Source organism: Dermacentor variabilis, chromosome 9 (assembly GCF_050947875.1).
Source record: "Dermacentor variabilis isolate Ectoservices chromosome 9, ASM5094787v1, whole genome shotgun sequence".
In the NCBI taxonomy this organism is placed as follows: Eukaryota; Metazoa; Arthropoda; class Arachnida; order Ixodida; family Ixodidae; genus Dermacentor; species Dermacentor variabilis.
This window is the reverse complement of record NC_134576.1, coordinates 139,919,745-139,991,833: the sequence shown is the minus strand read 5'-3', so window position 1 is coordinate 139,991,833 and position 72,089 is coordinate 139,919,745. Positions and strand designations below refer to the sequence as shown.

Here is a 72,089-nt window from a genome sequence, read left to right as displayed (position 1 = left end):
GGGCTTCCGATAGATGTGCGGCAGGTCGATCTTCCTGCAGTGGCTGTGTGCGTAATCCATCTCCATGTCGGCTGAAAAACCGTTACGATAAATTCGAGGGGTTTCGCGGAGACCATGGAGAACATCCGACCTGCGCGCGTTATCTGTTGAGGTGTGGCCGACATAATGTAACGCCCGCCGCTTACGTCGCGAAACAGCGCGAAAATTTGAAAACTGCCTTTCTTCAAGTTTTGCATTCTCTTTGGGGGTTCTAATAGTTAATTTTCGGAATAAAATTGAATAAAGATACTCAAAAGAAAGCAAAAATGACCTTAAAATGCAGAATCTAAATAGGGTGAGACTACCCAAGTAATACAGTACGTTGCCTAAATAGCGGCAACGTGCTCGTGTGTAAATAAAAAGCAAGGAATTCTCATTTCATGAGAGCAAGAAAATTCGCAAAACTTCTATTCGTTCTATTCTATTCGTTCGTACAGGAACTAGTGTTCCTGCAAGGCAACCTCTGCTTTCCGGCACTTCAATCGTTCGCAAAAGTCTTGCGTCGGCCTTTCCACCACTTATTGGGCCATTGTCCTCAATTTCAAGCACAAAGACAATCTTTGTCTAACACATTGAGGAAATTAGATGATCGTCCCCTGAGTGAACAGACAGTACTAGAGCACCGTCCCGACCGATCATCGGCTCAGAAGGCAGTGAAGGCACTTTTGTGCTTTCTCAGAACTTCTGGTTTGCGCGAGCGGCTTTAACTCAAGTGCTGTCCGTACACGTATCTACACCTTCTCTCTCTCTCTTCTTTCGCTTCCCCTTCTCCCTTCCCCCAGCGTAGGGTAGCCAACCAGACTATTGACTGGTTAACATCCCTGCATTCCTACATTACTCTCTCTCTCTCTCTCTCTGCCATAGTATTCCTATAAGTGTTAGCATCTCCTATCTTTGAACACAGACAGATACTCAGTAACTTTAATCAGTGAATTATCGAATGGAATACGAATTTAATGGCGAAAACTACTTAGTTATAATTTGAAATGGGAAATATTTTCACATCATAACATTTTAACGAAGGCCGTTTCGCCGAATGAAGCGCAATGGTCAATGGTTACGGGTGTGCGGCGAGTTTTCTATTAAAAAAAAAAAAAAAACTCGCACGTGAAACATTACGCAGCCTTCACCTTTCTGGTGGGAAAACTAAAATTTGTTTGCAATATTTGGATGACAAATCACGATGCTAGGTTCGCAAAGTGACAAAGTTTCACGAGTTAGTTTGTTTAGTTGTTAACTTTTGGTCATATGCCGCAATTCAAGTCACATATTAAATTAGCAATATTGTGGAAGTTAGATTCATATTCTAGATATCTGACTCCGGAATGTGCGACGAAAAGCATTAAACATTTATATTACCGTTCTTTATGCCCTTAATGTAATAATTCAGAAGTTAACTTGCAGCACACTGTTGATTAGTTGAACACTGCGATTTTTTGCGCTTGCCATGTTCCGCTTGTCATCTAAAGCATCAGTAAATGGCGATCAAGGCCGCGATAACGTAACGATTCTGACTAAATGCTACCCTCTCTTGCGGTTCATTAATGGTCAAAGTGCAGGGCGCTCCGCCCACGTTATCAGTGTTATACCGACAATGAACTGTAAGTGATAAAAAAGAAATAGAATGGAACAAGAGGAATGCTTACATTTTACAGGCCTAATAGAAATGTGTGTTTTTAAAAAAATGTGAGCAAGTGGCTTATAAAATATATGAATTCTTCATCTTTTTTCTTCACCAGGCTGCATTTTTTTAAAATTTCAAGCCAGCACCATTATTGCTTCCTGCACTAATGCTTGTACGTATGCTCTGATAATAGAAGGTTCCCCTGACAGCTTTCACTTTTGTGATTTCCTGATACTCCATAAAGTATGTATGTATGCCCACTTACATACGTTGAGCAAAACGTGAACCAGGTGAATGCAGGAGCCAACGTTTCGACAAGAAGACAAGTCTACTTGTCGAAACTTTGGCTGCTGCATTCACCTTGTTCACGTTTTGCTCATCGTCTTGAATTTCCATCTCCCGCATTCCCCGTCTTTTCCTTGCACTTACATACGTGCGATTAACAACAATCGAGGGCCCCGCCCCGTTGCAGTCTTCGACTTTGGGACCCTCGTCTGTATATTGTCTCTTACCCATTCATTGTATTTAAAGAATATTAAACTGAAACTGAAAAAAATAAATAAACGTGAACTTGAAAATATGAACAACAATATCAACATTTCTTCCCCGATTTTTTTTTTTTTTTTGCGTTCGACGAACTCCAGTCTTTTGAGGCTTCCAGTGACTTGTATTTTACCCGTACCGCAATTTGCGTCGTTGACTTATGCAAGCAAGCAACGAGAATCTGGCGAGGCGAATGCTTGCTCACCAAGCGAAGACGCCTGAGATCCCGGCACACATTGCAGCGGTAGCAACAGCAGCAGGACCAGGGCCAACACGTTACAGGCACCGGCGACGGAGAGGCTGGCGAAGCTCGTCGTAGCTGTCATTCTCGGAGGCACCGTTGCTAACGGCGGTCGTTGGCTCACGCTGTCTGACGAGCGGCCTGATTGCCAGCTGGCGTTCGTTGGACAGATGCCTCGCTGACTGGCTCGCTGACTGGCCGGCCAACGGGCTTCCGCGTCTCACGTCAGCGCCCTGACGACCGCGGGAGATTGGCTGATTGACTTCTACTCATGACTCGGAATGCATGCACACCGCTGCCACGGTTCACTCTATGTAGTACTTTGTATTGCTGCGTTTATGTAGCCTCCACTGCTAATAAAGACAGTGATGACCAGCTCAGGCTAGCTGCTATGTCTCTTAGAGAGATTGCGAAGCTGTGCCAATTGCTTTTCTGTCTGTCCTTTTTAAAATTTACGCAGAGAAAAGCGAATACACAAATAAAAGCGAATACGGCCCTGACGCATTCTTTTTAGGTCTAAAAGTCTTCGTTTCCTGTAAGGATATCACTGAAAAGTCAAAATTTTGCCCCTTGTTACTTTGAAGTGTACGACGGAAACTGGTGCATTATGAAGTGAACTAGGGTGGTTGCTTGAGCTAGTTGGTAATTCATGATCAAAAATAACGTACAGCGCGAAAGACAAGGACTGCGAAGACGACATACACAGCGCTGTTTTTTTTTTTTTTAGTCATCAGTGGGGACCTCATGCGTAAGTTCTAGAGGCTCCAGCTCTTTCTTAAAGAGCTCCAAGACTTCAGGCACAGCAGGCTCAAAAGCGGGATTAGTGCAATCAATAAATATCAGGTAGTCGTCCACAAAACTGCACACTTTGACAACAGGGGACGAGGCTAGGTGACCATGAATATTGCGATCATGATGAGCTAGATAAATATCACTTAGTACGGGCGCCAGACATGATCCTATACAAACACTATTCCTTTGTATGTAATATTGTTCATTCCATGAGATGTAAGTTGTGTATGTCGTCGTTTATGTCACTGTGTCGCTGTGTATGTCGTCTTCGCAGTCCTTGTCTTTCGCGCTGTACGTTATTTTTGGTGCCTTATGCTTGCGGAATGGCAGAACTGTCGTATGCGCGTACATTGCCACTGAGCATCATAAACTTGAAGTTAGCAGGCAGAACCAGTAACGCAATAAAAAAAGAAACGACAACATTTATTGCCGTTGGCAAACAGTTTCGACGTCATCAAAACTTTTAGTCTTACTTATCCATTGCCTAGGGCTAACGGGCTGAAATAATGTTTCTTAAGCACCAGGATTCACTCGGAAGTCTTAATGACAAGTAACTAATAACAATAAAAAACACTGGGCTCTTTCTTTTGCACTGCTGTGCATTGCTAGCTTTGAAATAGTTTTTTTCAATTGGTACTTAGAATTGACCTCTGGCTATTCGCCCTACGCCTCACTGGCCTGCCCAGCTCTATTTCTTTATCTTAATATCAACTAGAATAACGGCCAACCCCGTTTGCCCTCTGATCCCCATCGCTCTCTCCCTCTCTTTATTCATCGCTTTTTTTTTGCTTTCTTCATTACACTCCAATTTTTTGCCACTTATGTTATCACCGGTAGAATGCAAAACTTTTCGTTTCAATGACAGTGGCAAGTTCTGTCTGATTTTTGCAATACATGGCGTATGCACTGCAACCTTTTTTTATTCTTTTGTAAATTTTCTTCTGATGATCAGTGTCGCGTGTGAGTAATTGACTTAGATAAATATACTCTAGTACATACTCTGGAGGTTGCCTGGCGATCAGGAAAATTTGTTCCCCTGCTAGGCTATTGAGCAATATCTTTGTCTTTTGCATATTTAACCCTACTCTTACATTTTACTGGTAAAAGTCCTCGATCATTTGTTGCGATTCATCCGCAGTGTTGCTTAACAGGACAGTGTCATCTGCTATACAAAGGTTATCGAGATAGTTGCCGCTGATCCTCACTCCTAAGTCTTCCCAGTCTAATAGCTTGTATCGTTCTTCTAAGCAAGCAGTCAATAGCATTACAGAGATTGCGTCTTTTTTAGCCTGACGCCTTTCTTGATAAGTAATTTTCACCACCATCTTCATCCTCATAATCAGCATCGTCTCTATTCTTTCTGTCTACACGCTATTCCCTTCCCCCAACGCCGAGTAGCAGGTCAGAGCATTGATTCAGGCCGACCTTTCAGCTTTTCTATCATAATAAATACCTCTCTCTCTCTCTCTCTCTCTCTACATGTGGAGGAACAAGGTAGCTGCGGACTATTAGTATGTATTTCCCAAAATATTCAGGTATGCCTCCTGTACTCTTTGATTGCGCGATGCCTCCATGACTAGTGATATTTCTACTGAATCAAATGTATTTTCATAATCTATTAAAGACATATCGCCAAGTTGAGTGTACTCTGCAGATTGCTCAAGTATCTGATTGATGACATGAGAATTGGAACACTAGAGTTACGGAATGGGTAGTAAGGGAAGGAATGTGAAGTCGTGGATGGCGGAAAATTGTGTGGAGTGGTGAAATTAGGAAATTTGCACGTGCAGGTTGCAAGCAGCTGGCGTAAGACAGGTACCATTGTAGATCACTGGGAGAGGCCTTCGTCCTGTATTGGATGCTGGTGATGGGGAAAAATTATCTTAATTTTGGAATGTGGTTCCAGCTATATTTGTATACTTGTTATAATTAAGTATGATAGTATTGTTTTTTTTTGCTGCTGTGTGTACTCTTTAGGCTTTCTTGGGCTCCGAATGCACTTCGCTGATCGTTGTACTATTTTGGGCCTACATAAATATGGAGGTTGTAAAGACACAGACAGCCGGTGATCCGCACAAAGGTCCGTTTACATCTCTCGCGCCGCCGTGCAAGCGCCCGAGCGCAAGTGCCCCTCCTCTTCTTCATCACACTCCGCTACGTTGTGGAGGATAGATTTCGGGATCGAAAGTTGCCGAAGATGGCTCTGGAGGCGGCATTGGCTGTTTTGGCATGGTCGCCATTGACAAAACTCGGCAGGAGATCCTGGACATGGAAGAGCAGCCGGCCGTACTGCCGTACCGTGCAAACAGTGAGGCCGTCTGCTCAATCGTCCTGTGCATCGTCGCAGCGTTGCCGCAGAAGAATAAAGCTTCGCCAATGCGCTCGAATCACACAAACTCGGCGAACTGCCGCGTGCTGCCGAAGAGAGAAGAGAGAAAATAATGCAGAGAAAGGCAGGGAGGTTAACCAGAGGTAGTTCCGGTTGGCTACCCTGCGCAGGGGGAAGGGTTAAGGGGGATGAAAAGAGAAACAGAGTGGAAGGAGAGGATAGAAAGAAAGGGAGACAAGCACGAACAAAGCGCGTACACTACAGAGCAGTAGGGGGCGGTATTCTTAGAGTCTGTCGTGAAGCCCCGTAGACCGCAAGAACCTTAATAGCGCGAGTAAGGCCTTCAACGCGGTTGTTCTTTCGGAGCATTGGCCTAAAGCTTTTAGTTCTGAAAGTGGACGATTGTTCAACTGGTCCAGTACTCCGCACATCACTTGTCTCTCAGCATTGTATCGCGGGCAGACACAGATAATGTGTGCGAGCGTCTCGTCGATGTTACATGTGTCGCACGTGGGACTGTTGGCCTTTCCTATGAGAAAAGCATATGAGTTTGTAAAGGCAACAATGCATGTCCGGTGATGGAATAAAGGGCGATTCTTGGTCATGTCATGGGCGACTGCAAGGGCGCTGTCGTTGGCGCCCCGGGATGTGGTTTGTTCCAAACAGGAGAGGGCTGCGTCTAGGCCGAAATCCGTTGTCTCTTGCAGGCCTGATTAGGCAGTTCTGGCCCGCACGGGAAGTCCATAGTCCGAGGACCCATCGGGAGCCAGAAATGGTAGCACGGCTAATTCTTCAGTAGCCGGTACCTCACTGTGCCTAATCAATGATGTGCGCGACGGCCCTGTCAACGTCTGCTGTGGTTGAGAAGCGGTCTCGGGCGCTTGAGAATCCTGAGCCGATCGAAGTCTCGAGGCCAAGGGACGAAGATTTGCTGCGCCACCGTCGATGGTGAGCTGGCTTTGGCCAGAGATTAGATAATCGGCTCCCAGAATTAGGTCGGTGGGCAAGTCCTCCATGATGGGAACGGCGGCTTCAATATGGAGCTGAAGTTCAAGCGCCCCGACAAGCGTCATGGTGCTGCCGAGGCCTCGAAGGGGTGTCTCGGTCCAGGACAGCAGTACGACTGGCGCATGGCAATAAGGCAACGCCGTACGTTCAGCTGCAGTCCCCAGAAGAGCTCTGAGCTTCTCTATATCGTCGACGCATACCCCCAGTGCTGGATATGCGGCCGCGTTTGGTAGCGAATGGCCTGACATGGAGCTTGCGGGCAGTTCTCGTATCCATCTCCCAGACGCCGGGACGAAAAGCATCCGTGGGTTGAGGTAACGGCCTCCTCTGCATTAACCGCCACACGCCGGCTTGCGGTATTCCGCAACTCCGCCGCTCGTTGGACGAAAGCCTGGAAATCGCGGTCGTATGGCTGCTCGCCAGACGCGTGCGCGGAGTCATGTATGTCGTCGACGACGTAATGTCTGGCTGCCGGAGAAGTCCAGGCCACGCCACAAGCTCCCAGGAGTCGTACTTTCAGGTAGATGTAGATTGCGACTTCCTCGCTCTCTGCTTGCCGGTGCGACCGCATTTCCATGAAACAAGGGACATAAGTGCTCGGGAGCCCTGGAAATGCAGATGTCAGCGCCGTACGCTAGGTTAGCCATGTAGGATACCTGCTTCCTTGGATTAGAGGACAGGCTTGCGCTGCTCCTTTGAGGTGCTTTTTCGGGAGGGATCTCTTGACAGTCTCTGGCCCAGAGTGTTTGGAGTTCAAAATTGTCCAAGTACGGACCCACATGGTAGTTTCTTCCGTAACGCCGTGGCACACGTTAAGCACTGTCTCGGCATGCGTTGTAAGTGTGGCGCCCCCGGTACCGGAAGTGAAGGGCTGCTTGCCATGTTCTAGAGCTTCTGTTAGAACATGGCGATAGCCCACGCAAGATCGCCGGTGTGTCCCTGCCCGGACGGGGCGGCGTGTGCTTGCGGCGTTGGTGAGGCAGCGGGATCCACGAACAAGGAAGAGTGAATGGCATGGTATTCCTTGGGAAACTCGTAGGTTGAGGTAGTCCTAGGCAACATGTCTATGACAGGGGAAAGTTGGAGAGCGTTCCATGGCAGCAGGGACCTGGTACTGTAAGGACACACGACGACTACACTTAAGCATGCATCACTTTAAGGCTGGTTTTTCGTAGACGGCGCCATGGTAGAATGGCAGCCATCCCTCAGAACGCCTGTTGTTGTTGTCGTTGTTGTTGTGCCTTCGAAACACGCTATGAATCCACAATGGGGGATGGGCCGAAAATCGCGTAGTATGTTTACTTCTCTAGAGCCCACCGTGCAAGCGCCTTAGCCCATGTCAGGCTTATCTTTTTTTACTCACATACTCTGAAGGCTCTTGCGGGCTTTACGCATGGGGCATTACACATAGGCATTAACATTATAGACTGTAGAAATGATAGCTACACTGCTGAATTTTGATGTTTCTTGAACCGGTCGTACAAAATACGAAAATGTCCTACGCTATTGGAGAAAGAGAAACGCCCTTAAATGTAAGCAGCATGCTGTATTGCTTTGTCGTGAAGTGGAAGAGATTATGGGGCTGTCTAGACGGCGTTGATGCACTCAGTTTAGCTTTAACGACAATTTATACGTTGTCGATAGAGTGTTCAGCAGCATACACGTTTACTTAAGAGAAATTTGAGACGACATTGTTCACATATTAGGCGTTATTCTGGCTTCATGTGCTGCTGTAGAAGATATAGCGGCCCAAACCGATGTTGTGTGGGCCCACCAAGTAACACGCACAAAGAAAAAAATTCATGTATACTCATGTGCTACAGATAATAACACTTTTATTAATGCACGCGTTCATTTAAAATCCGCATATTGACATACTTCTTCCCACCATCATTATCATTATTAACATTATATTAACTATCAGCGCCATCATTAAGACATTGTTACTTCACCGCAGAGCAAAGCCTTCTCGTAGGCACTTCCAATTATCGCTGACTTAATTTCAACCGGTAACGTCCTATGCCGGAAAACTTTCTAATTACCGCCCTACATGTTTGTTATCTTTTGCCGCCACTGTTGGCGTCCAGTTCCTCTCGGAGCATCTTCTTTTACTTCAATGGGTCGTCAGATGTCTGTTGTCTGTAACATCTGGCCTGCAAATTCGACTTCTTCCTCTTAATCTCAACCAAAATATTTGCTCCTTACACGTTATTGCACGTCCAGATGCACATTTTCGGACCGAGAAAGTCTCTTCCTCAAACGACGCTTGAGGTGATTAGGAATAGCTTTCATAGTTGGGCATGGTGTGTGTCAGGCGTGCCAGTTGCAGGCGCTTCGTGTGAAATCAACCAGTTCATCTCTCTTCGCACACACCGTGTGGCTCTAATGAGGCCGCACTCATTTTACAGATAAGAAAGAAAAGGAAGCGGGGAGGTCACGAGCTTTTCGTGATAGTTTTGGATGTCTATACTATAAGGACTCAATTCCTCGTGCAGAACGGGAAGAGCTGGCTAGATATCTCGTAAGAAATATAGACTCACAGGCTTTGCATTCGGCGGTCTGCAAGGAAATGTTGTTTGGAAAGGGCGTATATCGGCGCTCTAAGAACAACTGTAAAACGGGCTGTTCTATGATAAGCAGTCGTTGGCAATCGTCTTCTAATTGGACGTTGAGAATGCGCTTCCTGCTTGTACACTGTGGACCATAATTGATGAGAATTAGACATGTGTGTGACAATGCAAATAAACGAAAGAATTGTTAACCAGCGCAGGTTAAGCTAGATACAATACTCAAAAGGAAGTGGTCGAAAGAAAACAAGAAAGAAGTTGCAGTTCCGCCCGAAAGGCGAAGCATTGATAGCGATAGCAAAGTATTACACAATTACATGAAGTAAAAGTTCGTAGTTCTGTACAAATCGCAGTAGGTATTCGCGTATAATTGAACAACAGTGGCATCACTAGCGCGTATAGACAAGCACAGACAAATCTCACTCGATGACCGTGCATGAGGACGAGCTCAATTGTTCCTCTGTCTATTGCAGTCGGCGATAGCATTGTGCGCGAAATATTGTAGAGAATATAAAAACACGTATCAGGTTAGAGAGAGAAAAACGTAATGTAAAAAAAAATGTGCAGATGAAACAAAAAAGCTCGCATGCATCAGAAAATAACATTAGGATTCGTTGTTGGACAAATTGAAATGATTTAGTTATATTAAGGAAAATAATCTTTCTTGTGTTTCGTTCATTCTACGTCTATATTGTCATAAGAAGTGTCATGGTATAATGTACAAGCACATATTCCCCCCCCCCCCCCCCCCCAAGAAAATTCGTATAAAAGTTGTGTTAGGAGAGATCGCAGCAGTACACAGGCTAAGACATGTCACAAAAGGCAATTTCGGTAATGTAAAGAGAGGAGGAACCGCGATACGCGAGTCATATACATTTTGAGTAATGTCCAGCAACAGCCAGGCCACTATCAAAGGCATTGGTAGGTAAATGGAAATATTGCGACCATACACCCGTTTCTTGCCAGCACTTTGTGCATTACGCGGAACAAGTTGATGGTATGTAAAAAAAAGGCAAGTATCGTAAATGAATTCAGCACATAAACGAATGCTCAATTTAGCTATGATATGTACTGATGCGATTTCCACTGTGAGGGAGGAGGAGGAAGTTATGCAGGTAAAGTAATATGTTCTGTTATTAGCACCGATGCGTCTGATTGGCATATATATTACTTTTTTATCTCAACTATAATGCACGCAGATATAAGCCATATAGCTCCTCTATAGAAAAGCGTATAATGCCAAAAATGGAAGAACACCCAACAATAACCTTCCTTTATTCGTTGGGATATCGCGAGAGTCTTATTCGGGTGTTGCTGGTCACCTCGACAACGTTCAGACAGAGAAAGGCTTCAGAGTGAATTACTTGTGCACCAACGACCAAAATTATACGGACCAGTCTCTCGTCGGAGAATTAAAAACTAAATTTATTTCGAATTCCATACGAAAAAAAAAACAAGCAAATAATTTGTTAAGCGTACAGCAGCAAGTTCGCTATATGAAGTTTTGGCTGCAGTCCTCAATTTCAAGTTGCATTCACAGGCCGAGAAGAAAATCGGCTTTATCACGGAATTTATTATTTTTCGGAGAACTTAACCTACGTCTATAACCTACGTCGACATGTGCCGTTAGTTGCGCACTTGACCGAGCAGCTGGTGGCACGATAACGGCTGTCGTTCGAGATTTATGGGCCAGCGGACCAAGGGGAACTTGAGCCGGCGTGGGGGCAGGCTCTATCGACGGAATGATCTACGAGCCAGAGCGGGACGGAGGCTGGAACCATCATTTATTTGCGCGTGGCCAGCTGCGGCTCTTGCGTCCATCTTACCTTTATTGCCCGAGTCGTCTTCACCTTCAGCCTCATGTTCTATTCCGTCTGGAGACCGCGCTGGGAAGCGTGGTCTTACGGCTACTTAGTGCAGCTAACCGTAAGGGGTCAAAGCGTTAGCCATTTTATGGAGCCCTCGAGAAAAGTTGCGTTTCGCGCACGACCTGCCGACGTAGTCCTCAGAAGGGACACCTTAACCTATAGGATATAAAACAGTTTCGCTGATAGCTTTTCAAGGTTTTAGTCGGATGGAGTCGATACCTTTATTGTTTAAGGATCGCTTAAGTAAAGTGCTGTGCAGCACTCGCTTGCAGGGTGCCCAGGTGTTACGCATAACCCTATAAGAGCAGTTTTCTTAATATTATCACGCCGACGTTACTACTTGTTTGGCATTTTCACCGGTGACCGTCTTTCGCGGTATCGTCAGTATTATTCAGTGGAATGGCTACCAATATTGTAGCAAAATAGTCTTGCCTAATCAGACTGCGTGTGTCACGTCCACACTATGATTAGACAATACTGTTTCAATCTGATTTCAGTATGACAAGGCCCGTAATCTGATTAGACAAGACAATGTTCATGTGTAATCGCTAGAGTTCGCGCGCAGTCGATAAGGTGCAACACTAATCGCGTCGCACGCGCAATCTCATTACAAAACTCTTGTGCTACAGGATCGGCAACAATATTACAAAAAAAAAAAACCTTCGTGTATAGCAAGTGCTTGTTGCGCAGAGAGAAAACTAGTCTAGATTCGTAGTCCGTTGAAAGACGGTCTCCGGTAAATGGAAAACAATGTATGTATAACAATATTAATTTGACTGTCAGTCAAGGCGATTTATAACTACCACATGGTGCGAGTCGTAAAGGTCAGGCCATGCATCGCTTTGTGTAGTGATTAAGCAAGTTATGCAGAAACTCCCTCGCATGATCATCTGAATTACCACTGACTTGAGGCTAGCCTATTTAGTCTTGAAAGAGCGTAGGTTAAGGCGTGTTGGTATTCCATAACTGAGGTTTTTTAGCGCACAAAAAGGGACGAAAGACAGTGGCAAGGCGCGGACACAGCGCTATGACCGCGCTGTGTCCCGTCTTTCCACTGTCTTTCGCCCCTTTTCGTGCGCTAAAAAAACCTCAGCTATTTAATCTATTATACCCTCAAAGCCTAGTTTATGCTAGTTTACTATACTTTAGCTATTCGATATGCCTTATCATTGGATTACTTGCTGATGCGATTTGTGCCACAGTAGCGCAAGTTATTGCAGTTTTTGTTTTTCATCTTGAGAGAAATTGCGAAACAGACATACACAGAGAACAAGAAACAAATTATTTAGTAAGTTTCCTAGTGCTTTTTTTACCATGTTAGGACACGTTTTTTCCCAATTTCACAGATCCTCCTACCGCACGTAGGGTAGGTCAATTTGCTTAGAAACTTGGAAATCATTTCAAATAGTCAACGAACAATATCAAAACTAAGGTGGGAGAGCGGCTTCGTGTGCTAAATTCCGAGCGTACCCTTCGCGAACAGGAAGAACGTCGGCCGGAGCGTCTTCCTTGAAGCACCAAATATAGTATTTTTTTGAAGCCCGAACGCTGCCATGAAGTTCAAATATGAGAAATTTAGGAAAGTCAGCAAGCTGTTCAACGTCATGTACTATTCCAGTAAAAGGTATTGTGTGCTTCAGAGATGCCTATAAATTGACATTCTGTATCGAGCTGCGTGTTTGGATTCATTGTTTAATTACGCACAACGTAGCTGCACTCACTGCGCTCACTGGCACTACTTGGCAGACACCCTCCCCTCACCCCCCCCCCCCCCCCCCCCCGCCCGGTGACCGTCATGTGATGCTCGCGAATTGTTGCTGATGACACTCTATACCTTTCAATCGCGCCTTTGGCATGGATGATCAGGGTGCCAAAGGGAACCCGTAGTAAATATTTTGTTGAAATCCATTGACTTCTAAAGTTTGATGGTGTTGCCCTTCACAGGGTAGATGCGTACAGCCGAATGGAACTTTCAGCGATTTTCTCCGGCTTGATAATTGCCTTGCCAGCGACTAATTGCGATGGAAACTGTGAGTGCTTGGAAATTGAGAAAAAGTAAGCACAATAAGAACGTCACGAGAGGATTTAGAGCGACAAGCAGACAGATTTGAGAAATCCATGTACTAACCATTATTACCAGGGCAGCACTACGATCAAAACGCCAGATTTTCCTCTGCTAACATTTTTTGTTGGAACAGTCTTCGCAGCGAAGGGCTTTCGATAATTCCTTTGCTGTGCTCTTCGTTCCGAGATTGGTTGGTGGCGTCGATTAGTTTGGTAGCGCGACTGGAGCTCTTGGCGTACATTCGGGGAATGTGTCCTTAGTAGGATTAAGCGAGCTTGGCATCCCACTGAGCAGCGCGTGTCATGTAGGCCGAGACGGTGCTTCTGCTTTTATTTTCTGGAGGAGGCGCTCCTTGGCAAAAAGATTAAAACAAGTCTAGCGGCAGCTAGCAATATTCAAACTTTGTTGTCATGTTTGTGAAAGAAAGGACCTTGTTGAAGAATAGCGGTCAATAAACGCAGAGATAAATTTTCTCGCAGTGTGCTCGAGTGCAACTTGTAGTCTTTGTCATGTACAAGGAGGAATGTGAGCCGCCAGGTGATGCAGCAGAAATAAATCGCTGACACTCAGTATTAGTTTGTTATGGTATGCTACATTATATATATATATATATATATATATATATATATGTATATATATATATATATATATATATATATATATATATATATATATATATATATATATATATATATATATATATATATATATATATATATATATTGACGTGATAGAAAAGTGGTGATGGCGGGGACGAATACGGTGCATGCTACCTCTCGTCTGAATGTTATTTTGCACGTGTGCCTCCAACTATGCAACAATATACAAAATTTTAACTTTTTAGAAATAAATTTTAGTGATAAGTTAGTCCCGGAACATAAAAAATGAGAAATATATTTAATTTCATTTGTTTTGGCAGCAGTACTATGAACCTTAAGGTACTTTAACCAGGTTACGCCATTATAGAGCCCTAACCCCTAGCACAGCAGATAGATAGAACAGCAGAACACCCAGCACAACACTCACCACAGGTTACCGTGCTGGCACGTACACTGGCTAACCTGCCTGTCTTTCCCTCTTTTCTTTCTTCTCCTTCCAAACTGTGAACCGACGAGCGCGATGGGCAGCTCATGCGCATGCGATCATGTCTCCAAAGCATCAAACCGCTGCACTACCAGCTGATGTCTCGAACGAAAGCTCGTGCGCTTTTCCTTTCGAGGAAACCCAGCTTTCTGACCGAGAATTCAGGTAACACGCACAGACACCTCCACATCAGATGCACTGCTTGCAACGTCACCGATTATGAACCGTGGTTTCGGTGAATCATCCGATCCTGCGAGGCACAATACCGAGCGTGCCTCGCAGGTGAAAAAGAATGAGAGAGAAAGAGAAACTAAACTGAATCTAAAACTAACTAAATATTCGTTAAACGTTACCTCCACCTGATAACACAGCCAGCCTCGTTCATCTTGCAGAATTCCCTGCAGAAGAGGCGTAAGTACAAGACGTAGAGGTACCTTGGGTGGGTGCTACCTTGTAATTTTTTATCATGTGTTTTTACGGCACTTTTTCTCCTAAAGCAGTGGGAACCTCAATAACATATACAAACTGTCAGCCTTGCCTCTTCGAAACTTCGTTTCTCATAACACGACTTGCGTATACTTTTTTTCTCTTCCAGCTCACAGCTGTCGGTTTAGTGCCACTCCGCTGTCATATAGAGTCATGCCGTACTTTATTTTATGTTCTTTTCTTCAGCCAGGGCACCTGTTAGTCTACTGTAGGGCCAAGATATTACTGCCTTCGTCACCGACGCTGCATGGTTGGCTCTTTCGCTGAACTATTCTTGTTTCTTTTCTTTTACGACTCTGCTATGGCGTCGCTGTAAAGAGAATTTCACAATCACGGGTATCGCGTCTCTGCCAGTCTTGCAGAACCGTCAAATGGGCGGCTAAATGAGCCCCATAAAGCTCCGGCATTTCCTTCCACCCACTCTCCCCAGACCATACTCTCTTCTAGGGTTCTTTTTTTTGCAACTATCAACAGCTTAGCGCTTCGCCTTGTCTCAGGAATTCGACAATAGTTGTGTTGTTGCTTTGTTTTCTCTCTCTCTTTCTCGCCCGCTGTATGTCCGCCGTGTGGCTAGGTCGTAACAAAAGGAGTAAACAACCTTGACCGAGAAAGGCGCGGTCCGACATAAAACTCAGCCCGTAACAAGATAGAGAGTCAACACAATCGTAAATTCCCGGAAACGAAAAGTAAATCTGGTAGCCGAAGTGATACATTAGATTTGTTTGTGTATTTTTGATGGGCGCCTCCAACTTTGTTGCCAGGACACTGCAGTCTTATGGGAAGGCAAGGAACTTGTTCCTCTGAGAGAACAAGGGAAGCATAAGCGTTTGTTTAAGGGTGCAAGTCTTTCACTGTCAGACTCAAATAACGTAGCAGTGCGCCTAATTAAATTTTCTTGTCAGTGCTTTTTGAAATTATCGACATGTGAGCAAGTAAGAGTAGTTTTCGACATCTTTATTACGGCCCTAATATTTGTGATATTCATTTCAGTTCTCACTCTACTTTGGTGGAAATTTTCATTGCTACTAAACTGCCAACAAGAGACGCGTGAATTTTACGGTGTTCAGACGTAGATAATCTCGCAAAAGTATGCTCCTTCAGGTTCTAAAGTACACGAAACTTCGCTTTTACTTCGCGACGCCTATATACACGCCTAGCTGTTTGCAGACCGCAGATAAAAGCACGTACACTCCTTAACTGAGGGAAAATGAGACATCCACCCAATCGTAGCTTTTTCTACAAAGGAAATCCATACGGGTTCCTCGCGAGGAGCCCATACGGTTTCCTCGCGGGCTCCCTTGCGGGTTTCCGCAGAGCTATTACGCCAAACTCATGTACACTCCTGCTTGCTTCTGCTGATGCTGTTTATGTGGATACACAGACGGTTGTAGCATTCCATAGGTTTCGCCGTAAATTCCTTTGCCCGACCTCTATCACGCGCTTTTGTAGTTCTCACCAGTGGTCAAGAAACATCCGTGACACCTGAAGCCTTCGAAGTGCCCTTGCCCAACGCATTTCTCCCTGTATGGGAATCACTGAGGAGCAGTGCTTGTAGTGCATCGACTACGAGCTGATGAATGATTCGTGGTTATTCGACCAGGCAGCGCTTCTCATGCTTCCCACGAAACGCGCCCCACGTCGTCCAGTATTGAGTTGCCTTCGCTTTTGTCGCATTTTGTTCGTTCAGCTCCACTGGATCTGTTTCGCGCATTAATTATATATTTCCGCTTGCTATTCTCAGGCAGAAGACAAGCAGGTTCTCGTGTGCGTTGTTTTCCCTTTCCCGCTCGTCTTACTTGTCCAAAAACCTGTTGCGTAAGATTCATAATATATTCCTGCTTGCTGTGTAAGCATCTTATACTGCAGTCTAGCAGTACGTGGCACAAGAAACGGATAATTAAATTCCATTACATTAAGCATGTAAGTCTTTATGAAACCAAAAATGCTAGAAACACACTAAGTGCCTACGTCTCCGTCCAATTACTAGCAGTAATAACCATGGCATCGGTGTTCTGTCACATAACTTTTCATTGAGTTGGTAGCTACGCCTGTTGAAGCACAGGCGCTGTCTGGTCACAGTTAATGATAAGTGTACTGAAATCTCTGCACTTAGTGTGCTTCTAACTTTTTGTATTGACTAAACAGTGCACTTGATTGTATTCACTTGTATGCACTGCTTCTAGTGTCTATGTGTGTGAGAGCTCGTTAATAAAATACAGAAAATTCGGCCGGCATGTATGTAGCCGAATATACGTGCCACTCCACATAGGAAAATAGATCGGGGAAAGAAAGGCCATAGGACGAGGCGGGTGGGAAAGAAAAAAGACAAGAGAAAGGCAAGGTAACCCTTGATATCGGCTACGAACAGCACAACAAGAACGGCCGCTACACAGGCGTCGTTCTCCTCTTCTTTTCTTTCAGCTGTCCACGTCTCCTTTTAGCACTTAGGCGCGATATGGTGGGCTGTGTCTCCTCGCAGACACAGCCCACCGGGCGAGTCAACTGGCTTGTCATGGCGTGTATGATTTCAACTTGACGACATGCTCGACTTGTGACCTAGAAGAGAATCTGCCTGTGTTCTTTAGGTGGGCAAAAGTATAGTTCACTTCGCTGATCTTGTCAAGCACAATATACAGACCGTCGTAGTTTGCCAGCAGCTTTCGGCACAAACCGTGCTTCCTTGTAGTAGTCCAAAGCCAAACGCGATCACCAGACTTATATGTAACAGGCCGATGTCGTGCGTCGTAGCGTGCTTCGGAGTTTTCTTGCGACGCCAAAGTCCACAGACGTGCAAGTAACCGAGCCTTTTCAGCGAGGCATAGTGTATCGGCGACCGTAGTGGTCGTAGAGTGGTCGTGGTGGTAAAATGGGAGGCCAAAGTCAAGCATGTACCGGAGCGGGCGAGTATATAGAAGGAAAAAGGGGCTGTAGCCGGTTGTCTCACGTTTGGAGGCATTGTAAGCGTAAGTAGTAAGCGGTAGTACTTCATCCCAGTTCTTGTGATCTGACGCAAAATACATGGAAATCATATTGGTGATCGTTTGATTAGTGTGCTCAGTCAGGCTGTTCGTTTGTGGATGATACGAAGTAGAGTGCCTCAGGTGCGAGTTACATAAACGTAGAAGCTCTTCCACGATATCCGCCGTGAATTGACGTCTCCGGTCGCTTATAGTAACACAAGGCGGTTCATGTGGCAGAACAATAACGTGAAGTACGAAGAGTGACACTTCAGGGGCAGTGGCTGATAGTATAGTCGCGTCTCTCATTGGCGCGTGTAGTAGTCGGCGCAGTCAATTATCCAGAGGTTCTCCTAGGATGACTGAGTAAAAGGGCCTCAGAGATCAATTTCAACTCGCTGAAAAGGCATGCTGGGAGGCGTCACAGATTGAAGGAGACCAGATGTGGCAGTGGTTGGACGTTGCCGACGTTGGCACTGCGGTGCAGCTGACCACATACAACTTTACCGAATGTCCTATCCGGGGCCAGTAAAAGCGTTCTTGAATGCGTTAAAGGGTCCGCACAGTGCCTAAGTGACCGGTGGTAGGGTTGTCGTGCATAGCCCGAAGGATTCTTGGCCGGAGACGCTCCGGCCCCACTAGAAGAAAGTGCGCAGCTGTGCTTAAGTAGTTGCCTTTGCACAGGAGCCCGTCACGCACATCGTAGTTGCTTTTGCGATGAAACTGGCCGGAAGGAAGAGTGGCTCCAATTCGGTGTCTGTCCTTTGTTCGGCTTTGAACACATTGATATCCGGAAAATCAGGCGCCACAAAGGCAACGAGATGATCAAAATCGTCGGCGTGGTAGTCCGTCGTGGTAAGCAGCATCCTGGAAAGGCAGTCTGCGTCAGCATATTTTCGGCCACTCTTGTAGGAAATAGGGAAGTTATATTCCTGTAACCTCAGAGCCCTGCGAACAAGTCGACCACAAGGATTGTAGAGGTTCACGAGCCATGACAGGGAATGATGGGCTGTGACGATTACGAATTGGCGTCCGTACAAGTAAGAGCGAAATCGGTGAACCGCAAAGATTACAGCGAGATCAGGCACGTACCGAAGCGTGGGCGCCCACACCCCCCCCGAAATTAATCGACATATTCTACCCCCCTCTCCACCCACGCCACCACTCCTCACACACATTCGTAAAGCGTTGCCAAATCAATCTTGAGACTTGACAGCTATTTGGCGGTCTACACTTTGCTTCCTTTTTCCCTCCTTTTGGATGGCGGTAGTTATTGGCATCTCCTGGGGTGTTAGTTTTCTCATCGATTCGGTGCCCACATGATTAACTCGAGATGCGTTCAGTTGTCACCATGTTTTCAACGGTCGCGCGCATCGCTGTTGCTTCGTTAGTTCAACCTTCTTTGTTTAGACTAATCCAGGGACCAGGAGAGGCATTCGGTTTGTACTAAGCTGGCCTGTACGCTCGTGGAACGAGCTGCGACCGGAGAAAATGCCAGTTAAGTTCAATTTTTTCTTTTGCTTCATTATTTCGTCGAGTCAAGGCTCGCCGCGACGCTGGCAGATCCTCTGTAACATATACCCACGATATGGATTAGATAAGGTGGAAAATAAAATAACGTGAAACAGCGTCGATCATCAAACCCTGCAATAACCGTTACACCCATAAGCAACATGAATGTCGTACGTTACCTCGTCTGGGTTTTCCCTAATTTTACAGCACTTTTCGTTCAAGATTTCCAGCTGGAAAGGAGTCGAAGGAATTGAGAGATTAAGCGATCTACTAAGGAAGAGAGCAGTGGCAACAGCCAACCAGCTAGGAAAGGCGAAAGTTAACAAATTTAACCGCTGTTTGTGACAATATTTATGGATAAACATCTTTTTATTTAAAAAGGAAGTAGAGAAAACGGTGCCGGAAGTGGAAAATAATTCTGTGTATTTTGATTGACGCTTAGTTATCAGTCGAGTCGCCTGGCGTAGCCATTTCTCTTCTGTGCTTATTTGGGTGTTTTTCTAACCTTTCGCGGTGGGCGCAGTGCGTTTAGAACCGTAGCGTCCGGCGCTCTACGCGGATGTACGGAACTGGCGGCCACACATCGTTACGCAACTTCCCAAATAACAATACGAGTCGGTTTTGGCGCTTAACTTGGTAGAGCAGTAAACAATGGATCCAAAAGAACTGTTATTGTTCGGCAAATATATGTTCCTCTACAATTCTTCTAGAGCTAATTCAAAAAACGCTACTAGAAATCTTTATTTTACACTTTCGCTTGTTTGTTTGATTTTTCTTGGCAGTGTTCTTCTTGCGCTTCTTTCCTGCGCGAGTGCATATGATGGTGTTCCTTGTTTGCCAAGTAAAGGAGAGATGTATCTCACAGGCGTGCCTGTGAGATACACCCTCACAGTTAATTAGTCCAGAAAGCAGTTCGAGCGCTTTTTCGCTACCTGAGGGCAACAGACTTGAGTGCCCGACTATAGACATCCTACACCTAACTTAGTGCATGTGCAATTGCGGTATAGACTCATGTTCACTTTCACTCCCCATGCCCCTCCCCACGTGTAGGGTAACAAACTGGACTCAGTTTGGTTAACCTCCCTGCCTTTCCTTCTTCCCTTATATCTATCTCTCTCCACCTTATTTCATTTCTATTTTGCGGGTTTACGCGTCTTTACAGCATATGCTAGGCATTATTTACATTTGTACTAGTAAGGGTACTCCCCCTCATTTGCATAAAAAGGTTGCCTTAAGTTGCCTCCCCCCCCAAAAAAAAGAAAGAAAGCAAAAAGAAGAAAAATCCTGGGCACGTGCCTGAGCGAGACATTCTTGCTTTGTCACCGTGTAATTCGGTTCAGGGTTGCTTAATGAGCGGCTTGCATAAGCAATCACGTGCTGACGGTCGTCATAACGTTGCACCAGGACGGCACCCAGCCCGACGCCACTGCCATCTGTGTGGATTTCTGTCGGCGCTGCAGGATTGAAGTGGCGAAGGATAGGTCGGGAGGTCAGCAGGAACTTCAACTGACGAAATGCACAATCCCATTTAGGTGTCCAGTCAAACCGTGCATCTTTATGAAGAAGACTTGTCAGAGGATAGGCAACGTCAGTAAAACCAGGAATAAATCAGTGAAAGTAACAGCAATGATCAGGAAAACTACGAAGTTGCTTCGCTGACTACAGTGCACAGAATGCCTGAACGGCTGCCGTCTTGAGGGGATGAGGCCGGAAACCGTCCTTGTGAATGAGATGACCCAGCACACGGGTTTGACAGGCACTAAAGTGACATTACCTGCTGTTACGAACCAGGCCAGTGTTTTTGATGCAGTCTAGGACAATATCCAGGCTCGTATTGTGCTCACTGAATGTGCGTCCGAATATAACGACTTCAATATAGCACATATAGATATTTGACTTTAACCCACGCAGAGTGTTGTTCATGAGCCTTTCAAATGTTGCTGGAGCGTTGTACAATCCAAATGGCATCACACTGAGTTCTAATAAAGCATCCGGGGTTATGAAGGCTGTTTTCTCCTTGTCTGCCTGGTGCATCGGGATTTGCCACTGTCCTGAGCGTAGGCCCACTGAAGTAAAATAAGGGGCCGAATAAGGGCAGTCAACTGCATCATCCATGCGGGGCAACTGACGCAGATCCTTCTTATTCATGGCATTTATTGGGTGATAATTGGCGCGGAATCTCCATTTACCATATTTCTTTCAGAAGAGTATGACCGGATGCTTCCCAAGGGCTCGATGACTCTTGTATTACTCCATTTTTCAATATGTCCCTCACTTGTTCACCGATTATCTTGCGCTACTTAGGCGAGACGCGATAAGGCCTTCGCCTTATCGGGCGCGCAGATACTATATCGGTAGTATGGTGTGTTCGATACTACAAAATCGGGAACATTTTGTCCAGCCGTGCAAAGCCGAACACTGACAGATGCTTAGAAAGTGTATCCACCAAGGTATGGTGCTCCCTTGTGTTGAGTGGCTTGCTTATCATAAACTGAAGCTTGGTGTCGGCGTGGCGAAGGTCAACAGGTTCATACGGCGAATCTGCTAGTACGGCTACGGACGAAGATACCTATGCTGTAAATTAAGTGAGCTTCAAGCCATCTGGAAACAAGACGGGTTTTGCTGAGCAGTTAGCCGTCCACAAGCCAGCATGCTCGTTGCCGATTGAGGCCACACAATGAAGGACAAGAAGGTTCTTCACACAGTTTAGATGCATTGGCTATACGAAGACATCGGTACTCTCTGGAACTTCACCGCGACATACAACCGGAGTGCACACAGCGGTGAATGCATGTACAACTTTATCTGTAGAGATACAAAGTTCACCTTGACTGCACGTCTCCTGTAAGAGCCCGACGAAACAACATGATAATGGTATGTACCAGTGAGTCAGATGCGATTTTGTTGAAATAAATAGGGTATTCTTTGCCATTCAGGTTAATGTCTTGTAGAGATGAGACAATTTAAAGCCTTACGTTGAATTGAAAGAGAAGGCATAAGACCTAGTATGCTTCCTAGCCCGAGTGGTTTTAATGTGTTAGCATTCTTACAGTACTTAACGCACTTTCTCAGTTCTAACTATCCCATCTACCTATTTATGTATCCAGACGTTGACCTGGTTTCATGGTCGAGCCGCGGGTTGTTATGATGAGGGAACAGGGTTCAAAACCAACGGGCGGACCAACTGGAGTCGCTGAGTAAGTGACAATGTGACATATGTACCGTTCTCCAAGACCCTCTTTCCCAGCGACATGGGTCACTGGCGATGCGGGACTTGTTATGTACCGCTCTTGAATGAAGCTCTTTGAAATGAAACGCCGACTCTTGGAGCGCTGGGTATGTGCCAGATTGTGTGTTTGGCTCTGCAGTGACAAAAAAGGTCCCTGGAATTTCTCCTGTGCTGGGTGGAATCGAGCCCCCGTCACAAGGGTTCCTCGAGGACAGCAATCCGATGCATTGGCTGGCTGCGCCACAAACTCTCTGGAGGTATGTGCCGCTTTTTACTGAACGTCTTTTGCACCAGCACATTAGCTAGCTGGGCCATGAATGCACCAGGCATGTGCCGCTCTTCAGTGAACCCACCGCCAAGTTGGGTCACTGTGTGTGTGCCAATAAGTGCGTGGCAAGTGAGGAATTAATTCTCAGCGTTCACACGCATCGGCGCGCCACGCTTCTCGTCTCGGAGGCCACACGCAGGCTTCTCGGAGGCGACTCTAGATGGTGCAGATTCATAGGCAAGCCCTACAGAAGGGTACCTCTGCAGTACACGCCTCATACATAACTCGTTGGCAATACGTAGTGTTGGTATACTACTTCAATGGTAGGCGCAGTGACGTCAAAAAATTTCGTGGGATGAGTTCTCCCGAACTTTTTTCAGTATACAAAGTTCCGTTCTACTAAAAGTCTTACAATGCAGTAGGAAAGCTTACACGCCTCATTGGAATGTGCATGCAAGTTCGCTCCCTTCGTACGAGAGCTGGTGCACACCAAACAACGCTATGGCAAGTTGCGCACGTCCTGTCCTCTTTCATGTCCCTGTCAATCCAGCGCTATGACTTCAATTGATGAAACGTTGCGGCTAATTTAGGTTGCATATTAAGATTTCCCAAAGCATTTCCACGGAGGTTTCGTAACCAGGAAGAGAAAGGATCAAATGACTCTGCGTTCGCCCATTCAGCTACGGCCATGCGAACTATAAGATATCGTGCCGAGTCCCCTGCAGTTATCTTTGGAAGCATCTGATCTGCACTTTTATAAATTTCTTCGTACACCAAAACGTTAGCCTGGGCTATTTAATGCGTTGGTTCAATGAATGAATAAGTGAGTGCCGCGAAAAAAGAGGAGTGGAGTTATATAACACGCGAATAGCGCACAAATTAGTCAATGTCTATCGCCTTCTTAAAAGCTTCGAACTTGTCAGAAAATGTTTCATTCTAACGCTGCTCTTATTCTATTGGGTCTGCGTTTCCAACAACCTAATCATTAATTTGTTATATTTGATTTTGATTTTCTTTCCTACGTGGATGGTTGGAACGGGTTATCACTCGTTAAAAGGGTGCGCGAGCTTTCATTTCGGTGAAAACTATACTCCGATTGAATTTTTTTCAAGAAATCCAACAGTCCGTCATGCAGTTTACTGATAAGAAAGTATGCCTTCTGTCGTGAAAAATGCCCATCCTTAAAGTTCACCCTAAGCGTGTTCGCAGGAGCTGCAAAATATCTATTCGTCCTCGTAATGGAATCATGGAATAAAAAGGCGTATGCTCGTGCGAGGTTTTTTTTTCTACCCAATATCCCTGTAGTCGTTTTGTGCCGCTTGTCCATTAAATAAAGAATTCTTTCATGGCTGATTTATGAAATAAAATTCGTAATTTATAGATTATGAAAAAGAAACATGATTTCTTTTATTCGCGACGACGTAAAATTTTCTGTCGTGGTATTGTCGTCATATATGAAGTATTTGACGTATAGCAACAATCTTTTGTTTCGTTTTAGCGGCAAAACTTTCTGAACCATCACAGAAGCAGGTCGAAGGAAAACCGGACAGTGTGGTGAGGAACGGGTGGCTATAAATTTTAGCCAAGTTAGTAGCACTTACCGTTAGCGACTAAGCAGGGCCAGAGCTACGCACACGTCTCGATGCTTTCGTCACCAGTAAGATCCTCATCGCTAATACTGCCACTTTCGCAGTGTGCATGGTCCAACCGGTGCCAACCAGTTCTGGCTGTCGACGACTCTCCTCTTGTTTCATTGGTTAAAAGCGCGGCGACATCCAAGAAACGTTGTGCAATGATAGTCCCTAGCCGTCGTTCGCGCTTATTGCTTTTTTCACAGGCTGGTTGTTGGCATTCATACTAATGGAACCTTTAAACTAACAAAGGGCTCGTGCTCATTCGAGAATGCCATGGCGTAATAATTTCGGCATGCTTCGACGATTATAAGATGGCAACTCCTTCGAAGGAAAATTGCCTCGCTTTTAGCAAGCACCGAGCGGTAAAAAGGGACATTGCACAGGAGAGCCCTTAGCTTGAGAACATCACTTGAATACTTAACGATTCCGCGAAATCAACAAGCGGCAGCTCTTATAGCATATATTACCGAAATCCGAGTGTTGCCCCCATGGGAGTGATAAGTGCAGTCACGAAAAGCACTTGAATTACGCAGACACTTTTGTAACAAGGTGCATCACCTACAGCTCATCCCCCCCAAATTTTTTTTTTCTAATAAGGACATAATATTTCCCGTCAGAGCGCTGTCGTCAGATCTGACGTACTGGTCGTAACAACGATCTTTGCTTCGTTTGAGCGACGAAACTTTCTGAAGTTTGATGTGAACATCTCTTCACGACACAGTCTGAAAACTGAAAACGTGTGATGTTTTAAACTTCATGTAATGCCAACCCACTTTTGCTGCGTTCCCGGTGATATGAATCTGTGAATTGCTCTCACCGACACTCATCGGTTGGGAGGCAGCGACACATTCTCGTTTTTTTTGTCGTGCCTGCAAACGGGCAAAATGAGACGCAACCCAGTAGACCGATTCTGAGTCGACTGGTGCCTGCTGTTATCGGAAATCTTCTCGTCATCTGGCTGTGGTAGCGCTTATCAGTGCCTTTCGCCTCACAGTACTAGCACGTCTCAGTCTGTTTCAAAGCGCCAACGTGGCGGTATTTACAACATGGCCGAGTTTGACAGTGTCCACAATAGCACCGCCGGTGAACTAGCCGGCACTACGGAACAATTTTCGTTCTGCCGAATTTGCCCCTCCGTATTCCCTCATTCAAACATGCATCACGGTATCGAGAAAGGAAGCTATAGAAGGGACAGTGACATCATGCAGTGAGCCTTTGCAAGGTAACCTCCCATGAAGTCGTAGCTCTTCGCTTTTCTCCCTCCCTCGTGCTTCCAAAAGTCGTCCCAAAACACACGACTTCTCAGTCTCGGTTGGGCTAGGCGTATTCGGCCCGTGTGTTTAGATCCGGAAAGGTATTAAACGGTGTGTACTTCTTCGGGTGCTCTACCAACAGCTCTGTGCATATTTCCTCTTAATATAAATGCGTAACTCTTCTGGTTTCTTGCAACATATAGGGTGTTCCGATTCTGGCCAGCATCGGAGACAATCAACATAGATACCAAGGAGGCAGCTTCGAGCTCGGATAAAAAGGAAAAGAACGAATAAAAAGAAGAAAGAAAAGAGAGAAAAACCCCCTTTAAGGGATAAAAATAGAGAAACACGTCTGGAACCGTCTGGAAGACGATGAGAAGGTTATGATGATTTATTGACAAACCCTTTAAAATGGGGCGGTGACGAATAGTCACCTAATCTGCTTGACCTCCTCCGGTATGCTATACATGCTTTTCATTCTAGCATTTTTGTATACATTTCCTTGATCTCCTTTCTCTTCCTCAAAATTTCTCTCTCTACCTACTACCGCTACCTATCCCTGCTGTAACGGATCCGGTCGTATCAATCTCTTCCCTGCTTGTTTTTTTCCACCAATACCCTAAATGTCTGCTGCTTACGTCGACTGCTGACCGGTTGGTGCTTCCGTCCACTTTGAATCCGAGGACTTTTGGAAGGCGCACGTTACCTACGGGTCTCGCTAAGGGAATCCCTTCGCATTCCATTAGGATGTGCTGAGTGGTCTCTGGATTTTTGCCGAAGCATACACATCCTTCATCTTATTGCGAATATTTACTCTGGTATGCTTTTGTCCTTAGACAACCAGCTCTTGCATCAAATAGCAGGACAGTTCCTTTCGTGTTATCGTACAGATTTTCTTTTCTAATTTGTCTTCTTATTCTTGTAAATATCCATGATCTTTTTGTTTCCATGCTTTGAATCCAATTCACTGTCTCGGTTTCTACCACTTTCTTTCTGATGACTCCTGGTTGTTTATACTTTCAATTACCCTGCACTTGGTTGCCAAGTTTCATGACCTGTTTTTCCATTCTGTATTCACGCTTTTTAGGTACAGATACTTGTGCAATTTAGCCGCTCATTTATTTTGATCAATGTCCCTGAGTCTTTCCTCAAAATTAATTTTGCTCTTTGTGCTTCTCTTACTTCAAATGAAGTTCAACCCATGCTTGAGAGCATCCCATAACAATTCCCTGTCTACGTTGTCGTAGGTCCCCTTAATATCTAAGAGGAGAAAATAACTTTATTTTGTCGATTTGGTACATCTAGAAATGCTATCCATAAAGTTCTATTCTGAGCTACTGAAATCTCTGTGCACTGAGTTAGTACAAAAATATCTTGTAAGCGTCTGCCTGGTCTGAACCCATTCTGCAGTTCCCCCAGTATACATCATTTTTCTCCACTTCGATTGTTCTTATTTTATGGCTTGCATTGCCATTCTGTATACCACCGACGTTACTGTAACTGGCCTGTACGAGCTCGTTCTAGCCTTTTCCCCTTTGACTTTGTAGATGAGGTTCTTCTTGCTTTCATCCCATCAGCCGGACTTGTTTTTAATCACTTGCTCAATGTCATTAGTCAGTAGCGCTTTTCTTTATGGTGCGAGATTTTTGATTAGCTGTACTTGGATTTCATCGGGTCCCGCAGCTGTGTTATTATGGACAATTTCATCAGCTTTTCTTTCAGTAAACGTTTTCTATGTTAAAATTTGATATCTCACACTTCTTTGCTGGTGCTGGATCTTTCTGAGTCTGAATTAGGTTTTCTGTTGTACCAAATTTATCCCTAATAACGTCTCTGATGTACCAGAGCGCATCGTTGTCTTCTAAGAAGTTACCGTGTTCATCCCTTATAGCCGTCTTCGACTCTTTACTTGTAGTTCCAAGTGCTCTTACATGGTTGAAGAACCTTTGCTCTGCAACTTTGTCTTTTTTGCGAAAGTTATGCATCCAAAGCTTACTTGTGCATTTAATTTTCTCTTGCACGAGCTCACTCGCCACCCTTTTCTTTTCTCGGTATTTCTTCCATCTAAGGATGGATGGATGGAACTTTATTGTTACAGAAATCGTTGCACGGTTTATTGCTGGTGGTTCCCTCTGACAGGGCTCCACTGGCGATGGCGGCTCACCGGGCCTGGTCGAGGGTAGCCAGTTGGCTTCCCAGGTCCAGTTCAGAGAGTCTCGCCTCCCAAGATCACGTAGCGAGTGTTTGTGCTGGGACTCGTGGCGAAATTGCGTCGCCCGGACGGTCGGTGCATTCGTGTGTTATGTGCGCGAGTGTCGCTGCTTGGTTGCTACACCAGGGACATGTCCGGGACGTATATCTGTCTGGGGAGATTGCGTGTAGATGAGACAAGTGCGGGTATGTGTTTGTTTGCAGGCAGCGCCAATCCCTTGCCTGGAGTTTATTGAAAGCTTTGTGGGGGGAGCGTATTGTGTTCTTTCGAGATGTTGGTCCGGCAGTATTTGTTGACTTGTGGTTAATAACTCGTGGGTCGCTCGTCGGTCTGTCGGGGGCTGAAGAACGGTATGTTCTGCCGCTCGGCTAGTGAGACCTCGAGCTGCACAGTCCGCCTCTTCGTTGCTCCTAGGCCTTCGTGCCGGAGGCACCAGACAATACCGTAGGTCCATTCTAGTGATCGGCCCAGTAGTCGAATGGCTTGTATAGGCAGTGTTCCATTCATGTATAAACGACACGTCGTTTGTGAGTCCGTAAGGACGCGGGCGGACCTTCCCTTGCTCTCGGCGTCGCGAAGTGCGAGAGCGATCGCTGCTGCTTCTGCTGCTGCGCTGCATGTGGCGCGGATGGAGGCTGAGGCTACCAGGTTCCCCTGATTGACAACGGAGAGTGTGTACTTGGGCCCACGACGTGGCGACGAGGGATACGGGATAGCATCCGTGTAATATGTATCTGGGTCTCTGAAACAGCGTTTGTGCAACATGCGGGCACGCGCTGCTCTCCTCTCTTGATTATGGGTGGGGTGCACGTTCTTGGGGATAGGGTCTACTACAATGTTCTCTCTAATTTGGTTAGGCAAGAGTTGTGTTTCTTCTTTGCAGTACTTCGTAATCCTAACTTTTTGGCTTCGCGGTGATACCTATACGCCTGCTTACGCTCTTCTATAGCTTGCTTTATTTCCTTGTTCCACCACTTATGGGGTTTCCTCGAACATTCTTTTGCCGTGTCTCTCTTATCTTCTGCTACGTAACGTCTACCGTGCCTTTACGACGTGACGCCACTTTTTATAAGTTCTCACATGCGTGAGAACTTATAAAAAACACAATAGCTTACATTAAGCGTGTAGGAAAGCGTGAATACGGTATCTTGCGCCCACTCAAGCTTCCTGTCGAGTTTCCAAGAGTCCTGCTCAGCCGCAGTCTTGTTTGGACCATAACGTAGCTTGCATCGTTTCCGACTTCGATGATGTCTTCGTGACGCTGTTGTCTTTTACTTCTTTGGCAGAATCCGAACAATACTTAAGACGGCTGCTGTCCGCTTAGCCGTGTACTTTGCTGTCTATACGGCTAGTATAAGAACACAGCCATAGATTCACTTCCTTCATTGCAACAAGAGAGGAGCTGCCACCACACATTTATGTCGCACGCACTGTCTTTTCAGATGATTGAGATTCACTTGCATATTTGCTAAAGACCTAGTATGTTTATAGAGTTAGCCTTAGTGCCTAATTGCGCTTCGATGGCAGATAGATAAACGTTATACCAATTTCTTCAATATCTGTTTGGCGCAGGTATGTTCAAGTTCTAGCTAATTCTCTGCATGGCGAATTTATTTCTGGTGACGCTTTTTTTTCACTGCCGGATTGGTCATAAATATATATTAAGAGTAGTAAGAGGAGTGAGGTGGGAATCTGGATAGAAAAAGGGATTCATAGCGCACGGGACGAACGGATTGAAGGTCGACGTTTGACAATTCTTGGTGGACGACGGCTTGGATCAAGCAGATCGTTGCCGGAGAAGGATCAGATGACGAGAATGAAGTAGCCGCCGGCTGTGCGGCCTCGACTTCACGACGAATTATGCGGGCGAAGTTGTCACATCGGGAGGGCTGGAGGAAGAGGTCGTCACAAGAGGACGTAGCGGCTGTGTTGGGGACGCACGTGATTTGTCGGGATATTCGGCAGCTTTTAACATGCTCGAGATGTTGGCATTCTTCGGGGATTGTATCGGTACTGCTGACGTTGTTAAACACCAATAGATTGAAGATGTCATCAGCAATGCCTTTCAGGACGTGGCCAATCTTATCGTCCTCCGACATGTTCGGGTCGGCCTTGCTACGAAGGCCCAAGACGTCGAGAATGTACGACACGTAGGACCCAGTAGTGGTCTGTACGCGTGTGGCAAGGGGATCCTCCGCGTTGAGTTGGCGCCCAAACGGATTGCCGAAAAGGTTGCGGAGTTTCTCTTTGCAGAGATCACAGCTCCATATTTCCTCTTCGGAAGCCTGGAATCATGCCCATGCAGTGCCGTCGAAGTAGAAGAGATCATTTGCGAGCATAATATTCGGATCCCACCTGTGACTGGTGCTGACACGTTCGTACAACCGGTGCCAGTCGTCGACATAAGGACTGTCGACTCTTGTGAAAATGCAAGGATCCCAAAGTGGGGAAGTGGTGACTTAGGTTGTTGCTTCATCCGTAGAGGCTTGCGTAGGTGAACTGCCGTAAGTAGGAGCCGAAGTTGCAATGTCGGCTTTGGGACCGCTGCAAAGCTCCATGGTGGGTACGAGGAACGTCTACTTCCACCAAATTATGTTACGTGTAGCCGATGCACAAATCTGTTGAAAATATATTTACACGTAGAAAACAATTGGAGATACACACACACACACAAATATATATATATATATATATATATATATATATATATATATATATATATATATATATATATATATATATATATATATATATATATATATATATATATATATATATGTATATATATATATATATATATATATATATATATATACAGTGAAGTAGACGCACGTATGAAGCGGTTTATTGACGTTTCGGCCGGGGTCCGGCCGAAACGTCAATAAACCACTTCATACGCGCGTCTACTTCACTGTGAATATTTACCCGGACCCAGAACTGCTTCTTTTCTGGTATATAATAATAATAATAATAATAATAATAATAATAATAATAATAATAATAATAATAATAATAATAATAATAATAATAATAATAATAATAATAATAATAATAATAAGAATAATTATTATTATTATTATTATTACCCTCAAGACCCAAAATAATGTTGCAGAGGAGGTGGGTACAATGGATTACAAATACTACATTCAAACAATTAGTTGCGCAGGAGTATTCAAGATGATAAACTCAAAAACATTATTAGTAAAGGCAGTCTTCAATGATCATGGGTCCGTGATGCAGGCGATGGAAGGGAAAGGCGGTCCCACGCGGCGTTGTTCTTAAGCAGAAAGTAATCGAAGAAAACATTTGTGTGACAGAAACCAATGAACACATCAAAGCGATGATAAAAACGTGACGCAGGAATTCTTGTTTAAGTGTGTTGTTTTAATACACGAGTATGTGAAAGCGGCAGGGAGGAGAGATCTTTCTTCGAAGCTTTGAATTATAAGGCCAAGATCTGACTTCGTTAGAGAAAGGCTAGCTGTGCGGGAATAATATGAAAGGGTAAAATTGATCTGTTTTGAAGAGACTCAATGGCATCGGCTAATGCAGTTTGCTCAGAGTCCATTACCGATGACGCATGCTTCAGCTTTGGTCTAATTAGTGTTTTATACTGCAGTAACCTTAAGTGGGTTGCGGCTTGAGAGAAATTACTGCGTATATACACAAGGAATCTGTTGGCATGCATTCCAAATTATTGGTGGAATGTAGTCACGCCAAGAAAAACTATTGCTTAGATGAACTCCGAGATATTTGTAGGAAGTCGCATGCCCAAGCTCAGTTCCATTGATAATATAGCCAGAAGGAACAGGTGAGTTTGAACGCCGCGAGACAGAGGTAATTTTGCGTTGAGTGAGATTTGCTCATTAGTGAGATTGCATTACGGTCTCTCATTTTCCCCCCAACGTGCATCCGCAGCACAATGCGGGGAGGCGGAGGGCCAGAGATGAAGCCCTGCTCAAAGACTTTTGTGCAAACCCGGAGTCTGCTTGCTTCGTAGACGCGGCGCAGTACGATCCATCGGTCAGCTTCTAGGCCGTCACGGTTGATCACACAGGTTCTGCCCTCCACTCAGCTGCTCTCAGGAACGCGGCTGCCGCTAAGGCTGAGCAGGTAGCTATCGCCCTCGATCTCCTTGACGATTCCAAGCAACAGATCTGCACAGACTCACGAGCAGTGGTCAGGGCCTTTGCGTCCGGATTGGTATCAGGTGAAGTAACTCGCGTTTTAGGTCATAGGGCTATTTCTCCTCGCACAATCATCTGGTTTCCGGCTCACGTCGGATCACACGTGGCCTCCATGGCCAACCTGAACGAGATCGCCAACGCTCGAGCTCGCGAACTAACTTACCGCGCTGGAGAGCCTGGGACATCTTCGGACTCCAATCTAGCGGTTCTTAGGGACGTTGTCCTCACTTTTAATGAGATCATCAAACATTATCGATTGGCCAGGAGGGTCTTCCCCCTTAGTCACGAGAAGCTCTCTAAAGCACAGGCATGTATCCTCCGTCATGCTTCATACCAAGTCATACCCTAATCTTTATTCCCCACAGCAGGATCATCGAATGCCTTGATCCAACATGCCCAGATTGTGGCACCGCTTCTACGTTAGATCGCATGTTCCGGCAGTGCCCCTCATTACAGGGTCCTCAACGCACGACTGAAGAGGAATGGAGCTCCATGCTCAGGCGCTCATGCCTTCTACGTCGGCTCAGGGCCGTCCAGAGGGCCCGCGACGCGGCGGTGAGGCTCGGCCTTCCCATAGCGACGTGGGAGCGACCCGCTGCTCTACCTTGATCTTGGATTGTAGCGCGAAGTGAACACGGACACAGAAAGGAGCAGACAGGACGAGCGCTCACTCTCAACCTAATATATATATATATATATATATATATATATATATATATATATATATATATATATATATATATATATATATATATATATATATATATATATATATATATATAGGTGATTGCAAAAACGGCAGCATAAGAACATGACAAGGTAAAAAAAAAACATCAGTTAAACATATCAGGAAGTATGGAAGTCAAAGAAGGAAACACACACAAAAAAAGATTACTTCAGTATAGTACACGTATTGTGAAGGTACTGAAATTCGCAATCTAACAGCGACAACGATGCATGGCTAACGCAAGTGTCTCCTAATCTTTTGATATGGAATGCCTCGATAATTTCCCGTGTGGTTTGGCATTTGTGTCTGGAGAGAATTTTTGTGTCTTCAAAGAAAGGTTTGCAACCACAATTGAAACAATGTGACGCTAAATGTGATGCATTAGGGTTGTTTAGTGAATGTTTGTGTTCTTTTAGTCTAATATTAATGCACCTGCCGCTCTGTCCAATGTAAGCTTTGCCGCACTTGAGTGGAATCTGATAAACTATACCGGTGTTACAAGGCACTAAAGGGGACACATGTTTAACGCCGCAATCATCTTTTCTTTTTTTTTACCACCCTGTTTAAGTTTCCTATTTATCATAGGGCACATGTTAGAGAGAGAGAGAGAGAGAGAGAGAGAAACTTTATTTGGTTCCTTCAAGGATTTAGCGTCTCGAGGTCTCCGTCGTCTTCTTGGGCGCCGGCGACTTGGAGCCTCTTCCGGCAAGGGTGGGCCCCTATTCCAGGGCTCCACTGAGCCTAGCTACCTCACTAGCGTTCTGCGCTAAGGCCCTTTGGGCCGTGAGCTCGCAGCTGGTAAGCCGACTCTCCCATTGCTCCGCACTCGGGTTATTGTGTTGGTGGAATGATTGATTGTGTTTACATTCCCATGTGACATGATATAGTGTGGGTGTGGCCCCGCACCATGGGCAGGTGTCTCTGTATTGTGTTGGGTACATCTTGTTTAGGATGTATAAATTTGAGAAGGAGTTTGTGTGCAATCTGCGCCAAGTCATTGCTTCCTCCTTCGTTAGAGCTTTGTGCGGTGGAGGATATTTGGCTCTCGTCCCTCTGTATAAGTTTAAGATTTCTGTGGATCCTCCTTCACAAGCGTGTGGGTGATACTCCGGGGCGTGCGACTGCTCTGCTCTGAACGTGGTCTCCTGAGCTAGGCTGTCTGCCCTTTCGTTACCCTCTATGCCTGCGTGGGCCGGAATCCAGATTAACCTGTGCGTAACGCTCCTCTCGGCGAAGTTGGCTCCGCCGAGAATTCTGAGGACGGCTTTGCTAATCCTGCCCCTCGTTTAATTTCTGCACGCTTCCTTCGAATCTCTTAAGATGTTTAGAGGCCTGCCTGTCCTATATACTTTTATTGCCGCCAGCGCCACGGCAATTTCTTCGGCCTCTGCTGTGCCGGCTGCCTTTGCCGTCGCACATCTGATCAGATTTCCCTCACCGTCCACCACCACCGACGTGGCCGTGCGCTTCCCTTCTCGCGGGTACGTGGCAGCATCCGTGTATACCGTGTTGTCTAGTAGCGCTAATGTCTTTTCTACATATTCGGCTCGCGCCTGTCTTCTGCTCTCGTGGAGGTTGGGGTCCATGTTCTTAGGTACTGGCCTAACGCTTATTGTTTTTCTTAAGCAGTCGGGCACGTCTGCGTATCTATCTTCGTGTCCGACAACTTGCGAGGGGCTGAAAAAACTGTATTGACGCCATACGTATTGGCCACGTTCCGTAAACCATGAGATAATCTATGTACATAGGGTACCACAGCAAACTTTGTTTCTTTTTTCTGTTTTTCTTGTTTCTTGCCGGGGCTTTTTACTCATTTTAAAAGTTTTTCGATGGTTAGTGATAATAAATGCATGGGATAACTAGCCTTTCCAAACCTTTCTATCTGTTGTGAAAAACTTTGTTGCATATTGTGCGGACATGACTTAGTAATGGCAGACCTAAGAGTTGTATGAGCTATCGCCTGTTTAACAAGTTTAGAATGACAAGAAGAAAATTCAAGCAGAGGCTTCTTAGCCCTAGGCGAATAATGTCAACAGACATGCTCCTTCTGGAATGTTAAGCAGAGATCTAAAAACTGCAATTTGTTGCCCTGGATAAGCTAAAGCGTGAAACCTAGGCCCCCACCACATTCCATAAACACTTTTAAAATATCCGTAGCTTTCTTGGTGTAGTTATCGCGAGAACACCAAGTAGTCATCTACGTATCTAAACGCATGCACCGCCGATTCCTTAAGATTATTTTGTTGTTTTCTATTGACGCGACTTAAATAAGTATCACTCAAAACTGGCGCAACTTTTGAACCAGTGCAACCTCCCGATATTTGGACATATATAGAACTACCCCATTTTACAACGGTATTCTCTATGTAAAACAACAAAAGTTCTAAAAAAGGTTCCACGGGCATCCCACAGTCCTTAGTAAACCGGAACTCATGATTGTTGAGCGTCACTGCTTTTTTTTTGAATTTCAGTACCTTCACAATAAGTGTACTAATCTGAAGCAATCTCTTTATTTTGTGTTTCCTTCTTTGACTGCCATACCTCCTGATATGTTTAACTGATGTTTTTTACCTTGTCATGTTATTATGCTGCGGTTCTTGCAATCACCTTTATATATATATATATATATATATATATATATATATATATATATATATATATATATATATATGTTCTTCGTTTAACAAAAAATTAGTTGAGAGTTAGCGCTCGTCCTGTCTGCTTCTTTCTGTGTCCGTGTTCACTTCGCGCTACAATCCAAGGTCATGTTACCGTACCAACTCGCCCAACGTTCTATCCTTTTGCATAAAGTTTTCTGTCTGTCTGTCTAGTGAGATTTCAAAAAATTGACTCGCCATCCCGGCTCAGCGAAAGCGGATGTTTAGCAAAGCTGTTGAAATCACTACTATAACTGTTGAGGGTGTATGCAGTGCTTTATTGCTTTACAATAATGGTAGTAATGAAAGTAACGACAATTTGACAACGCGCCGTCGCCCATAGCGGTGCTGCAACGACACTGAAATCAACTGCTAGGCTGGTTCTTTTATATACAAAGGGGCTAGGGATGTCACTCCCCACGTCGTAAGCTTCTGTCGGCGCGGCAGCTTGTCCAACTGAAATATTTACCGGAAAAACGTAAGCGGGGAGTGCTACGCGCTTCGCATTGTTATCAGGAGGGCCTTAACACCAATTAAGCAGTCCGGATTATTGTTTTGCACTTGTTCTTTATTGAAATGTATGGCGTTCTGTATGTTGTACGCGTGATTCCAAAGAATGTACGCACTGTCCGCGTCACTTTGCTGACTGCTTCAAGCATCGGCCTTGCCGAGGCACGAACCACTGCTCCAGCACAGCCACCGGGATCGGCCCACATTTTTGCTGACGTATGCGGGCACGAAAAATTAAGGCCAACTAGAGGTTAACAGCTTCGCCGTAAAACGATATCCACTGTGAAGCACCATCTTGATATGTTATCCATATCCGACTTGAGGATAAGGTTGTAATTCTGATTAGATATATTCCGGAATAGAGCGCAATAGTCAGAAAACAGTTTTATAGAACAATTAATTACGGTAGGAAGGTTGTTAATATAAATAAGGAGCAGTAACGAGCACAAGACAGATCCTTGAGGAACACCTGATTTAAAAGCACAGGGCGGCTATGCAGAATCGTTAGCTGTTACAAACTGGGTACGGTTGATGTGGAAGCATTTAATCTACTTCTCAATTTTAATGTGAATAAAATAGTACTAATTTTATGACGCAGTGAATGATGAGACCCCATGTCAAATGTTTTTCCAAAATGAAGAAAGATACAGACAATTAGTTGGCCTTTGTCCAAAGGGGAGGAAATGTTTTGTATAAACGACAATAATTGCGTTTCGCACCAACAGCTTTTTGCGAAACCCATGCTGAAATGAAGGGAAGGAGTTTGATTCCAAAAATTAGACAAGGTTCGAAAATATGACGTGTTCAAAGATTTTGCAAGGCACGAGGGTAAGTTAAATGGTTCTGTAATTGAGAAGAAAATGCGGGTTAGCTGATTTGAGCAAAGGGACCACTTTGGCCACCTTCCAATCTGCAGGCAAAGACAAGCACTTGATATATTGCGTGAAAAGGTACATAAACATACAGATGAGTACACAGCAGTATTGTTCAACAATATTGAATTTTATCAGTAGTGCAGGCAGACGATAATTTTAAATGTTGAATTAGTTTCAGAATCCCCGCAGAATTAACAAATGGATTTACGGGGAAAATCGCTATTTAGCTTGTCCGGGATTGTTTCAATAGGGCCTTCACAAAAGGATATTTCGAAGGTGCCTGTTAGGACAATGAAACATTCTTCATTGCTCAAGGCGTTACCATCGCTATCTGTAAGCAACATGTTATTTTTCTCTTTCCTTTGAACAGCGGTCCAAAATTTGGATGGGTTAGTAGATAGAAGTAACGGTAGACTGCTGTTGGAGTAAACGTCCTTCAGTTCTTTTATCACCGTACAATAAGCAAGCAAAGCATGAGAATATACGTTTCAACGAGTAGATGTAGGACTGCGTTTTGCGAGATGGAAAATACGTTTTTTTCTTATCTAACAGTCTTGTTAGTGTCATAGAAAGCCAAGGGAAGCGCTTCTTTTCAGACAGTCCGCGTATTGGTACATATTTAGCAACGAGTGACGTAGCTTTGTTTTTATTTAAGTTTCAGTTTTCTTCCAAGGTACGGCCAAGCAACTTTGGTAGATGGTCGTCAATGAATCTTGGACGGTTGTGATGTGCTAACAAATATGTGGTAATGTTAGCACGTCTTCGACGTTATTTGCTCTTTCTGCAACCGAACAAGGACATGGAATGGATATTTCAGTCCGGTGAATATTTATTTCTAAGAAGCTTTTCGAACAAGAAATCAGAGAGCTTGCTTCTATACAGACTGAGTACTTTGTAAATGAATCAAGCTTCATTTACTTAGGACAAAATCAACTTTCTACCGCCGTCGGTTTGCGCTAACCAGCAAAGACCCTTCCGAGACATTTTGCAAGCTTCTTGCGCCGATTCACAATCTCCATGATGTCCGTCGGGGTGTCCATCATGATCTGCCAACCTAGACGCAAATAAACATAAAAAGAAAGGATTGTACTTATATGAAGGCCTGGGTCATACGCATATATGTGAAGCACTATGTTACAATTGAGACAGGAGGATATTTTCACATTGTTTAGAGGCATGGAAGAAGCAAACACTCACGAAAGTGAGAGTTCACAATCTAACTCTTTACTGGCTGCAACTATGTCCCGAAAGACAGGTAACGTCGAAATCACGTTGGCTAGCAAAACTTACATTTGGGCGATTTGATGTAGCTTCATCCTAAATAACACAGGGCAAAGAAAGACAGAAAAGAACGCAGGAAGCAGTGGGACAGGCGCTGGCAATAGCGCAAGACGCGATCGCCTATCTCGTTACTGCTGTTATTCTGGTCCATGTTTTTGCGCTTGCGTTACTCAAAGAGAAAACGCGATGGCGGAGAACTATCGACTTAATGCTCTGGGAAATTGCGCCCGCTATTTATACATGTCTCGGCATACGTCCTAGAGTATTTGGTGGCGCTTGCATATACTCAAGGATGCACCGCACTATTCAAGATGCGCCCGCATTCTGATCAGACATGCGTCCATTAATTTCATTTCATTTAGTTATACCAGAGCCTTTCAGGCGTTTCAGAGCGTGTATTGGGCAACAACATAAACTGCTAGAGACAGCCCGTCATAAAAAAGTGATCGCAAAAAATTTATCAGCCCTTCGACTCTGTGAAAAAGCACGAGCAGTAGTGAAGCTGGGGTGTGCTTTACCTCAATCGACGCATGTATGTAAAAAAAAATAATAATAATACACAACGCCCACTGATGGTAATAGTGTGCATAGGACGCAGGTGGTCGTTAAACCGAGTCTCGACGCGAGCGACGATATGCGTTTACCGGGGCGTAGTTCAAAGGAGCGCACGAAAAAAAACACGTTTGTTTTTAATTTGCGATTGAGCATACTTTCAAGTTAATTAGCTGAGTGAAACTTGGAAGGACTAGAGTTTTATTCTGGCGGGAAAAAATGGGGCAGTTCATTTCCCTGAAGCCCATGTATTGACAGCAGACGGGAATTTCACAATATTTACAACTTCACTGTGAACTACGTAACTGTGAAAAGTAGAGGAAACTGAGCGTAATGTTAGAGTAGTCTAAGCGGCTAATTATCATGTAATTTGTTTCCGAATAGTTTTTACAAAACAAGAGTTACAGCAGTTGTCTCTAACAATACGCCTTCCGTAGACGGCCGTGTATTGACAGCAGACGGGAATTCTGTAACGTTTACAACTTCACTGTGAACCAACTAATTGTGACAAGTAAATGGAACTCGGCGTAATGATGGAGTCGTATTAGCGCCAAATTTCAGCATAATTTTTTTTCAAGATACCTGTATTAGGTTGAGAACTACAGAGCATTCGCAAGAAACTGGAGACAAGATTTTTTTTTCTGTATACGCGACGCGTAGACGGATTTACATCGACAACTGCCGGAGGGTAGCTATATACAGCTTCGCTGTAACAGACAAATATGGCGGCGTCTCGAATGGTGATGACGATCTTTTCTATAGAATTTGCGACAGCATTAGAAAAATTTCAGATTGCGTAGGCGAGTCTTGCGCCGAGCGACAACTTGGTAACAGAGGTAAGAGTGATAACGAAGCCTAGAAAAATTGACAAATATGTTGAAATAATAGGTATATGACAAGTGCCGAAACATCTGCTACATGCCGGCTAATAGTTTTCTACAATTAGCTGAGTTTAACAACAGATTTCAAGACAAGTCCTGTGGATTTCAATGCTGTCATTCGGTTTCTAGCAAGTCCGAGGGCCAACCTAATCGTTGTGCCAGTCAAGTAATTCAATACTCATTCGCAAGGGTGCTGATACTTCACACCTTTGAAAGATTGTGCACGAAGGAAAACGAGCAATGTAAACAAAACAAGAAGCTGTAAGAGAAATGCAATCCGCTTCTGCATTTTCTGATAGCTTAAGAGGTTTTGAGTAACTGGTGAGAACAGGTCCACGGACGGTGATCGAAGCATTCGTGTACTGAGAGGAACATTAACCTTGGGATTGGTATAAAGGGACAGGAAAAAAGTTGCGTCCTTTTGCAAGCACGGAAAATGTGGTATGACATTTCTTTTTGAATCGGAAAGGGCGTTACACGTACCGAGTGGAGGGAACAGTTTTTTCATTAAACCTTCAAATTTATTTTTCAGAAACACCTCGGCAGATAAGAAAATTGAAAATAATGAACGTCCAAGTTTTGAATTTTGTAACTCCGGAACGAAAAAAATAGTATTGCATTACTATAGACTGAGCCGACAAGGGAATACAATGCGTATAATACTGAACTATTAAACTCCGATTTTGACTGTATTATCAATTCGTAAATAAAATTAGCCTGTTATATATGCTACAGTAAACGAGTAAAGCAGAATGAAAGAGGCAGGACTAATAGTGATCTATTTTAGAGCACCTCTCTTAGGCGCCAGTTCTTGCAGCGAGCGTCAGCGTTGTCCCTCGTAACCGAGCGAATGAGCTCAGCAAAGGATGAAAACGAACGTGCAGCGCAACGGGAGATAAAAGACTGTGATAGCAAAGAGAGCGCGAGGAGGAAAGTGAAGGAGGGGGGTGCAGCGAAATCATGAGGCGGAAAGCAGAGGAGGAGGGTATGACGAAAGGCTTGAGAAGAAAAGTGTAGTGCCGCGCAAGACGCGTGCTCTGCGGCGACGACCCCTACGAGATGGTGCCAGAGTAGCGCACCGTCGTGTGTTCACCGATGGCATATGGTGAGCTAACCCAGGATACCAGATAGGGAAACAAAGTGCTGCATAAGCGGAGGTCTGTTTGCGACGGCTGCTGCGAATCGCGCCACGCGTCACCCACGCGCCGCCTCTCGCTACCTCCCGATTGGCGTGGCAATCGCGCCGCGCATCACTCCATTTGCAACGTGCCACACGAGACAGATTGTCCAGGTTAGCAAATATATCGCGAAATGAAAATACGTATACAGCTGTGCTCAAATTTCGCATGAGGGAGTATCGTAATGGTCGGTGAATTTTTTATGTTCCATCTTTAGTGGTGCAACTTCGTCACGCATTTCAAGCAATCAACTAATCCAAGCCTAACTCATGAATAAGACGTTTCTGGGACTCGGGAAAGCGGTTCAAGAACTTCACGTATGGTGTAAACTGATACGTCATGTTCATTATCCACTTCTGACGCCAAAATACGTATAGGTATACGTAATAATCGCCGTGGCCCTTAGTGACTGTCGCGTTATGCTGATACACGTTTTGTAACGGGTTCGAATTCTGGCCGGAGCGGGTTTATTCTGATTGGCGCGGAATCTGGAAACGCTCGTTTAATGAGTTTTTCCAGCACGTCAAAAAATTCCAAGTGGCTGAAATCAACATGGAGCCTGATATGGCGTCTATCGGAGCCCTTGTGTTGCTTTCGTCGTAGTGGACTCGAGGGCTGTATAAGTGAGTTCCATTCTTGATAGCAGGCAGGTTGCGTAGCACTGGTTGTAACTGGGAGGGAAGAGAGGAACTTTATACAACATTGACTAAGACTCATATTGGCCATGCCGGGCTGTGGACTACCGTCTCTTTAATCGAAATCAGCTTAACATTCCATACGGTCTACTTTTGTTGAGAGAAAGTAAGACAAGAAGAAAGGTTTCGCCTTGTTTGCTATCCTACAACAAGTTTGGGGGAAAAGGAATCAGGTGGCAGAAAAGGAATCAGGAAATGGAGAAGGAACGGAATAAGTTGAATAAGACATAAGAGATGATGGTTTCCCTCGTAGGAAAAGGTACTAATAAGAAGCAGAACGGTATCCTACTTACAGAAGCATTGGAATTTCGCGACCGCGTCATCATGGATCTACGGTGATCAGTGCCACTAAGATCTGTTGTATAAAAGACTACGTAACCGTTTCGCGGGAAGCGCAAATAGCAGGAGGGCGTGGGTATAAAGGATGCAGACAGGCGCTTGTCTCGATTTTCGGTGGGCCCGCCAAAACATCGTAATGAGATTAGCTCTAATGAGAATTGACATGGAAATGAATTAGTAGTGACCGGAACGTTTTAATGAAGCGAATCGGGAGGCGCTCCCGTTTATATGGGGAGACCGAGCTCTGCAACGCTGGACGCGGGACGAAAGGGAGCGGCGCGATTTTCTGTCTTGTTTTATATGTGCTGCCTTGGAATTATCTCCAGCTTGTGCACACCATGTGCGTGCTAAGCGTGCCCACATGGTAAAGAGGCGGTTGGGCATTTGATACGAGTAATTCCAACCGACACACACGGACGCACGTCAGAAAAAAACACACACACGCAGTTCGACTGCCACCTACCGTAGGTTGTGCGCTGTCTACATCGACTAAAGGAAAATCCCTCGCGAACACCCGCACTATACCAATGTTTTGCACGCATGGCAATTTAGAAGACGTCATTGCCCCGAAGGAGACTCACACCGCCTCTCGAAGAGGATGCACAGATCGCTGATGGGCTTGTTCCGGTATCCGCACACGACGGGGTTCATGTAGCCGCCGAGGCACCGGTAATGCAGGGTCAGGTGCTCCTTCGACGTCCGATTCACGTAGGGCTCCGTGTGCAGAGGCATAAATGCGTTGGGCTCCTTGCATAGGTTGCCCGTGTAGTAGAAGGCGTACCGCACTGCGCCGTATTGGGCAGCCGAGATGACGAGTACACGGAAAAGCATGCTGTGATTAGCTAGACTCGCTCTTAGCTAGTCCTAACCGGTTAGCCTCTTATAGTTAGATGATATTAACGTAATGTATTGCACGCTTTGTATTCGTAAAATGCTGAGGGATTGCGGGAATACCTATATTCTTCCCTGATTGCTCTACTTCTTTGCACCTCTGTAACAGCTACTATAATTTCTATGGCAGCAATAGCTATGGGAACGATATTCCTGCCAATTATGTGGCGTCCGTTACAGGCATCATCATCACAAAAATATTGCCAGAAATATTCGTTAGCCCCAACCAAAGAACCTGCTGGTCTCAAGCTAGTACCATTATTTGTATGGGGAACCATCACAGAAAGTAACCTGTGAAAGCTAGCCAGAATGCAAAAATAAATGTCTTCAGGGTACATCAGATAGTTCAGCATACGCAGCCTACTAGCTTTGTTCTTTAGAAATTTAAGAGAATCAGAATGAGCGCGTTACGTATCAATGCAAAGTGTTTAGCCACGAGGGGCTTCATTGCAAACGATTGCGTTCCTGATTTTTAGCAATGGCACTTAGCTTAAGGAATTAGCTTGCAGAACAGCGGCATGAGAAATTGAGGTCAGGCGTGAACATACAAATCTTGATACAAAACGAATTAGAAATGTTGTTTCACCTGAATGAACATAGTAATAAGGTGACTGGTGCATCCGACATAAATATATAACAATTAGTGGCTCCGTTGGTTGTGCACGTTTGGTTATTCATTTAATTTATTAGCCCAAACTATAGTGAAGGGAAAAACTGCGGGTAAGAATGATCACTTGTTACACTTACTTAAAGATTGTAGGTGGATTTAGTTAGAGACATTGTAAGTTCTTTAAGTATGTAATCATATTGGCCACCAGTTTTGTGTTTGCTGCATTTATCATATGGTATGTATTTTTGATTATACCTATGCTCCAACATAGCGATTATTTAAGTTGTGGAGGAGCTCTTCTTTTCGTCATCTCTAGCCGTGATGTAACAACACAAATAATACAAAAAATAGCTTCATGACATGATAAACGCCGTGCAATGGGCTTTAGGGGCCCTTAACACTAGCTGGTGATTGATCATGGGGTCGTATTGAAGTCGCTCATGTGTCGGGCATAGCAGGAAAAGGTAAATGACATGCAGTATGTGAATGTATAAGGAGTCAAGCGTAAAAAGCCGTGCTTAAACATATTCTTTAGTTTGTGCTGGATGTCGATAATAAATTGACCGAGCAGATAGGCTGACATTCCAGCCTATGTATGGTGGATAAACTAATTGATTGATTAATTGTATGAATGGTATTACTTACCATTAGCAGAGTCTGAAACAGAATAAGACGTAGGGTACAATGTCAATGATGCTATCGTGCAGGAAACCACACTATGCACATAATAGGGGGAGAAAACGTAGCAATATGAAGGCACATAATAAATCATCTTTCGTCAGAGGAACTAAAGGATCGTACTCAGAAAAAAAAAACATTGGAAAAGCGGTGGCTTGTTGTCAACGTGCCATTTATTGAAGCTGGAGAAAAATGACCAGAAACGTCGACATCAACGTAGCCTCCTTGTCGACGTCAGCTTATACCATCTACCAATGTTCATGCTTGAGTGTGTGATAAAAATGGTCTGCCTTGCCGAGAGACTAGCAAAAGTGTCTGCTTCTTTCTGCCAATTTCGGAGTCGTTAATAGATGGGTTAGGCACTTTATCGTCCGTGATGGCCTGTTCTTGATGGCCGATTCGCGCCTCTGGGACATCCAGGGTCCCTTAACCACGTCATTATCTCTGCAGCTTACCTCATTAGCACCGAAAGAAGAAATTGCGACAGCTCGTTCCAAAACAAAAGTACCCACACGGGAGTAAGGCTTTGGGAAAAACGCTTTTTGTCTCGTAAGAACCAATAGCTACTTTGCGGTAGAGCAACTTTTACTTGTACACGTGCTTCTTTATTTGCCGTGCATAGTCTGAAGAAAATAGGAATAGGGAGAAATGCGCCGCTCGAAGAAATATAAGCTAGCTGTTAACCGGCCCATCTTCTGGTAGCAACGTTTTGGTTGAAACGTTATTAACTGCTTCTTTAACGAAGATGTTCCTTATTCTGCTATCCGTTGTGATCACAAAAGCCTCAATGTCAGAGAAGGGAGGTAAACATCTTTGTAAAACAGGTGGTGTACTTAGTATGCTCGGCTAAGAACCCTTAATTAAGCGATCGCGAAAACTGAGAGGAGAAAACATTAGAAAGGCAATTACTTACGCCCAGTTAATTTCTTCCTGGCTGCAAAGAAGAATATTCAAAAATGAAGAATAAAGCAGCAGTGGTGATGAAAACAGACACATACCGTGAATAAAGTAGGCAGTCGATTTCTCCTAAAATCGAAGGCAGAGTAATCACGAACTTAAGTTTTAAAAGCCTTTCTTTATTGGTAATTTGTTCGACTTAGTTCATATAACTTGGTGCGGGCTATACGTATAATGGTGTTGGGGCGCATCACACAGTTGTCACAACTGGGAAACTGCATTAAAATGAAGCAGCGTCAAGAACAAAAGAATGAGGCGCCTGCAGCTAACAGTGTTTTATTGTCTACAAAGAGGACCAATATGTACGTAGGCAAGAGCAAGTAACAGAATATGTTAAAGGCGCGGCGCAGAAACGCAAGCACGCACAAAAAAGAAAACACAAATACGAATATGCAGCATGAATATACATTACAAGAAGGCATATTTGGGATTAAAGCACGTGATTGAAGGTATAGAAAGCAACTGCCGTGTGTGTGTTAGGCAGGCTTCATACATTTCATGTGCTGTTTACTCTCTACATCTCTTCATCTGCATGTGTTTGTCTATATGCTCTAAAAAGTGCAAGCACCGACATTTGAGCCAAAGCGCAGCGAGATATCTGCCTGACGTTCCTTTGAACGAGTTAGCTTGATTTCTGGATTTATGGTCAACACGACCGCTCGTTTTCCCGATGAAACTGCTTCCCCTTTGAAGAATAGAGGAATGCTGCAAACCACAGGATAACGACACATTGCGCAGTTTTGCTTGCGCATGCTGTTTGATTATAACGTTATTTTAGCTTTCTGCATCAAAGCACTACAACGCGTAAATGTGAAGCCCTGTCTCCAGCATAAAGTAAAAAAAAACTGGGAATGTCATCCGTGAGTCTAGTTGAGCGACTCTGGCCGCCGGCTTGGATGAAGACCCACGAGGCACAGGTGACATTAACGGACAGTTCATGGTTGTCATCATGGTAACGTGACGAGGACAGGGCTCAATGAAAAGAAACACTGAACTAATAGCTGGCAGTTTGTGGCAATGCGCAAGGAATAATTAAAAAAAAAAATCGGCGGAGCCCATCTTATGTATGAACCGGGGTTAAGCGAAGTTTTCGGGGATGTTTCCGCAAATGGTAAAGTAAATGTTATGCAACCCTAACGCTAATCACTGAAAATCTTGCAGAAAGTGACGTTATTGAAGTGTTAGTTTCCGCAAATAAAATGTTAATGACGCAAGGGCAATCCAGTATTTAAAAATTAAATTATGGGGTTTTACGTGCCAAAACCACGAGGCACTCCGTAGTGGGGGACTCCAGAAATTTGGACCACCTAGGTTCTTTAACGTGCACCTAAACCTAAGTACACGGGTGCTTTCGCATTTCGCCCCTTCTAAATGCGGCAGCCGTGGCCGCGATTCGATCCCGCGACCTCGTGCTTAGCAGCCCAACACATAGCCACTAAACAGTGACAGTGACAAGAACTTTATTGGATTGCCCTGAGGAACTTGATTTTGCTCCCCAATCAAGTTGGTGGCTCCGCCCACGACGGCAGAGGGAGGTGGTGACTCTCTGCGACGTCGCGGGCCCCCTAGACGGCCTGTGCTTGGTCCGTGAATTCCGAGCTCTTGAGCAAGGCGTCCCACTTGCACTTATATTGAAGGTTGGAGCCCGCATTGTACGGGCACAGCCAAAACCAGAGCCAGAGCCACTAAGCAACCACGCTTTTTTAATTACCTTGGTTTATTCACTAAAGGACATACATATATAAAAACACGTTGGCCTACTTGGACCAACGGGACAAGCTAAAATTCCTTGAAATTCAACAATTCGTCAAGAACACCCAACCAGTGAAGCGGATCTGCCTGTACACGATATATCTCATGTACGAAAAGAATGCTTTGAACAAAATTTTTTCGCCCTGAGCGCACGCTGACATCAGCATGTGTCGGCCCCATCCGTTTCTTCCACAGACTATGCAGGCCCAGGAGCATTATCATGTCCTACGGTAACCCTTGATCGCTGTCTACCGGCAGGAAACGTATACCCTGTGCTGTTATCGGCAGTTGCTTTTTAAGAGTTTGCAAGACACTAAGCAACCATGCCGAGTTGGCAATTGAATGCTTAACCAAAAGTAACGCGGTCAGGCAAATGTAATGTAATGATGTAAATGATTAGATGCGGGTGCACCATCTATTCAAGGGGGACATAAATGCACATTAAAGCGCACACCCACGACGGCAATCGCTTATGTTGCCAACTAGTGTACCTCTTTGTTGGGAACTTCACTTTTTGCCTGTAATAATGTGTAGTGGGTACTGACCGCAACGGGATGGCAACGCTATAATGACGACGGAATGATCATGTGCACGATGAAACCCCGATGGCCTGACAACCGTGGCATGACGACTACGGAGTGGCCACAGCTGCACGACAACGACGGCATGCTGATGACTGCATGATCACGAAGGCATAAGGACATGCGAAGAAGAAATGACGACAAAGGATTGACGAGGCCATGGAATGACATTTGAATGACGACGATGGAATGGCAACTGAGTGATGACGACAGAGTGAGTGACGACGGCAGATTGATGAAGTCGGAACAATGACGATGGAACCACGACTACGGAATGATCAAAACTGCATAATGATTACGGCATGCCGACGACTACAGGCGTACGAAGGTGTTACTACACCATGTGAAGAAGGAACCAAAACGGAGTAACAACAATGGAATGACGACCAATGAAGGATGACGATTGAATGACGAGGACAGAGTGACGACGGCGGAACGATGATGGTGTATCTACGACGGAGTGACGACTGCAAGAAGCAGCGGCGTAATCAAGTATTTTTTTCGTGAGGGGGAGCACTCACTGAACTGGGGGACAGAATTGGGAATTGGGGGAGGCTGGGCAGGTGGCATCCTGGTACACAGAAATTTCTGGGAGAGGATGTGCCCCGGTAATTGCGACATAGGTGAAATCTCGGAAACCACGGAAAGAACTTCGCGTGGACTTCGCGGCGGCGCCGCTAGATGGCGCAGCGTGTCCAGAGGGAAATGCGAGAGAGCAACCCCGCTGATGTGTCTCTGCGGCGGCAATACGGTGTATCGCCAGGTTGCTGCAAAGCTAATCGCATTAATTTCGACATTTATCGTTTGCTGGAATCTTTCTTTATGTAGAGAGCCTGGATGATTTCACGTGCTCTTAGATTTGACAATCTGAGTTCTTCAGATTATCCGAATTGATAATCAATCAGATTGCCGAATTGTGCATTGCAGTATGTATTGTGTGACACATTTGTCGATTTCATATATGTATAATGTGCATTAGTAATTCGCGTTAATTCTTTTTTTCTCTTGGTTTCAATTGTACGTGAGTGCTATATGTACTACACATACATTCTGTTTTACTTGAATTCACTTTACACACACACACACACACACACACACACACACACACACACACACACACACACACACACACACATATATATATATATATATATATATATATATATATATATATATATATATATATATATATATATGCATTATGTCTGTTGCTCGTGTTATTGGGACTTAGGTGATTCTAGTTGAATATATAACACCTCACCTTATGCTCTGTCACTGCTTGTTAAAAAGGGCTGCCGACCTTGTCAAGCCATAAAAACGCTTTTTGTTCGCGGTCCTCCACATTGTGGTGTTGAAATAAAGTGAATTGAAAATTGCAAAATTGATACTTCCTCCTGGCGGGTCAGTTCATCCGTGGTGTCATATCATACGGAGGTACGAAAGCTCACGTGATGGGCCGAAGTGCCTCTTTGCGAACATTCATTGTCGTAGCGGACGGAAACTGCAGCAAAGGCATGCTTTCTAATGAAATAGCGTTCAGGGATCATTCAGGGCGTTCAGCGTTGGGTTTATCGTCGAAAACGACTGCGTGAGGCATGTGGAGACGAACTAATTCTTGGGCAAGTCGACTTTTTTTCATGTGTGTTCCTACACTTGAGAAATGATGTCTGCGTCTCTGACGCACATGCAAGAAATGCGCGCACATGCAGTGCCGTTAAGGAGGATTTCATTGAGAAGTCATACGCGCAATTACAGTAAAAGAAGTGTGTCATTCTTTCTTATACTTATATATTTTTCTGCTTTGTTTCACTTACAAGCGCAAACATAAGAGAAATTAACCTCTGCTGAATATAGCAAAGAAACGTCCCACTAACACACCAAGACCAGTGTTTTATTGCGCGCGTCTGTCGGTTGTCATGCTCTTTCATCCCATTTCCTGCTCAGCATCTTGGCGTGCGTTAAGTATCTGCAAGGATGCAAGAAATGTAGACGTATTTTACCTATATTATGATATGTGGTGCTGTGAAATAGCGCCAATTTTCTCATCTTGCTTTGCTCACTGCATTAAAAAACTATTCTGAAGCGCAGTGGGATGTTGCCATATTTTTGCATCATTTCACACTTTAAGCTTTTCTTAGGACAAACGATTGCAAAGAGCTGCGACGAAAAGTTCTGATCTGTGCTCTCGAAACTAGAGAAATAGCTCTTGGCCAGGGAATGCAGGGACGTATAGACGAAAGGAGAAGCAAGGCGTTATGTAACGTTAACGTCGATAATTGCCCCTTTTCTGTTTCAAGTATCTGGAATGTAGGGTAGTATTGAAAAGTACAAGATATTTTACTGAACAAAATGTAGTTAACATAACCTTCCAGATCGCAAAAAAAAGGAATAAAAAAACACGCTCCCCACGAAAAAACATCCATTCTTACTAAATCCCGCGTTAAAAATACCTACATTTTGAAGATTAACCGCACGGCTCAACATTGTTGAGCAGTGCGCCCTCAACCGTCGATGCCTATCAGAAGCTCCTAATTCACATGTAGCCTGCTCCAGATAGGCAAGCAAAAAATTTAATGTTCCTGTATATTTTGAATTTGATGTTATATTATAAACAGAAGCTATTGAAGTATTTGTTAATTATGTGTAATCAGTGTTTACTTAAAGCTCGATCAGAATGACACTAACGACTGAGATGATATCAGAGCATCTGGAAAAGTCGATGTTACGGAGGAAGTACGGGGGTTTTCGGTTACGAATTCTAATGAGTCAGAAGATACAATTCGACATGCTACTTTGACACTGTGGCGTTTCTGGTTGCCGTTCATGGCCATGTTAACCAACATCAAATGGCACATTTCGAGCGCTCGTGAGGATCTATATTTATTGCGCTAGGATTGCATGGTTAATTCAAGAGGCTTCCGTGTTATGGCTCGTGGTCAAAAATAGCTGCGAGAGAGTGGGCAGTGCGTGGAACTGAAGACCAAGGAAATAGACCCAGAGACACGAGAAGCCTGGTAGAGACGATGATGTTAGTGCCACGTGAACGCGTGACATCATCCTCTTTTTCACTAGAATGCATGTGTAACGTCGTCGAATGCAACAGCCTTGCAAGAAGGGGCAGGCGCATGCAGGCCGCTTCTGCGATGAAAAGATGGCATTGCCATCACTGCTGTTGTTGTCATTGTTGTTGTCGTTGTCATCATCGTAGTTATTGTTGTTTTTGAGAGATAAGACACGTTTGCTTTTTCGCGTGGTGCATTTCTTTCCTTCTGCTGTTTGGGCAAGCCCTAATGCTTTTGCAGGCTATCAACTGCACGGTATTTAGTCAACGTATCGCGCTGTCCTTAATCCTGTTGTTCCGTGTGAACGTTATTCGTTTGCATCCGCTATACACTAACGAGTACAACATGCACAATTTTGCACTTCTGGACTCTCAATTTAGCGCTGATACCAAACTTAGAAACTCAAACAAAATCCCTTTCCATTGATTTAAGTTAACAACGCAAGTTTGTAGAAGGTAAATGTAAGGGGTGCTTTTCGGTTGATGCTGACACACACACACACACACACACACACACACACACACACACACACACACACACACACACACACACACACACACACACACACACACACACACACACACACACACACACACACACACACACACACACACACACACACACACACACACACACACACACACACACACACACACACACACACACACACACTTGCAAATACGTTAGAAGAATACTGAAGGCAGTGTTCCTATTTTGCTGCAAAGAATATTAGTATTTGCCTTGTTCCCTGTTAGTATTTTTGGTTACGAGTGCAATTTTTTCCTCAAGAGATGTCAGGTACTATGAGCACCATCGTATCAGAATATTTTACGTAGGAATATATACAGGAGGTGCAAAGAAGGGATGTTTTCATGGAGATTACACATACTGTTTACGGGAGTTTACTGAAAGTGTAAGTAAAAATGACGATATATAGTCTTAGAACATGTTTGTAGCTTCAATCATCGCTTTTCAAAGCCTCTCATCATATCACAGTGAATTTCGTGACCGTAAATAAGTCTTACTGAAAAAGAATGGTCCTTAATTGCAGCACTTAATATTTTTCTTTATATGTGCCACTAGATCTGGCAAATCATTCGCCGATAAACCTTAAGCGTCGAGATATTTGTCCACTTATATTATTGCCTACTTATGTATAAGTAGAATGGTACCGCTCAGAGAAAATGTAGAACTTTTGATACGTCGAATCTTATGCAAGAAGCGAGTGGAGCGTTACCTTCTGCAGTGTGATTTGCTTCCCATCCATTTCGAACTGCGAATCGCAAATCTGCTTATACCAGATATTACATTGGGAGGCTTTGTACCACAGTGTTATTTACGAGAGGAATCATCTGCCTGGTTGAAGGTCAAACCAGTGATAATATCTTTGCCCTCAATATCATAGCCCCGAGGTTAAGACACAGGCGTGTACCACAAGTTACACTTGATACTAAACATAATTACGATAACGACCATTACGCAACGCTTCCTACAATATGTAGAAATGCATCCTATACGCTAGAGGCACTGTCTCTCATGTCAGAGGTTAGGCCTGGCATTTTTTGAATCGAAAGCGTCAAAATGCTCATTGAGCGAGAAAGTCGGCGCCTGTCGTCTGTAGTAGCGAAACAGCATCTAAACTCGCACTGCCATTGGCTGCGGCGCCACTTCACGAGTGCGCTTCGACGGAGCTGAGCTTGCTTGAGAAAGGGCCCGCTTGCTGCAGTGCTAGTGCGTCAGGTGTCGTGTGAGCGGAGAGGGCACCGCCGTGACGCCACTTCACCCGCACTCTCGGCACGAGCGCTCCTCAACGGAGCAGAGCCAACGTCTCCTACATGGCAGGCTTGTGAAATCTGCTCAATGACGTCATGCTACTTGGACCAAAATTTCCGCTGTCAAACCCGGCGTGACTTAACCGGTGATGTCAACATAAAACTACCGCAGCTTACTCGGGAGCATCTCCATTAGATTCTGTGGCAGTCGGCCAAGCTAGCGCCACGTCATGGATCAAAGCACACAGGCTTCGTGCTATCTGGGATGCGTTGACAGAGCGGGCAAGAGGGAACACCTGCTGCGGCGATTGCGCATCAGGTGTTGCTGATGCGCAATCGCCGCAGCAGGTGTTGCGTGAGGCTAGAGGGCATCGCCACGTCGGTGGCATCCGGCGTTGGCACCGCTGGCTGCTTCTGCTTGCTGGTTCGGGCTGCACGTAAAGCTATGGTACATTATTCGCAGCGCAAAACTCGAAGTATCGCTCAGAGCTGTTCAACTGGACGTTAATGCTTTCGCATTCACAGCTTGTAAAAATTGCTTAGGTGTCCTCGGATTTTAAGGCGTACGCATTCTTTGGCGTACCCAAACAAAGCATGTCCGTCACGCGAAGAGTGTAATGCCTTGTATCTGCACAAATATACGTAATTTGCCAAGACATTTAATTTCTATAATAATGTAAATGTAGCTGATTTGTAGCTTTATAAGTTCAGGAACAATTGAAACTAAAAAAATATTGATCAGAGAGAATACCCATATGATCAGATTTATGCATACCCACAGGGCTCCATAGAAAATACATGGGGAAGCCTGTAGTAGAGGTGGGCGAACTCAAATTTAGGGGTAGGCCAGCTTGAAATTTTTGGGTGGGCCAACTTGAAATTAGCGGATAGGCCAACTCAAATTTGGGGGTACATTTACGCATACTTATGCGTAAGAAACTCTCAATGGAGGTTCTGCATAATTTTTTTTTTTGCTAGGCCCAGCCACCATCTCTTGCTGGTTTCAATAAAGTTTATTCAGTCAGTCAAAGCCGCGTAGAGCTTAAAGAAAGAAACAGAGAATGGAGCACATTGGCAAATTGCTCGTTTTGACGTTGGTGCACCTAGGTCATACTTACGTGGCAAGTTAGGCTTGACAATATGTACTTCTTTGGCTACCGGTTCTGAAAGTTAAAGAAAAGGACATGAGGCAACAGTAATTTTCATTCAAGCAGCGAAGTAGGTTATTCTGAATAGCTTTGTTCACAAAACTACTAGTTAGGTGGGCGAAGTGCACCTCCGGTCGTGTTCCTAAATATACAAAAATCAAGCTTTCAACAATGCTCCAACAACGGATGGCGCTGGAGCAAATGTTTTGACCGGGAGGCTTGCCTTCGTCCTGGCAAGTCGCTACCAGTGCCCTTACGTGTAAGTTTATTGATTAATATTAAATTACAAAACCTCCATGAAAAAAATGTTGGAAAAATAATGGCAGACCCCACGGCCTGTGGGAATCGATGTTATGCGAAGCAGTATGCGGGGAGCCTACCAAGTTAATGAACCGACCATGAGAACACCAAGATGTAGGCGGCTCTTTTATGACCTACATGACACTGATGTCATGACATTCATAACATGACCTGTCATTTATGTTCGTGAGACACATTTGTCATACTATACCCATTGTGGTACATACGAAGTTAACGAAACGACCATGAGACCAACAAGACGTGCGCGGCTAGACAGATAGATACTGTCAAAGTGGCATATGTTCGTCAAGAAATGCTTGGCATATTAAACGTCCTGAAGTATAAACTCTGGGGACAAAACAAGTATATAATATTTCTAACAAGAATGCAGAAGACAGGGCAAGTACTAAGCAAATAAGTTGTCGAAACGTTGTCTCTAAGGACATCTGTTGTTCAAGCACTGTTGATCGCTTCAAGTCCATCTTCCTGTCTATTTCTGTCTCGTATAAAATCAGGCATGTCATTCAGTATACTCGTATACAATATTTTTGAGGAAACCTGGCAGTGAAAAAAAAGAAGGAATACCTCACAGACGTATGGCGAATTGATAGCTTACGCATCCAATTTGGACACAAGCGAGCGCTCACTCTCCTTTAAAGTAATAGATGCCTCTTTGCTGGATCTTAATCAATGGAACGCAGCAGCGACGCATCAGCAACTACTGCTGCGTTTGAGCGAGGCCCTGTCGGTCCGGTCTCACTGACGGCTCACACGCAGGCTGTGTCGCAGCACCATGGCTTTCAGTGCTGTAGTCGTAAACACCCCTGGCTGGCCTCCAACGTGAAGCCGCCGTAACGAGACGTGAGAAATAAGAACAAAAACAAAACGCGCATATAAGTTTTATATTTTAATGACACATACGAAGTATAACTTTCATGTTATAATCACTGATTAGTTCGGTAAAAAGAAAATTCGGGGCTCCAACCCATGTTGCATTGCATTCGATTTTGGTATCGACCATGCCGTCGCATGCCGCCGCAAAAGATACGAGTAACCTATGACGGGCTTGAACACACCAACACTGCAGATACATCTACAAGGATTTTATCAACGGTATACATGGGCGCATGTAAGGAAACTCAAAGTACAAATGCTGCGTTTCTGTCAACACTTCTTTTATTGTGTCAATTGGTACGCAGTTGAACCCTAACATAACAAACCAGTATAAAGCGACTTTCCCTCTATATCGAACACGCAGAACTTGCTGACTGGTACTCATGTAAAATAATTCCAGCGTAATGGACTGGAGATTGGATTTATTTATCTTGGGGCGTCTTTTGCCAGTGAAAATAAAAAAAAGCCAAGTTCGAACTGCGTAAACGCAACATTAAAATAACCTTTTTCTTCTTCTCTCTTTGTCTGTACTCTTGCTTTTTTACTCCGTAAGTACTTTCTGCGGTTGATGTGCTGCCTCAGTACTGTGGTGAAATTCAGGATAGTGGACGGGAGCAGGTATGTCATACTGTGGCGCCTCGAGAACACCTTTATTAGTGACGCACAGAAACACCTAGTTCAAGGCACAGACGAAGTTTACTGCCTACTATGAGCAGTTTTGTTATCAGTAAATTAACTTGCGTCTTTTCTACACTGGAGATAAACAAATCGAACACATACAAAAGTTCGCTTAAGCTCGTTTTAAATGAGTTTGGGTATACCAGGACGTATGGAATCATCCTTAGCGCAGACGCCTGTTTGTTGCTTGTTCTGCTGTATTACATCCATTGCATGCCTCGTTAATTATTTGATTTAACGGTTTAGTTGACGCAGAGTGGCGTCTTGCGTCTTGAAGGCAACTCATTCCAAGTCTTTCTCGAAGTGGGAGGGTTCTGGAAGAGGGTTTTTAATATACTTACAGCTTGTTTCAATTTTTTTTTCGTACGGCGTGCGTTAATGGCTCCGCGGCAATTCCGCTTTGGACCCACTAAGCTCGTGCTCTCGAAAAGCTCCCACGCATTCACGCTATGGGCAAATTCCACCTGCTTGCCAGGCGAAAGAAGGAACGCAGTATGCTTGATAGGCATACCTTGATGACCGTAGAAAATACCACAGGGGAACCAGTGCGCCTTCTAAACTACAAGGCGTGTTTCATTCGACTAATTTAAGGTTTGAAACTCTCGCGTCATTAAATTTCGATCACGAGGCTTCGATGGTGCTTGCTGGTAAAAATACACGAAATTCGCGTTTTAGCGGAATGCTGTTCTCTGGCGCACTATCGTAAAATGCGTTTCCGGGTAGCTTAGCGCTTATCGCTGCCAGCCAGAGGTATTCGGGTCGCCAACATATTACGAAGCAACGGTTACTGCCTTCTGTGCTTGTTTATGTTGACGTTGTGCGTAATTGTGTCTCCTACCGTGACCTTTAACATTTTTTTTCGTTGAACGACCTGGCTAACATTACCTTGGATACACGGTATATCGCTCAAACGGGGGCTCAGTATAGAGATTTTCGACGTTTTGTTGCTTACTTTCAAGCTTTGTAATCGAGCAGCTAAGGAGTCCTGCCTTATCAGATGCAGTAAGGAGTAATGCAGTTGGCTTCTATCGTTGTTGTTGCTGACGCTGTTGTTTCCTCAAATTTAGGTGCGAAATTTCCGGAGTCCTCCACTACGGCGTGCCTCATAATCAGAAAGTGGGTTTGGCACGTAAAACTCCATAATTTAATTTTTTGTTTCCTCAAAGCAAAATGACGCATGCACCCTGTTTATCGAAGCGATAGCTACAGTTCGTTTTCACACCTAAGACGAACATTAACGAAGCATACGACAGACTACCCGCCACCTTCTTACCATAGTAGTCCGCCGTGATGAGAGTGGCGACAAATGCGGCGATGAGAAAGGTGTACATGCTTGCACTGCTCATGTTGTGTTCTGTAAAGCAAAACGAAATGAAGAAAGCGCCCGGCTTGTATTTTTTGTGTCCCCATCTTTCATTTCTGTTCATTGCATTCGCAAGTACACTTTGATTATGCTTAATGTTGTCCAAATACTGCGACGCAGATGACCTCTGTCAAACTAGTATATATCTTCCGGTTTGTTACTCTACAGTGTTGAGCTGCCCTAGAACACGCAGCTATTGACTTATCTGTCATTCGCTGGTTCTTTTTTTATTCCGTAATGGAATTATTGATATCTTCATGGCAAAAAAAAGAAGAAAGCACAGGAACTAAACGCTTACGGCGAATCACAGAGGTATGCAATTTTATTATACAGTTGTACATAACATAGCATAGTTTGCATAATATAAAGTTCACAGCACTGTGCAACAAATTCTTTTTAAGGAAGAACCATGATTCTAAACAAGTTCACACGCCGAATTTTAATATTAAATACAAAAGTGATAAGATGTCACCAAAAACTGACGGTTTCAATATATTTTATACAATACACATAACACAGTAGTACTTGCAGTCTAAATAGGAAAAGAAAAGACAATGCAATTTTTTATTAAAAAAATTAAATTTAACAGCTCATTTGAATCAGGCGTTCTTTGCTTGACTTGTGAATCGCCTTAGCTCTAATTGAGAGTAACCTTATTAAGATGAAAGCCTTAAGTGGCTCGTTGCAATGACTCATACCTCCTTAAGGTGGCGTCTGGTCGAGTGGTAAAAAAAAATATCAGCAGCAATGGCTCATCCGTTCATTGAAATCACTCATACAACACACACAACAGCACACGTTTCAATGAAGAACAAGCTCAAAATAACCATTCGAGCCATCAATAAAGCATTGCGTGCCCGCCTCAGAAGTAAGCTGCGGTCGACAATACTCGACAAGCGAGAAACGAGGTGCGACGTGCGAGGTGGGGGGAACAGGGCTTTCGGCAGCGAGTGCTACTCAGTTTGCCCTACTTCGAGGATGTCGAGGAGAAACGTCGTTTGCGCGAGCCGGACCCCGCTATACAAGCGCGCGAAGCCGCAGCCAAGCGTCAAAAAACGAGCGGAAGAAGCCGAACTGCGAAAGCAGCAACGCGACGATGCGAGACGGCAGCGTAGAGAGGCGGCTGAAGCTTGCAGACAACGGCTTGGACCCACGCGTACTTCACAGTGCAGCTCGTTATGCCTCGCAAGAAGTCTGACCCGTCCGATCGTATAACTTAATGCATTACCAAGTGTGCAGCAGGTTTTCTTCTTCACGTGTTAGAGGAGTGTTATATGCTGCCGAACTCTTACCCATTTTATTTATGATAAGCATGGATAGTCCAAAAGTGTTTGTTTCCCGTAGTTTGTTGGCGTTGATGGAGTCTCGTCTGTTGTGTACTTTCCTGGTTAGCGAAAAACATTGTAGTCATTCTTTGTTTTAATTAAGGTTTCGAGGACTTATTTGCAATTACCTAGTATAATTAATCTAATCAACTGCTAATACGGTATATTCCACCAATATCGGGAATGTGGGAAGCTGTTTCAATTCCCGCCAACGCCTTACTTTCGCCTCTTTGACTTAAATGACAAAGCGAGAATGCCTTAGGAAAACTACCACAACCTATGAATACACCACGATTACAACATGAGTGCCCCTATAAAAGCTGTCAAGCATACGGACCATTCGGTTCCTATGTTTACCTGGAGGGAAATGTGGCGTTTTCGTGCTCATGTATGCAAATGCACGGCTGTTTGATGGAAACACGCGGGGTTTGTGTGTTAATTGTCACGGAGCGCCCGCGGCATGGGAACGGCGGTATCTGGAAGCTTCAGATCGGTATTTTCCCGGAGAGCTTAAACACCCTGAAGATCGTCTGACCATTCAGTTTGTGGCAATGGTTCATTATTTACTAAAACAGTGAGTAAAATGTTGATTTTCTTCTAAACTGGTACTGGTTTGTGCAACGATATATACTAATGGCGGTCTCTAAAATTGGACGAAAATCTTTAAAGGTTGCGCTCACTAAGCTTCGGTTATATCGTCTCTGTTTTGCTTTTGTTTTCTGCACTTGTACGAAATGTGCGTAGGCAATAACGAAATATGTATACATATAGAATATGGACAAAATGATGATTTAATCTAAAGAAGACATTACTCGTGCGGTAATGGCCACGTTCCCTCATAACCCATTGTGCAATTTGGTGACGTTAACAATCCGACATCCTTTTTTATGTGTGTGTATGTGTTAAGCATGAAATGCTTTTAATCCGTGTTGTCGGCGAACTTCAAGTGACCTTGAGCCAAAAGCCACAGCTGTTATCTGGACACTCAAACGAGAACATCTGGGCAATTTGCGAGAACAAAACGAGATCACCACGGCAACGAGTCAAAACTCAAAAAAATGTCTCTCGCACCCAACCCTTTGTACAGGACCGCATTACATACGCTAGCTACGGTCCAAACAAGTTAAAAAAATATTGCTTCCAAGTTCTTCCTGTGTTTCTTCACGATATCACTAAAGCTGTAAATTCTACTACGCTAAACTTTAACGTGTCATTTCTAATAGCGACGTTCAAAAGTAGATAACAGGGAACTATACATTTCCTTGTCATCTTTGTGTGCAGAGCGCCTAATGCCGGTGGTCCGTGAGTTCCTCGGTGCGGGTTTTGAGTCACTTCGAGAGATGGCGCCTCCTACAGGCGTTAAAGAAAGTAAATGAGCTGGGAGAGCGTTCAGGTATCTGTACAGGAAAAACATTGATACACAGTGCAGGAAAAGAACTAGGAGCTGACCAGCAAGTATGTGGCCTGTATGGTGGGCAACATAGCAACAAAGACGGTCAAGCAGAAAGTCAGAGAGGCTGAAATAATCTCATGGGTGGCGGCAATGGAAAGGAAACCTGCCGTGAGTAACTACTTAAGGAAAAAAACGAAATCAGGAACAATTTATGATAACTCAAAGGGAAGCTCATTACTTTTCGAAGCGAGATCGGGATGCCTTAGAACACGCACCTATAAAGCGAGATATAAGAAGAAACAAGAAGCATGTGCTCGCTGCGGTAAAGTTAGGGAAACTATTGAGCATGTTTTATTAGAATGTGAAGACGTCTACCCAGCGGTCGATTTAGGCACCACTGGCCTCCTTGAAGCCCTTGGGTTCAGCGAGAGCAGTGGGAAAGTAAACATGTCCGCAATAGGCATTAGTAAGAGGCGATTGGAGGATTGGTGGAAGAAAAGTAGGGAAACGATAAAAGACGGAGACGTACAAAGCACAGTTAGCAATAGGGGATCAGAAAAGTGAGGTGGGGGGGTTCATAGTGTTTATTTTTTTATTGTTTAACTTAGGCAGGACATTAGGCAGTATAATAACAAGAGCTTGGTGGCGCAACCCACCGCCCCGTTCCAAAGGGGACGCTCATAACATCGATCCACACATCCATCCATCCATCTACCCACCGCGGTGGCTTAGCGGTCATGGTGTTGCGCTGCTAAGCACGAGGTCGCGGGATCAAATCCCTGCCGTGGCGGCCACATTTCGAGGAAGGCCAAGTGAAAAAAAATCTCGTGTCCCGTGCATTGGGGTCATATTAAACAACCCCCGATGGTCAAAATTAATCCGGAGTCCCCCACCACCGTGTGCCTCATAATGAAATCGTGATTTTGGCACGTAAAACCCCGGCATTCAATTCACTCTTCTTCTAGCTGGGAAGTGCACTCTGTCTCCCTGGCTTGTTTTGCTGTTTTGCTGCCTGTCGTGCGGCCTTCAGGCGGTTTGCACAGTTTGGCATGGTGCGGTGTGGTGGGCTGTGCCGTAGCGAGCGTGTAGGATTGTGGCTAGTGCAATTTCCAACCAATCTGCTTTGCCGGCTGCCATTTCATGCTTATACATCTACTCTCGATTTTGTATATGGTACCGGTGGACGGACTCGGCTCATGGCTGGTCGCCGCCGTGGAGCATGTCTCGTGCGGCAGTAGGCTTTCCTCATCTGCCTTTCGCCATAACCTCCTAATCCGCTTCCTTCCTCATGCCTCAGCTGCAACCTCGATGAGCGGAGACCGTTCTGCGCTGGTCCGCGTGTTGCTCGCATGGCTGGACGCTCCCTCTGGCGCCGTTCATACGACGACGCCGAGAGGCGAAACGACAGAAAACGCCGGTGACAACGCTGAATGTGGTTCAAAAAAGTTACCATTTTGGGCGAGTTGTTATACATGGTTCTTAAGAGACTTTTGCGAGCACAAAGACAGGACGCCGAACGAAGAAGGGACACACAACATGCGCAAAAATGCGGGGCGGCCCTAAGAGCTGCGCTGTAATATGTGAGGCTGCCGGTGTCGCGCAATGGTCGTGACGCTGTCGTGATTAAGTTGTCGTAATGCCGCATCGGCCGTGATTTCACCGTCATCGCGCCGTCAATATATTCACCGTTCTCACACTGTCGTCACCACGCCGTCCACGTAAACATTCCGGCAATAATTCGTGCCGCTATCGTCAAACACAGCTATCCACCTCAGCAATATAGTTCGGAAGTTTTGCTAGTGTGTTAATTTGAATTCTGCGGTCCCCATAAACTAATCGCTAACCTTTACGATCATACTTGACGGTTTCTGCGACTACAGCTTCTTTTTTGTAAGGTCTTGCGTTCACCGTATTTCTCTACGCGCAAGCGTACATGTCCCGTCTGTGAAATCGGTGAGATTATGTATGTTGCCACGAGGGAAGCGAGCGCCGGAGGAGGAAGGCGCCTGAAGGTGGAGAAGGGAATTGCGCCCCGGGGGAAGTAGGGAGGAGTGCGGCAAAATAACGCCACCTAGAGGAAATTTCTCGGTGGTGTTGAGCGAAACGGGGAAGGAGAAAGGAGGCGAAGCGCCGCAGAGGAGGATGGCAGGTGGAGGCGCACTGGGCTGACCTCCTCTGGCAGTTGCTACGGGTTCTGTACGCACTATGGACGTACCGGGTCAACACCGACTGGCAGGGTGTTGACCGGGTTCGTCTTGTGGTCGAGAGGCCGAGCGAGAAGGACGGAGAAGCGACGCAAGCGGCTGCAGACCGAGTGCTAGTCGACCAATCCCGAAGTCGTCGCCAAGCGCTGGGCATGAATTTAACAACTCCGGCAAAAGGCACAAGCTTGGCGTGCACAGGAGGCTCCAAAAATTTAAGAAAGAGGAGAAGGGGAAATTTATAATAGTTTGAATAGTGCATTACCAAGCTGCTTGAAATAATAAGCACTGCATTTCCTTACACTGCCTTACCATTTTTCCTAATGGCACTTTAGACTTTATAAAAATTGGTCTAATACTTACAAAATAAAAAATAATGCTTGAAAAAAAAAAACCGCCACACTTACACATAGTCAGCGCATTTTGAGAGCATTCTATCCGCAATTCAGAAATAGGAAAAAAACACCCATAAACTTGCGCGTAACACGTGTTCATGAAGTGAGACGTCACTGTAACTTTTTCTAGTGTATTGTTGGTCCACTGTTACGCGGACTTGATAAATTTTGCCGTACCAAATTATAAATTTCACCTCAGCGACGGTTCCCCTAACATCAGAAGTCTCTCGTAAAGGCATAGTCCTAGTCTTCACTCACTAACATATAAACCACATAGACTCACGGAAAGGCATAGTTACACATAAACTTATTGTCGCATGTATAAAGTGATGTTCAATATATACAGTTTACACAATGACTATGTACAATGATGATGTGACAGGGACACTTTACATAATTTTGAAGTGATGCTATGAGATGTGTACATTCAAAAATGAGCATGTATACGAGAGCACACACACACAGAAATCACGGGCGCCTACATTCTATGCACATTCAATGAATACTTCTGATTGTCTGGCTACAAGAACCAGGCTGGTCCAATATTAAGCCTTACGCGTCCATCTGCCACTGACAGGAAAAGGCATGACCACTGTCGAGGGAACTCCTCTTCCCCAAGGAAGAATAACTCCTCTGACAGAAACGACAGTAGCTCTCAAAGAAGTGGACAGTAGCCCCCAAGAAGTGGAAACAGAGCGCGGCAACGATGCCCTGCGGCAACTGCCTCGCATCGGTTACGCCATAGACAAAAGGCCCACGCACCAATTAAGAGTCTCGCAAAGCGGCCACGTGAGCAGCGACTAGATGTGATAAAATGGTTAACTCCAAGGCAACGAAAACCGATATGCACGGCCCTCCAAAATAACCTGGCTACGGCGCATTGGCGCAGCACATGTTCATTAGATTCCTGAAGGGGGTAATTGGGGCACAGCGAAGATGCGACTACGCCCCACCGCTCTAGCGTGTCACGAGTTGGAAGCACCTGCCATCCTAGATGCCACATGAAGTCGCGTTGCTGGCCAGGCAGAAATGACGCCGTTCTCGCATCCCACGATACATTAATGGAACGCGCGCGGCGCGCTGGGGGAACTAGAGGAAGCAGTAAGGCTGACAGAACTTCTACATCAGGACATACCTGTTGTATGGGGTGATAAAATGCTACGGCCGTTATTTACGCGTCAGTGACGGTTACAAACCTAACACAAACACGGTACCTGCGTTTGCCCTATAAGACACGGTGCACAGCCATCGTTGTCGCTCCGGCACGCTTTGAAATGTTCCCCAATGTGTTTCACGAGAAATAATTAAAAACGCAGGGTTTTATAGAAATGGCTCACTTTAGCATTTCCGGATTGTCTCTTTCAGTTTACATTAGCAGACAAATAATATCGAAGGCTAAGAATATCTGTTAGAAGTACAGAACGTTGATCTCGTTGGCGTTGCACAATAACGAAGAATAACTCAATACATAACGGACAAGAAAGAAGCTCGATATGAGCACAGACTCACTGCTGGGTTTTCTTTTTTTTCTCTCTCTGTCTACCTGTGCTTTTGTGGTGTATATACTTTTGTCTCTCTTTACACCTTTCCCAGTACAGGGTAGCAAACTGGATGTTTGCATTGGTCCACCTGCGCTCATTTCGCATCTCGTATATCTTTCTGTCTCCCTCGAGGCGTTAAACCTCATAACCTTTATCTCAAATTTCTGCCGTGTGATTAGCAGATCCGTTTTCTTTCCCACGAATAGGGAGAAGGAGCGCCCGCTAGATTTGAACAAAGGAGAAGCAGAAGAAACGCGTCAAAGATGACATTTACCGCTTATCGGTCGGGCTTCTCACTTTCTAAACTTTGCTTAAGAATTAGCGACCAAGAGGAAATCATTGAACAGTTCCTTATTTCCTGTCGCCGTTTCACCTCAACGTCAAAGTTTGGGTTATACTTTGTTCTGCAACATTCAAAATGTAACAGCGCTACTTCAGGCGCGGACGCGGGCGACAGCGAATCATGTCTTTATTGGTTGTTGGTTGGATGCTGCTCTTCTTTCGTATTCTTTCGTTCTTTGTTTTCGATAGTCATCACGCAGAATTTCCTCAAAAGCACCGAATGTTGGGCCAGTTCGTACCTATTCAGTTGGAATGTTGAAAGCAGCAAGGAGAAGCGCAGACAGAGGGTCAGAGAAATGGGCAAGACAAGCGCTGTCTGTTATTCTGACCTTATGTCTGCGTTTTTTCATGCTGCTTTCTACATTGCAACCAAGCATTTTCTCGTTTGTAATAAATATTTCCATGTGAAAGTCAGCGCTTGTCCTTGTTTGATCCTCGACTTATATCATCGCATAAAGTCCAGTACGTTTGGAATCATTTCACCTCCTATTCGCGAATGCGCAATGTTTTTCGCCACGTTGTAATTTTGATGAGTGTTCCGCATTGATTACCGTTTGATGTACAGCTTGGCTGCAGCCACAAGTCAATATGCACTGCTCATCGTATGTTTATAGGAGCACCGAGCAGATTACGTTGCTAAAGTGGGGTCATCTTACTGCGGCGATTTTCGATACATGTGCTTTTGTTGTTTAAGTTTTGATATACTTTCTCATCAAATATCTTTCTTTTCGTGCTTTTCTTCTAAAATATTGACAATTCTAGCTCATTTCAATAGTCGTTTGTGGGGTCAATCCACCTTGTCGGTTTGTACCATAATGAAACGAAACAACGCGGACAGATATGGTGTATTTGAAACGGAATTTCCTAAAGCCGCAATATCCCACAAATTGTGATTTACAACGGGCATTCTTGTCGCCGCTTCGGTCTAACCCGACAGGACGCTTACCTGACTCCGTTCTGGTTGCCGCTGCCTCACCCTCCTCTCCGCAGTCACTCGCGCTGAGATTTCGATGACTGCGGCTGCGCGCGGCAATCAAGAGACAACCTGACCGGGCCAGCCGTGAGGAAAGCTAGCCGGGGCATCGTTTTTGCTTTACGACCGTCCTCTGGCCATCCATCGCACGCGCGGGCACAAGCGTGCGCACGTAATCTTCTGGACAGGGTATATCGCAGTGACGGAGGAAAACCGTGCATCACAGTGCAGGGTCTACACCGATAAGCCGTATGAGAGGAAAACCAGTTTCTTTTCAAGCAACGATTACATCTGACGTGTGCATTCGACGCTGATACGCAAATATGTATTGAGAGCGCTACCTCTAACGCTTATCTTCATTGATTAATTAATTGACTAATTAGCTGATGATATTGTTCTGAATAAACATTTTAGGAAAATGTATTGTGCTAAAGCCTTTTGAATTTCTTATCTTAAGCTAGGTGCAATTTATTCAAGTATAGGCGCTGAAAAGAGTACATTTATACTTGCGGAAAAAGAATTTTTGATATACAGGATTCTATAATCGTTATGGACAGTTGTTTCAAATACAGGCGCTCCATGTCGTCGTGTTTACATGAGTTTCCTAGCCTTGGTCTGGACAAGAATGTGAAACGCTCCTTGAATGTGAGAAATCGTTGGAGTTCAACCGATATTTGTGTGGTCGACCCTTGAGACATTCAACTGGTTGTACTTGATGGGAGAATGTTCCCTACGTCTTCAAGCCTCGCTGGTTAAGATACGAAGCGGCTGAGGCCAGCCCTAGTATCCGCCATACTGAACAGTATTATAGGAGACGCGTAGAGCTGCAGCTGCTGTCGAAGCCCGGGTGAAGTCGTGAGGGCTTCAGCAATACGAATCGTGATCAAGCGCCTCCAGGGATCGTTGGCGGGCAGCCACGATTCTCGATTTCAGCGGCCAACAGGTGTTTGATTGACGCCGGCATTGCTGTTCTTTTGTGGCCAGGCCTTTATCCCGCTTCATGGGATGACGTGATTTGCGGCGCTGACCCGCGCATTGACCATGCGCTAATTGGCCCTGTCCTCTCGACGTCATGATAACAATGAACGGAGTTGGTGCGCCATTTCTTTGGTGTGGGATGCAAAGTGTTTTGTGACTGGTGTCGTGCTTCGCCCTGATCTTTCCGTTAATTCCAGCGCACCCCCGGCCCCCCCCCCTCCCCCCCCACCACACACCAAAGGTGCTTCGCTTCGCCGCTACATTGTGTACGGGCGAGTCGAGGTTCATACTGTTATAAAATGTGGACTGCGGGAGCGTCTTTCAGGGTAATTGTTGAGTAGTTGCTCATAAAACGTTAAACATACTGCGCTTGTTTGCAGGTCTGACAGCGCATAGTCCTGAGCATGTGCTGGTGGGCTAGTTGGTTAAGCATGATTACGAAGACGGCGCCGAATAAAACAACACACGAAGAAGGGAGACACGAGACAAGCACGTAGGCGCGCTAACAACTGAGTGTTTTATTTCTTGAGCAGCAATATATTACTATCACTCTAAGAAGAAAAGGAGGAAATGGGGTATTGAGGTTACTCCTTTAGGGGAGCAACTGATCTGCCACAACCATTCCTCCCTTTAGGGGGTAAGTGCGAGGGGATGAACTGTTACTCCCATGCCGTTACTCCTCCGAGGACTAACAGTTGCTCTTTTCCGATGCTCCTCAAAGGAGTAACGGTCATTATTTCCGATGCTCCGCAAAGGTGGAATCGATGAAATTAGGCATTTATACGCTAATAAAAAAGATTACTGAGCTGAAAAAAAAAAGAAAAAAAGTGCCCGAAAGCAGGATTCGAACTCACGTCCTCAGGATCCCATGTCAGCTACTCTAACCACTACACCACGGCAGATTGGTTGACTCGGTAGGAAATTAAGACAACTTAAGCCATGGAACGCAGGTGCGGCAATGTAAAAGCGACTCGGCATTTTGTGTATGCTGCGCGGAGAGAGTGTGACGCTGAGTGTACTTGAAACCATAAGCGAGTGCGAAAAGAAATCTGCCCGAGTATTTTTAGGGTGCTTTAAACTGAGGCACTACACGATGTAAACGCGTAGCGAGCTCAAACGGGGCACCTAAGACGACAGAGATACACAATTGCTCTGTCGCTTAGTGTGTCCCGTTTGAGCTACACATCGCTTCAGTTAAGTTCGTAATCTCCTTGGAACGGAAGGAACTTAGGTACTATTGACCAGCAAAATCTGGCAGTCTATCAATGACTTGCGCGTTTAATGTGTATCGCTCACTTATGGGGTGCGCACGAAGGGCACGGCTCTTCACATTCCAACTTTAAATTTCACGCAATTTTCTCACGAAGAGCCAAAGTGCTGCTTTGCATGTAGTTCAATGGACAGTGCATGAACTTCGAACTATTCACGATTTATAGACAATACAGTTTTTGCCGCATCACTGCACGACACGGACAAAAATAGCGGAGCGCATGGGGAGTAACTGTTGCCGTTCGTCCTCCCGTTGCTCTCTTTCCGACCAGGGACTAAACACTTACTCTCCAAAATTTGCACACGGCACGCACATCCATGCAGTTACTCCCTTGAGGGACGAAAGCGCCCTTTTTGGGACTAACTGCGCAGTTACTCCCGTTTTCCCCGGAATTCTTCTTAGAGTGTATGTCAAGAAATAAAACACTCAGTTGTTAGTGTTCCTACGTGCTTGTCTCGTGTCTCCCTTCTTCATGTGTTGTTTTATTCGGCGCCGTCTTTGTAAGCATAGTCCTGAGCCGTAATGACACACGCAAAACAGAAGCATTGGCCACATAACAAAGTTACTTATTTGTGGTCATTCTTTGGTAGTTGCTATTTACATTTCGTGCAATGTGTAAATTACGTGCTGTAGTTAGGCGCGGTTCAGCGCACGGAGCAGGAGCACAGCCGTAAAGGTACTGAAAGCATGACAGACAGTATCCAAAGCAGTTTTTCTTTTTTTTTCTTTAATATGTAACAGTTTCTTGGCGAGATATATGCTGCAGTGCGGGTTCCGTCACACATACATGCCAGCAGTAATAATTTTGGATGAAGTTGTACCACTTTCTACGGATTTGTGCTTGTGCTGTAGTTTAGGTTAGTAAACCAATAGCATGACAACATTCTTTCTAGTAGGAAAGTAAATTTTCACAATCTGTGCAGGTTGCTAACCAAGAGTGTAACGGTAAGAGTGCACACGATGAGCAGGCTGTATGTTCAGCTTTTAACAATCATTTCAGTAGTGTGTTCACAACGGATGCCGGTTGTCTGCCTTCTTTTTAAATGAATTTTTCTTCCATTCTCGATATTGTTATTTCTGAGAATGGTACACGTCACTTACTGTTCAAAATTGATGGAAAAAGATCCCCCGGTCCAGATGGCATACCAAATGCTTTCTTAAAACGTTATGCCAAGTGGTGTTTGAAATACTTGGAAATTTTGTTTAGTAAACCGCTTCAGGATCCAATGCTTCCCGATGACTGGAAAACAGCAATAATCAAACCCTTACACAAATCGGGAAACGATAATTGCATAAACAACTATCGACCTATTTCTCTGACTTCGACAACATGCAAAAACTTTGAACACATAATCTATAAGCATGTAATCGGTTTACTTGATGAGCATTGCGTATTGACAAACACTCAACACGGATTTCGGCAGGGCTTTTCCACAACCACTCAGTTAGTAGAGACGATTCACGATTTTGCCAACACAATAAATAATAGAAAACAAACCGACGCTATATTCATAGATTTCAGTAAAGCATTCGACAAAGTAGCCCACAGCAAATTACTTTACAAATTAAGTTTTATACTTAGAAAGGATAAGCTATTAAAATGGATACAAGCGTGCCTAACCAACCTTTTCCAATTCGTTAGGATAAACCAGACTTCCTCCAACACATTGCTTGTTGCTTCTGGCGTTCCGCAGGGATCCGTGCTGGGTCCTCTTTTATTCCTGCTTTATTTAAATGACATTGGCAATAACCTATCTGTAATAAGTAAACTTTACGCGGATCACTGTATACTATATGACGAAATTGGCTCACCCCAAGATCAAATCAGGCTAAATAGTGACTTTGGCAAAATAGTTGCATGGTGCCATCAATGGCAAATGGCTATTAACTATGAAAAAACCGTCTTTATGAAAATAACACTAAGGAAAAAGCCCCTTCTCTTCCAGTATTTTGCCCAGAGCACTTATATCTCCGAAGTATCTCACTCTAAATATCTCGGTATACACATATCTCACAATATTTCCTGGTCAAAACATACTGACACTGTAATGGCTAATTGTCTTCGCAAATTGTTCCCCCTCAGATGGTCGCTAAAATTCTCCACACCAGCTGTCCGCCTCCTAGCATAATATACAATAGTTCGTCTTACTTTAGAATATGCAATAATCATTTGGGACCCCTACACAAAAACAAATATTGAAAAATTAGAAACAATTCAAAACAAAGAACGCTGTCCTATTTATCTACAATTATTACGGTCGAACTTCTATGACAGAGCTCCTTAAACGTAGTGGCTTCTCTTCGATTACAGAACAAAATCGTGTTTACCGATTAAAATTATTTTTTCAGCTAATGAATGGCCACTACCATATTGATACCTCACACATCTTAACACCTTTAACTGGTTATGCTACTCGTCATAAACCCTCCCTAGCACTAACCCCATTAACACCGCACAGCAAGTGCTTCAAATACTCTTATTTTACAAGAAGAGTAGTTGATTGGAATGAATTTCCCGATGAACTCATTACATAAAATTCTTTATCCCGTTTTCAGGCGCACCTGCATTCATGACTCAACCGCACATGGTTTATTTGCTCCTTTTTTCATGCATTCTGTCCTTTTGCCATGTTGAATTCAAGCGTCGGCATGATTGCTTGAACTGTACATTTGTATGAATGTATTGTATGTTCATACCCTACTAAGATCTTGTAAAAGATCGCAGTATCTATAAATAAATGAAATAAAAATAAAAAAGTACAGCGTTCGTGAAAGTTTAGGAAGGGGTTGAAGGTGTTGAAGAAGTATGCGGCATATTTCTTCACGCACGTACACGCACACGCATACATGCCCGCGCACCCAGAGGTACATATTGTGACGTGTAGAAAGACACAGACGAAAGAGGCTATTTACAGGCTATTTACACTGGAACCAGGCAGCCAGGCCGACATTCGGCCGCGCCAAGGCACAGACCAACTTCATCGTCGTTCTCGCGGCTGCTCGTCTCCTGAGCATCTCCCGATAATATAATAATAACGTAATACTAATAATATAATAATATAGTAATAATATAATAATATAATAATATCGTAATGCTACCCCCCGGCGGCAAAAGCGTCGTCAAGGTGCTGTTAAATATCCAAGGCGCGTGGAGAGTTGTAGGGCTTGAGTCGGGCGACGTGGACAATGTCACTGGTTGTCACAGCTGAGGACGTAGTGGGCGTGGCTAGAACAATTTCATAGGTGACATCAGCCACTTGGCGGGGCACGTGATATTGGGCCTGTATAACAGGAAAGCAGTTTCTCACGAAGGCCAACTTTACGCGATGGTGACCAAAGCAACACGAGGGTACCGGGCACAAAATGGACATTACGGTGACGGAGGTCGTAGCGTTGCTTCTGTTTGTCTTGAAACATTTGTAGACGAACGCGCGTAAGTTGACGAGCATGGTCAGCACGGGCGATTGCATCACGGGCATAAGCGCTAGTTGAAGCTGTGGTGGACGGAAGCACAGTGTCTAGTAGTAGCGTCGGTTCTCGGTCATACAAGAGGTAAAACGGGGAAAAACCAGCAGTTTCGAGACGGGAAGAGTTGTACGCAAAGGTATTGTAAGGTAGAGCAAGGTCCCAGTCGCGGTGGTCGTCTGAAACGTATTATGATAGCATGTCTGTAAGGGAGCGGTTCAAACGTTTAGTGAGGCCGTTCGTTTGAGGGTGGTAGGAGGTGGTAAATTTGTGCTGTATGGAGCAGGCCCGCATGATGTCGTCAATGACTTTGGCCAAAAACGTAGGGCCACGGTCTGTTAGCAATTGATGCGCCAACACAATTGCTAAGCAATTCATCTAAGCCAACACGATGGAAGGGCTCGGCAGGGATGTCGAGCGGCTGCAAGTAACCAGAGGGGAGCTGGGAAGACTTCTTGCGTCGTTGGCAAAGTTCACAAGCGGCGACATTACATCGTACGGAACGGGCAAGGCCCGGCCATTAAAAACAGTGACGTACACGGTCATAGGTTCGAGACACGCCGAGGTGCCTTGCCGTTGGTGCGTTGTGAAGCTCTTCTAGAACGGTTGAGCGGAGGGGTTTAGGTATGACAAGTAGGAACTCGGAACCATCCGGATGAAGGTTACGACGGTACATAGTACTGTCGCGGACGACGAAGAGGCTTAGAGTCGCATCGGCCGGAGAGTGTCCAAAACGGTCGACGAGTGCTCTGATCTCCCGATAATATCGTAATAATATCGTAAGTACAAATAGGAACACTAGGAACACAGGCCTCGCAAGCTTTACTAAGCTCGTTAAAACTTATTGTAGATTAGGCAGATTACCCACGAGTGTGCCCTCGAAATTATTGGAACACGTCATTTATTCACACATTACCAAGTAGTTTCTAATCTCTGTTGGCTTCTTTCACCCACAGCAACATGTCTTTCAAAAAGGTTTATAATGTGAGACGCAGTTTGCCTTTTTTATTTATTACGTCAGCTCCAGCATTGATAACAATATTCTCATAAACGCCCTGTTCCTGGACTTCGAGAAAGCCTTCGACAAGGTGGCCCACAAACTGCTATTTCTTAACCTTAACGTAAATCTTAACCCCTTTGTATTTGATTCGCTGTGCGAAGTCTGTACTAATGGGCACACTTCCTCGTTAGCACCTGTTATATCCGGAGTTTTTCAAGGCACCGTCCTCGGACCACTACTTTTTCTAATCTTCATCAATCAGCTATCGACTAGCATCTCCTGCTGTATTCGCCTTTTCGCAGGCAATTGCGTCCTTTACCGTCGTATCCATAGCTTCCATGATATCAATGAGCTTCAAAACAATTTACTAACGTTTGAAAATTGGTTAAAACATGGTTAATATCTTAGAATGTCAGAATAACTTCACAGGTCTCGTTCTTCCGCTGAGCTTTCTACCAAGCACATAAGTACGTCGTTTCTGGCTCCGAGTTATCTAAAGTGTCATCAGTGTCAAGTACCTGGGTATGACAGTGATTCATGATCTCAGCTGGTCGCGTCATATAGCAAGTGTAACAAACGAAGCTAACCGTGTCCTTGGATATGTACGGCGTAATTTTAAGTTTACCCTTGTCACGTAAAACTGCTAATGTACCAAATGTTTGTTCGTCCCAAGCTGGAATACGCATGCGCAGTTTAGGACCCGCATCAGATTAACGTACAAAAACCTTTAGAGTCCATCCAAAATCGCACTATTAGATTTGTTTTCTCAGATTATTCTCACTATTCCAGCGTCTCGGAACTAAAACATAAAGCTAATCTTCTCCGTCTTGAGTCACGCAGAAAAATAGTGCGTCTCTCCCTCTACCAGAAATTTTATAACTCGTCTCGCTCTCTCGATTGTCATACCTGGTCATTGCCTTTCCTTCCG

At 44.8% G+C, this 72,089-nt stretch overlaps 2 protein-coding genes and 1 long non-coding RNA gene across 3 annotated transcripts in view; all 3 read right to left on the bottom strand.

Annotated features, from left to right (window-relative positions):
- The window catches only part of LOC142558214 (uncharacterized), a 17,666-nt gene extending 15,045 nt beyond the window's left edge, over window positions 1-2,621 (bottom strand). Inside the window, exons 1-2 of the mRNA XM_075670371.1 lie at window positions 2,412-2,621; window positions 1-71 (exon numbers count right to left, since the gene is read on the bottom strand). The exon at window positions 1-71 is cut by the window's left edge and continues 114 nt beyond it. Of these exons, the coding sequence (XP_075526486.1) occupies window positions 1-71; window positions 2,412-2,532 (192 nt within the window). The 5' untranslated portion in view covers window positions 2,533-2,621. The remainder of the gene's footprint in view (window positions 72-2,411) is intronic.
- Window positions 2,622-37,492: 34,871 nt separating this feature from the next.
- Window positions 37,493-42,423, bottom strand: LOC142558567 (uncharacterized). Its single transcript, XM_075670700.1, has 2 exons — window positions 42,174-42,423; window positions 37,493-37,720 (listed from the first exon to the last, which is right to left on the bottom strand). The coding sequence occupies exons 1-2, from the start codon at window positions 42,421-42,423 to the stop codon at window positions 37,623-37,625; spliced, it is 348 nt and encodes a 115-aa protein (XP_075526815.1). The 3' UTR covers window positions 37,493-37,622.
- Window positions 42,424-44,684: 2,261 nt separating this feature from the next.
- On the bottom strand, window positions 44,685-64,510 carry LOC142558213 (uncharacterized). Its single transcript, XR_012822982.1, has 4 exons — window positions 64,422-64,510; window positions 56,189-56,269; window positions 53,014-53,058; window positions 44,685-44,705 (listed from the first exon to the last, which is right to left on the bottom strand). It is a non-coding gene; the product is annotated as an uncharacterized LOC142558213 (long non-coding RNA).
- Window positions 64,511-72,089: the final 7,579 nt, after the last annotated feature.

Bases quoted from the DNA above. Each gene is read 5' to 3' on its own strand.
- LOC142558567 (XM_075670700.1), bottom strand. From the start codon at position 42,423: ATGCTTTTCCGTGTACTCGTCATCTCGGCTGCCCAATACGGCGCAGTG. The intron at 37,721-42,173 runs GTGAGTCTCCTT...ATTTGCGTCTAG, and splicing joins CATCCTCTTCGAGAGGCGGT to GTTGGCAGATCATGATGGAC.